The sequence below is a fragment of the Triticum aestivum genome, chromosome 7A, assembly GCF_018294505.1.
Source record: "Triticum aestivum cultivar Chinese Spring chromosome 7A, IWGSC CS RefSeq v2.1, whole genome shotgun sequence".
Lineage (NCBI taxonomy): Eukaryota > Viridiplantae > Streptophyta > Magnoliopsida > Poales > Poaceae > Triticum > Triticum aestivum.
Window position 1 is genome coordinate 40134027 of NC_057812.1, and position 71831 is coordinate 40205857.

Here is a 71831-nt window from a genome sequence, read left to right on the forward strand (position 1 = left end):
AGTTGTTATTTGACTAACGGGATCACATCATTAGGAGAATGATGTGATTGACTTGACCCATTCCGTTAGCTTAGCACTCGATCGTTTAGTATGTTGCTATTGCTTTCTTCATGACTGATACATGTTCCTATGACTATGAGATTATGCAACTCCCGTTTGCCGGAGGAACACTTTGTGTGCTACCAAACGTCACAACGTAACTGGGTGATTATAAAGGAGCTCTATAGGTGTCTCCAAAGGTACATGTTGGGTTGGCGTATTTCGAGATTAGGATTTGTCACTCCGATTGTCGGAGAGGTATCTCTGGGCCCTCTCGGTAATGCACATCACATAAGCCTTGCAAGCATTGCAAGTAATGAGTTGATTGCGTGATGATGTATTACGGAACGAGTAAAGAGACTTGCAGGTAACGAGATTGAACTAGGTATTGAGATACCTAACGATCGAATCTCGGGCAAGTAACATATCGATGACAAAGGGAACAACGTATGTTGTTATGCGGTCTGACCGATAAAGATCTTCGTAGAATATGTAGGAGCCAATATGAGCATCCAGGTTCCGCTATTGGTTATTGACCAGAGACGTGTCTCAGTCATGTCTACATTGTTCTCGAACCCGTAGGGTCCACACGCTTAAGGTTTCGATGACAGTTATATTATGAGTTTATGAGTTTTGATGCACCGAAGGAGTTCGGAGTCCCAGATAAGATCGGGGGCATGACGAGGAGTCTCGAAATGGTCGAGACGTAAAGATCGATATATTGGACGACTATATTCGGACATCGGAAAGGTTCCGAGTGATTCGGGTATTTTCGGAGGTACCGGGGAGTTACGGGAATACGGGAGAAGAAGTATATGGGCCTTATTGGGCTTTAGGGGAGAGGGAGAGGCAGGCCGCGCGCCCCCCCAAGGCCTAGTCCGAATTGGACTAGGGGGAGGGGCTGTGCCCCCTCCTTCCTTCTCTTCCTTCTTCCCCTTCTTTGTCTCCTACTCCTACTACATGGAAGGACTCCTAGTTGGACTAGGAAAGGGGGAATCCTACTCCCGGTGGGAGTAGGACTCCCCTAGGGCGCGCCATAGAGAGGGCCGGCCCTCCCCTCCTCCACTCCTTTATATACAGGGGCAAGGGGCACCCCATAGACACACAAGTTGATCCACGTGATCATATTCTTAGCCGTGTGCGGTGCCCCCTTCCACCATAATCCTCGATAATATTGTAGCGGTGCTTAGGCGAAGCCCTGCGATGGTAGTACATCAAGATCGTCACCATGCCGTCGTGCTGACGGAACTCTTCCCCGACACTTTGCTGGATCGGAGTCCAGGGATCGTCATCGAGCTGAACGTGTGCTAGAACTCGGAGGTGCCGTAGTTTCGGTGCTTGATCGGTCGGGCCGTGAAGACGTATGACTACATCAACCGCGTTGTCATAACGCTTCCGCTGTCGGTCTACAAGGGTGCGTAGATCACACTCTTCCCTCGTTGCTATGCATCACCATGATCTTACGTGTGCGTAGGAAAAATTTTGAAATTACTACGTTCCCCAACACAAGCCATCTGTCTTCTCCCGCGCAAAAGCGGGTCATGAGTGTCGTGAGTGCTGCCATAGATTTCGGCTTTTCCTGTCCAAGGTGCCGGGCAAGCCACTCGTCACGGATATTGTGCTTGAAGGCTGCTAGGGCCTCTACGTCCGCACAGTCGACTATTTGATTTTTCTTTGTTAGGAACCGTGTCCAGAATTGCCTGGCCGATTCCTCTGGCTGCTGAATTACGTGGCTTAGGTCATCGGTGTCTAGTGGTCGCACATAAGTGCCCTGGAAATTGTCGAGGAATGCGGCTTACAGGTCCTCCCAACAACTGATTGATCCTGCTGGCAAGCTGTTAAGCCAATGCCGAGCTGGTCCTTTAAGCTTGAGTGGGAGGTATTTGATGGCGTGGAGATCATCGCCCCGGGCCATGTGGATATGAAGGAGATAATCCTCGATCCATACCGCAGGATCTGCTGTGCCATCATATGATTCGATGATTATGGGTTAGAAACCCTCGGGGATTTGATGATCCATTACTTCGTTTGTGAAGCATAGTGGGTGTGCGGCGCCTCTGTACTGGGCTATATCACGATGTTGCTCCGATGAGCTTTGTCTACTGTGTTCGGCCCTACCGGATTTGTGTCCGGCATGACGGTTACCGTCTGGAGTCATGGGGCGCCCACGCGATATGTAGATCGATCTTGTTTGCATTGCCTTGTCCTCCAACATATCTCGCAGGTCAGGCGCATTTTCCCGTGCCTTGGTACGGGGTGCGGCTTGAGTGGAGGGCCGAGAGGCCTCTCTGTCGCGGCCACGAGGTGGCCGGTCGGCCGTATCAAGTGCTGATGATGTAGGTTTAAGTGCTTCCTCCTCTAATCGGGGTAGCAACATGCGCTTTGGGTAGCTCCTTGGAGGGGCGTTCGAGTTTATGCTCTTCGGCCGTAAGGACTTCAGTCCATCTGTCGACTAGCAAATCTTGATCAGCTCTAAGCTGTTGCTGTTTTTTCTTGAGGCTTCTTGTCGTGGCCATAAGCCTGCGTTGAAAACGCTCTTGCTCGACGGGATCCTCTGGCACGACGAATTCGTCGTCGTCGAGGCTTGCCTCGTCTTTGGAGGGAGGCATATAATTATCGTCCTCGACCTCTCTATCTGCCGCTCTCTCATGAGGGCTGGCTTCTCCATTCTCCTGTGCTGAATCTTGCTGGAGGGGGTTTTCTTCGGCACTCTCCGGAGTATTATTATCTCCCGTGCTGGAATCACCGTATTTGCTTTGGCGGGATTTTGAGCGGCGCCGCTGACGCTGGCGCTTAGGCTGTTTCTTGGAGAGGTCATCCTCCGATGTTCCATTGCCATCTCCTTCTTTTGGGGTGTCCACCATGTATATGTCATATGACGAGGTGGCTTTCCAGGGCCCAATAGGCGCTGGTTCTTCATCGTCTCCTGCATCGGCGTCCATACCGTCGATGTCTTCAGAGTCGAAGTCAAGCATGTCGGTTAAATCGTCGACAGTGGCTACAAAGTGGGTGGTGGGTGGGCTTTGAATTTCTTCATCGTCCGTATCCCAACCTTGCTGACCGTAGTTCGGCTAGGGCTCTCCTGATAAAGAGAGAGACTTTAGTGTCTTCAAAATATCGCCGAAAGGCGAGTGCTGAAAGATGTCCGCGGCAGTAAACTCCATGATCGGCGCCCAATCGCATTCGATCGGCAGGGGCGCGGAGGGTTCGGAGTCCGGAGAGGAGTCTGGCTCCTTGGAGTCACGAGTCTCGTGGAGTGCAGGGCTGGTGTTCGGCTCGATCACCGTTGGGATCGCAGCCCCCGAGGCGGCGTCCAACCACCCATCCTTGATCGGCGCAGTTGGCTCCGAATTAAGGGTCGGAGCCGATGCGGGTGCGGCCTCCAGGGCACTGTTCGGCGGCAGAGCTAGATCATGCTTGTCGTGACAGTGCGACGCGCTCGGCAATGGCTCGAAACCGTCGAAGATCAAGTCCCCGCGGATGTCAATCGTGTAGTTTAAACTTCCAAATCTGACCTGACGACCAGGGGCATAGCTTTCGATCTGCTCCAGATGGCCAAGTGAATTGGCCCGCAGAGCGAAGCCGCCGAAGACGAAGATCTGTCCGGGGAGGAAGGTCTCACCCTGGATTGCATCGCTATTGATGATCGTAGGAGCCATCAAGCCTAACGGCGATGACACAGAGGAACTCTCAATGAAAGCACCAATGTCGGTGTCAAAACCGGCAGATCTCGGGTAGGGGGTCCCGAACTGTGCATCTAGGCCGGATGGTAACAGGAGGCAAGGGACACGAAGTTTTACCCAGGTTCGGGCCCTCTTGATGGAGGTAAAACCCTACATCATGCTTGATTAATATTGATGATATGGGTAGTACAAGAGTAGATCTACCACGAGATCGGAGAGGCTAAACCCTAGAAGCTAGCCTATGGTATGATTGTTGTTCTGTATGTTGTCCTACAGACTGAAACCCTCCAGTTCATATAGACACCGGAGAGGGTTAGGGTTACACAAAGTCGGTTACAATGGTAGGAGATCTATATATCTGTATCTCCAAGCTTGCCTTCCACTCCAAGGAAAGTCCCTTCCGGACACGGGACGAAGTCTTCAATCTTGTATCTTCGTAGTCCAGGACTCTGGCTAAAGGTATAGTCCGGCCATCCAGACACCCCCTAATCCAGGACTCCCTCAAGGGCCATCATTTCTGCACAACATGATGCCGTTTGAGAGGATGAATGGGATCATCAAAGGATTCGTTCGTAACATGTCCCGTCCGGATGGAAGCATCGTCCAGGGCTATCTAACACAAGAGTGCATCTCTTTCTGCGAGAATTTTCTATATGGCGCAAACCAGCCACCTGATGTTAGTGTTGGTTTTCCCGTTAACAAGCACGATGGGAGGCTCAAAGGAGAAGGTCACTCCAACGGTCGCAGGGAACTACACGTGGCATACTCAGATCGATGGAGCGACTTTGACATAGCAAACTTGGTTGTGCTACAACACCTAGACGAGGTAGATCCTTTTGTGGCACTATACAAAGAAATTATCGCGAAGAAGTATCGTGACCGGATGCAGGACGGACGCCGAATTTACTAGAGAGCACAACTCCACTTTTCTGCATTGGTTCAAAGAGCATATTATTGCTAATCCCCCGGAGGAGGGCTCTAAGGACATATTGCTCATATACGCCTTAGCACATGGCCCCTCGCCCAACCTCCTAACCTATCAGGCATACGATATCAACGGATACACGTTCTACATGGAGGCCAGAGATATGGACAGTGATGATCGAAACTCAGGGGTGACAATGGAATGCATGACCGGCAGCGACAACGGCGCAACTGAAAGATTTTACGGAAGGGTCGAGGAGATCTGGTAGCTTGACTACTCTGGACTGCACAGCACGACGATGTTCCATGTCAGATGGGCTAAGAATGTCGAAAGAGAAAACCGGAATTTCACTACCATGACTATACCCGACACCAAGAGCGCTACCGTGAATGCTATCGCAAAAAATGAGCCATGGGTACACGCTAAGCACGTGACACAATGCTTCTTCATAACTGACCCGCGCAATCCCAACCGTGTTGTCGTGAGGAGAGGCAAAAGGAACATCATTGGAATGGATGGAGTCACCAACGAGGAAGACTATGATCAGTACGGCAACCCAACGAGGGAAGATGATGATGATGATGATGAAACGTCAAAAGAAGAACCAATACTACATTACCTAAGAAAAATCATACTCCATGGAAAAGGCAAAGTCACAATGAGGGGCTCAATTATTCTTCAACGAACAAGAAGGGAAAGAAGTTGACTCAAAAATGAAAAAGTCAACGCTGAGGAACCGTATGTTATCTGTCAAATGATGTAATATATATGGTCCTATTTTGTATACACACTTAGCCATTCTTATGCATGGGTCCAATGATGTAATATATATGTTCCTATTTTGTATACATAGTTAACCGTCAAATGATGCAATATATACCGCCTTCAATTCCCTTAGTTAACTGCTCTCAGAAAAAAAAAGTGAGATAAAATAAAGGAAAACAAATGGAAAACTGTTACTGGTTATAGCAGCAACGCGTTTTTCAGAAAAGAGCTACAGCTAGTCAAGGTAGCAGTAGCGGTTTCTACATGAAACCGTTATAGCTACCTCGAGTAGCTATAGCGCGTTTTGCCTAAACGCGCTACTACTATGCCCACTTAACCCCGAAAATCCCCACTCATCTCTTCATCCCGTCTCTTTCCCCCCAAATCCCCACACTCTCTCTTCCCCCGTCGCGCCGCCAGAGCCCTCGCCGCACCTCTGCGCTCGCCCCCGACCCCGACGCCGACCGACCCCGGCGCCGGCTCTGGCCCCCGACCCCGACCCCGACCCCGGCTCCGGCCCCGGCGCTCGACCCCGACCCCTCCCAACCTCGGCCGTCGTCGGGCCTGCACCCTCTATAAGCCCCCCACCTCTCCTCCTCTCTCTCGTAGCTATGTTTTTGGGTTAATTTAGTTAGGTTTTAGTTAGGGCAGATGGTTAATTAGCTTATATATGTGGACATGTGATGTTTTGGACATGACGATTATGTGCAGTGTAAATGATCCGAGTGGCCTCTGTTACGCCGGAATGTTGATTCATTTCCGTTCCAGTGAATTTCAGGCGCTCAATATGTCCATTTTTTAGCAAAGGTCATGCCAAAATTTTCCGTGAATTTTGGCATGATTTGTGCTAGATAGTAGGCATATCGAGTGCTCAGAAACGGCATTCCGACAAACATAGATTTCTTTTTTATGTCATTTCGCAATTTTTTTCATAGTTTTAGAATTAAATGAGGAGACTTAATCATAGGAAACATGTCGAACAACGAAGAAACTGGGCCTTCTGACCAAGATGTAGACGAGATGGATTATGAGGGTGAACAAGAATACCTCGACTATTTGACTGCTAAGAAAATGCAAAGTCAAGGTTTGCAGGTCAGCCTCGATGATGGTACTGACGCCGACATCGACACCGACGGCGCCGACATCAATGGCGGCGCCGAGACCGGCGGGGAAGGTACCGTCGAGGAAGATACCGGCGCCGATGCCGCTACCGAAAAGAAGAAGCATAAGAAGCAGAGGATACGAGAACCTAACAAACTAGGGATTGGACGACTGGTGATCACAAAGATGGCACCTGGCAAGTTTGAGCCATTAGAGCCGGAAGAACCTCGCAAGTGCTATGGGAACCAAGTAGGATGCATCCTACGGGAATGCGCGAGCATCAATGACAATGACTTAAGGAGTAAAGAACATTTGACGCAGTTGCTTCTAACGAAGTTGCACAAGAGATTCAAGTTCCCCGACCGGGATGATAACATAGAAGATTAACAATCACGTCATGGGCATGTCCAGCAATGATTTGGCCTCCTGGAAAGGGAGGGTGAAATGAGCTATTGAGGCTAAGGAACCCCTGTCCAAGATTCTGGAGGAAAATCCGACACTTACGGTAGAGGAGTTCGAAAAGTTTAAGGACACTTGCGCTACCGAGGCAGCCAAGTCTAAGGCTGGGAAATTCAAGAGCCTTCAGCAAAGGAACACGGGGAAGCATCGCCTCGGAAGCCGTGGCTACCTCGGTAAAAGGCCCATATGGGATAAGGAGGACGCGGAACGTGAAGCCGCAGGTATCCCAGACCCCTTCGCGAAGTTCACCAACCCCTTGGAGCGTGACTTCATCAGGGCCCGCTACAAGTGGGACAAGGAAAAGAAGGTTTTTTACACGGACCAGATCACGAGGAAATGGATTATACTACTGGTAATTATTATTTTACCACCTTACATTTAGCTCCAGATCTAGTCGACTACACATTCCTAAATGGTTCACGCTCCTTCTGCAGGAGAAGCAACACCAGCTTGCAGTCGAAAGCCCTACTTCTACGATGAGGCCCAAGTGGGACACCCCTCTCAACCGGGCCTTGAACGAACTTAAGGGACTCCCTTTGGGCCAGCGGCCGCAATATGGTCGTGTGCACGGCGCTGGAGACGGCGCCACGTGGAAGGTGTTTTACAATGAGGGCCCAGAGGCCAAGAAACAGAAAAAGAAGTTTAGTCAGGCGGACATCGACGAGAAGTTGAAGCTTGCGGTTGAGAAAAAAGCAGCTGAGGATGCAAAAAAAACAGCCGAGGATGAAAATGAGTTGCTACTGCAGGCAGTCAATGCAGCTGTAACTGCCTGCAGAAATGATTTCTCTACTAACTTGGTTCCAGCTATCATCAACTGGACGAAGGAAGATCTAGACAAGACAGTACATGATTTCCCGTTGCCCAGTTTTGTCGGGAGCAACTCCGTGAACAACAACACCACTGCACCATCACTTTCTCACGCAATCAGGCCTCCTCTCACAGTCGCTCCCGCTCATAGCAGCCCGTCCTCAGTCTCTAGCATGCTAGGTGGGCCTTCGTCTTTGGCTGAGCTCGACGCCATCACGGTAATTACATGTCGCACCAACATAGAATATTCCATTTTTGTTGCCTTTCGGATGTTTTACGCCACAGACATGTGTTTGTAGGCCAAAGAAACCCCGTGCACCATACTCTACTTGATCAAAGGCCAGAACGTGGATGTGGGAAAGGGGATGATAATGAACCCCTTGCAACCCACGTTCCACAACCACCCGATCCCCGCTGGGCACTTCAGAGTTAACTTGTCCAGTGTGAAATCGGGGCATGAGCATTTGCCTCCTCCAGTAAAGCCTGTGGGAGAGGACGACGAGACCCCGCCGCAGATTGGAAACTGCAAGGGTTGGGTGCTGCTATGGCCGAAGAATCTTATTCGTCTGGAGCCGTCCGAGAGCACACCAATAACCACACATCAACAACCATGTGGGGAGACCACCACCCCTCCTACGCAATAACAGCTCCTGTAGTGCCGGGTGAGAGCGGCGGATGACGTGATGAAGGGGCGCAATAGTACTGGCTGATGTAATCGGTCATGTAGAACATATAATGGATGATGAGACAGAGGTCGACCCAATGGGTTTCCTCAATACAAATGCGTATGACTGTGACATAGATATGTTGAGTCAACCATATGACGAATCGGGCTATCAGCATGCTATTGAGGATATGGATGATCTGCCCGGGCAGGATGGTCGTAGTAGGGATTGCAAAGAATCTCTCTTCATGAAATCCTCACAGGACACGCCTGAAGATGCCGCCTCAACACAGGCTGAACTAGCCGTGGGTCGCACAGTGCTTAGCCCGGGAACACTGGGGCAGGGGTTAAGGAAGGGTCTGGAAGGTGTGCCCAAGAAAAAGGAGAGGAAGAGATCGGGGAAGATAGCTGCCTCCAAACAAGCCAGAGCACATAGCAGCCAGATGATGGATTCTGAAGAGCGTGTACCCGTGAAAGGTGCGGCCATGTTCCATCTCACGGGCGAGCCGATGCTACCGTCGAAACCGCTGGAGGCACTATCAGGGGATCTCAGGAAATTGCACGACCATGTGATGTCGACTGAGAAAAGCCTATTAGCCTCGAAGGATCCAGGATATCCGACATACGCGGCTCGTGTGCCTGAGGGGAAGTTCTACGTTGACACACGGCCCGTGGAGGTGTTCTTCTTGCGGTTTTACCATATCTTTGAGATGTTTCTGATAAGGCGGCTCGATTTTACAATCGTTCGCCTTTTTGCGCTACATATGAGCTCCGTCATGAAGAGAGAAGAAGTCTCGCAAATCTGTGTGCCGGATCCGTACTACATGCACGAGTCTTTCTTGAGTCTCGGCGACTTTGAGCGTGAAACTGCTAGGGACTACCTCCAAAACTTCATGGTACAGAATAAGGACCAGGAAATTGTCCTCCTTCCTTATCATCCAAAGTAAGTCAGTTCCGGACAACCCTTTCGTACATTTCAATCATTCCTTCTCGCTCATATGGAGAATAATTTGAGGTGTCTTTTCCCCGCAGCAACGGGCACGCCGTCCTTACCGTTCTTTACCTGCGAGTCTCCCACGCCGTGTATTTCGACCCTTCTAGAGACTACGAGAAGAAGGATTACACCCACATAATGAATATTCTAGATGATGATCTCCAAGGCTTCAGCATTAGAGGTGGCCACATGTTGATCAGGAAACAAAGGAACAAGAAGATGGGTTTCGCGCATAAAACTAACTTCTGCTACATCCATGTCCCAAATCCAAGCAAGAAGGATGGATTCTACATCCTCCATCTCATGATTGAGTTCAACACGGATCACCAAAAGCTTCGCATGACAAGCAGAAATGATGAACATATCCACAAGTGGCTAAAATCTCATGGAGAAGCGGATTATAAACTTAGAGATGACTTCTTTCGCACCCAAAGGGACATTGCAACGATCATCATGAAAGAAGTCGTCGATGAGAAGGGGATGTTCCACCACGGCCCTATATCGTGAGCTGACGTCCGAACTCGCATAGGCATGCAACGTCAAGACCGCACGCCGTTCAAGAAGCTAGGGTCCATCCTCGATGATATGGAAGAATGGAACTTCTAGTGATTTACGATGTTGATGATGATGATATGTGTCGCTTGAACTTGTATACTTTCTGTAGCGATGAAACTTTGTGATGTCCACGGTCCCTGCCGAACTTGCGTAACGCTACTTTGTTTGTTTGGGTACGATGACCTGCGTACCTCTAGTTAATTAGTTTGCGTACTGTATGTTGCATCTAGTTGCTAATTAACCCTTTCTTTTTGTTACTCTAATGTATTTTGTTGCATATGATTGTACATCCTCTTGATGAACATGCATCTCTAACAGGTACCTAGTTTCTTGATGGCGAGATGGCGGTGCTATTCGTGTACAAAGGGAAGGTTCCGGGGGTGTACAACGAGTGGCCTGAGTGTTAAGAGCAAGTGAATGGGGTCTCGGGCGCCAGCCATAAAGGCTTCAAAAGCAGACAAGAAGGATAAGCTAGTTACTTGAGGTTCACGCTAGCGCGAGAGAGGACTCGTACCCGCCGCCTCATGTACTGCATAGTTCCGCTCTCACTCATAGTGATAGCTCTTCTCGCATATACCATTGTTTAGATGGATGACGTTGTAGTTGCAAGTATTCGAGACTTGCATGTATCGCTATTTTTGAGATGATGACGAGATACCACTTTGTATTGGATGATGATTACAATGTGACTATTTGTATGTATATGCTATGATTACATTTGTGGTGTCGCAGCCATTTGTATGTGTATCATGATGACATTTGTATCTGCTAAAGATTCTTGTATAAAGCCTGTTCAAATACAAAACAAATACGCAGAAAAAAAACTACTAAAATTAGCAGTAGCGAGTGGAGAAAAGTTAGCAGCAGCGCCACGGTAGCAGTAGCGCATCCGGGCAAAGCGCGCTAGAGCTATTATCAGTAGCGAGCTTCCACGAAGCGTGTTGCTGCTACACTTGTATAGCAGTAGCGCGGGTGCGCACGCGCTACTGCTACGGGTTAGCTGTAGTGCCTTATTAGTAGTGCCGGTCCCCGCACTACTAATATACCTAGAACCCGCGCTGTTGCTAGCCTTTTCCCAAGTAGTGTCTGTTCCTTCTAGCTAGATCTGAGCTACAGCTAGGGTTTGATCTAGATGCATGGTTGATTAGTGGTCTGATCTGTGAGCTCATATGATTGATTGCTATGTCGCGGTTGCAATTTGTGGTATGGTTAGATGTTCAAGCATGTGGTAGGCTAGATTGGTAGTAGAGTTTGAAGTTGAACCTTGTGCTTGTGTTGATACGTGCTTAGATCTGTGATTTGTAGCTATTGGTGGTCCATTTGTAGCATGTTGTTTGTTGTAGATGTATGTTCGTGCTCATAGATTGTCCGGTATGTTTAGAATGATAGCGATGAACCGTGTGCTTAGTATGATAGTGATGAAGCATGTGCTTGGTATGATAGTGATGAAACATGTACATGTATGCTCCTGCTTTCAAGGATTGTCCGATATGTTGTGTGTTATGCTTACTGTCAATGTGTGCTACGATTGTAGGACATGGCCACGCAGACGTAGGATCTTAGTCAGGCCCTTGTCCTGTCCAACAACCAGTTTGCTCCATCATTTGTCGAGGACTCGCAGCCTATGTCTGAGATGGCACCTGAACAGTAGTGCTGGTTGAGCAAACTTTTGCTGCTGCTGCTGTTGCTGCCGCTGCACTCAAGGCAGCAACAGCAAAGGCAAAGAAGGATGGTAGGTCGAACAACATGAAGTGGCAGCCGTTCATGTCCACGTTCATGCTGAACAAGATGTGTGAGCTCATCTCTATTGGAGTTAGGACTGACAAGGGCTTCAACGAGGAGCACTTGAACACCGTTGTGAAGCAGGTGTTCGAGTTCTGTGGGCGGGAGGTGTCTGCCACCCAGGTGTACAACCATCTGAGGAAGTGGAGAGGTCGATGGATCCAAGTGTCCAAGCTGAGAGACCTTAGCGGCGCCTCATGGGATGAGAACACTTGCTCCATAGTTCTGGAGACAGAGCACTATGTCGGCCATGTCGTGGTTACTTCACATCCCTCATCCTTTTCGTACTATCCACCATTGCCTACTCCTAATCGCAACTAACAACACTTGTGTTTCATTCTTAGGACCACCCAAGGGACGCTGAGTTCCTCAACACACCCATACAGAACTACAGCCAGATGCATCACATCTTCTCTTTCGGGCTGGCAACTGGGAAGCATGCCATGGGCTCAGGGGAGCCTCTTGGTTCTCCCTGCCAGACTTCCCTGGGACCCCGGACGTCAAGGTCCTTGATGGCCCTGACAAGCCCTTTGAGAAGCCATTTGCCTCCGTCCATGATAGGAAGAGGAAGAGAGGAGGCCTGATGGAGGAGGAGATCAATGTCTTTTGCAGCATGACTAACACGGTGAAGGAGGTGGCAACAACCATCAGGCAGTGCAAGCCCCTCGACGTCTAGCCTGACCTGTATGGCACTGTCATGACCCAGGGTGGCTTCAGCGACGAGGCTCTCATGGCAGCTCTCAGCCACCTGCTTGACAACAAGGCCCAGGGTGTTGGGTTCATTGCCATGGCAGACGCTCACAGGGTGCTGTGGCTCAGGAGCTGGCTGGGCAAGCACTAGTACTAGAGTAGTGCTTCCTGTGAGCGTGCATGATCCCTGACGGCGATGGCGGTGGCGACGACGACGACGACGATGATGACGACGTACATTTTGTGTAGCTAGGGCTGAAAAACTATTTGATGGTCTGTATATTTTGGTGAGGTGGTATATACTAACCCCTCACGATGATGGTGAATTTGCGGTGGTAGGACGACACCCTATTTTGGATATGGTGGTAGGATAACACCATGGTAGTGCTAGATAGAACTTGCTATGTCGTATGATCATGCATGCTTTACTTCTTCTCTTCTGCTCCATTATTGTTTGTGTGCTATTTTGCTTGCTACTTGTGTGCTCCATTGATTTGCTGCTTCAACTCTTGACCTTGTGCATTGCTAGGACAAGTGGTATGCCATGTTCATTGGTAAGGCTCCAGGGGTTTACAGTTCATGAGAAAAAGCCAGTGCACAAGTGGCATCGTATAGCAACAGCAGCCATAGAGGGTTCAAGACTAGGCAGGCAGCAGAACAAGCTTACTCCAACTAGGTGCGAAAGCACGGATGCAGCAGTGTTGACAGTGGCAAGGTTGGAGGTGTCAAAGTGGAAGGTGCTAAGGTGGATCGTCATTTTGGGCTGAAGCTGAAGAACTTTATCATCTTCGCCCAGTTCATCGCCATTGTTGTGTTGTGGCGTTGGTGTGCTAGGTGTGATCATTGTGGGTAAGCTCATCAACTAGAGTACAAGGTAAGTATACCACGTACGCCGTATGCAATCAAATGCCGTGTTCATGTGTCGCTTGGGCCAATGCAAGCAACCAAACAAAGTGCACTTGCGTATTACCTAATGCATGGACCCTAGATAGAGGCAACCAAACAATTTGCAGAAGGCACATTAGGACATGTTTTTGCTTAACTAGATTGGGTTGCGAATTGTATACGGTGCAGGAACCGTTCACAACTTGAACCAAACATGCCTTAAGACGTGACCAATCACTATCAACGGACACACGCCATAATATTTATGGAGTTTTGAGAGGGTCAGATTTGCCTAGTCTGGCTGTAGATGTTTTAATATCATCCGGGGAAGTGAGTTTGTGCTTTGCTTTGCTTCCGCGGACTGAGGCACGTGGGCTGCTGTTGACGTGTCGATTCGGCAAGGTACATATTACCCTTTCGATGCATGCATGCTGTGCAGAATACGATCCTCGCTTTATTCCCGTGTACCTCATTGATCAGGGAATATTACTGTCACGTACTAATAATACACTATTCCTAACCAAACAAAACACTGAAGTAGCTAATGCACTATTCCCCAAAATATCTACGCTTCAAAAACAATACTTCTGTCGATTTTTACCACCTGTCAGACCGCATGTGGTCGTCAAAGGTGGGTGGGTGTTTAGGACAACACGTATCTATCTAGGGTTTTCCCCTTTCGAGTTTTATAAACTGCCAGCGTCCATAAGAAGTGGATTCTTATTCATCTCATAAAAGAAAAGGAAAAAAAAGTGAATTCCTGTTTCAGTTGGTTGTGAAAATTGTCTTGTCTTAATTAGGCGGTTGAACGCCAATGGTTTATGTGTTGGAATTATACTTTAGACGCAATAAAAAAAGTTTTTATTTTTATTATGTTCTTGATTTGTGTCTGAGATAATATTGAGGAACTGCTCAACGAATATGTGATTCACTTGGGAATTATTTTGCCTTTTTCCTTTTGCGAGTCGAATTTCTAATCATAATCTTTTGGCATGTCAAACTGATTTTGTCCGAACGCTACCATATTATATAGGATTTTTTATAACCGTTTGTACCATATTTTAGTGGGGAGGTGAGTGGATGCCACTTAAGTTGGCATGCAGTTAACTGATGATGCATGTCGATCTCCTTGCGTATGTGCGTACAAGAGATGATTAGCTAATCATGCAATAAGTTAAGGATAAATATGGAAAGAAATGGAGGCGTGAGGAGTGGGTTGATGGAGGGGTCCAGGTGGTGACTTGCCCACACAGTGGCATTTGGGCCAACGGAAGAGAAGTGCGGATTACAAGTACACGATCTACTGGGCATTACCCTACCAATACTATATCTCTGTAAAGCTGGTCATAGTGCGAGTAACTTAACTAATAACATAACACAATCCAAGATAAATTTGCTTATGAGACAAGTAAATTAGGACATATTTGTGATAATATGATATGTTACCATAACATAACACACTCTAAAGCAAAATTAGTCTATATCTAAATAAATGAAGATTTGCATAATACTATACATGTGTCACCACCCACTATAAAGATAGCATAGACTAATGGCATATACATGACACTAGTTTAACTTACTCTCCACCATGGCTAACCTAAGCACATTGTATGCCTTGGCAAAAGCAAAGGTCAGACAAACACAATTAATTAACGTAGGCTCATAATTAAATTACGGAATTGATGCCCCCCCCCCCTTCCCGCCTGTTGTTGGCTAACCATTCGTCTTCTTAACTAATAATGATGAATGTAGTACACTCCTACTGGAGAATAATCCAGTTTCCTCATTTCCCCTGCACCACTCACAAAAAATATCCTCTGCCCTTTTGCCCCCTTTTCCAGGCTTTTCGTACCACTGTTGTTGGCTGCTAACTACCGCTCCTGCGATGATCGGCTCTGTGTCAGCACATGCACCCATACATATCTGATGAGTTGAATTCCTTCATCGCCCCACTTCCACTAGATCACAATCCAAAAGTGTTTTCCATGTACCAAAACAATTTGTTGTTTGAACCCCGCAAAAAAAAAACAATTTGTTGTTTGTGTTTGTCCTGGATATGTATTTAGGAAGTGTATCAAAATATGTTAATTCTCTACTACACATATGCATTAATTGTGATACATGCATACACATATATACAGATATGCATCCATCAGCGGGTACCATGTGCCTTGATGCATGCATATGCTTTGTTCTTGGCATCTAGTTATACAGTTTACAACCACCACCGCCAAAAGGTGGCATGCATGAACTGTGGAGAAAGAAAGATACCCTGCTAGGGGTCAAGGACTAAAGACACAGACTACATGTACACATGCAAGCATGCATAAGTATCCATCCATACATTCGGGCTATCAATCTAGCTCTAGGTCTATTCTGGTCCAACTCCTTTAAATTGTTCCCGCGGACCCTAAGGAAAGATGGTATTCTCGCGGAATTGTTGTCCCCTCTTCATGTTCTTTGTTAGCGATAAATCCAAAGAAATAGCTAAAGCTCAGTCAATATATGCAAAGCGTAATGCACACGCATTTGTATTCCTACTAATTAGCATGTTGTTCCAAGATGCTTGTGCCGGTCTTGCAAGAAAGGAATTGATCACACTATACTAGGATTCAAGGACCTCGTAAGACTACCATAGTGGGGAGTAACTGAAACAACTAAGAGCATCTCCAGCCGTTGGCCCCCCAGGGGGCGCCTAAAATCGCCCCCTGGGGGTGAGCCGGCGCAAAACATCTGCCTGGGGCCGAGTTGGTCCCCAGCCGCCGTCCCCAGGCACGTTTAGAAAAATAAAAAATATAGCAAAGTTCAAAGTTCGGCGAAGTTCGGCATATATTACATTTAAAAAATGGGTTTTTATTACATAAAATATATAATAAAAAAAGAACTGGCTAAAAGTGGAGTAGTCGCCGTCGTCGCCGCCGTCGTCGTCGTCGTCCGGCTTCTCCTTGAGGCGGCCGTCCCTGGTGGACCCCTGACCGGCGTCGCCTATGCGGGCTGGTGGCGGCGGTGCGGCGTCGTCGTCGCTGTCGTCGATGACGACGATTCCTCCTTCGTCGCGGCCCGGCGGCGCTGCGCGAATCGCCGTAGGGCGGCGCACTGGCGCTCCCTCGCCATCTTTAGGGAGTCCGCGCGCGCCCATTCTAGGGCCACGTCATCGTCGAGCTCGACGTCGCCACCGTGCTCCGTCTTCACCGCAGGGAGGCCCGGCTCCGTCTTCACCGGCGCCAGGCCCGGCTCCGTCTTAAGCTTGACGAAGCGCGGAGGAGCCGAAGAGGGGGCGCGCCGGCCGCTCTCATTGATGACGATGCCGGCGCTGCGAGTGCGCCGGCCGAGCGGCGTCTCCGCCGCGGGCTCGGCCTTGACGCCGAGCAGCGCCGGATGAGTGTGAGGAAGAGCGGGAGGAGGAGGAAGAAGAGGAGGCACCGAACCTCCTGGGCAACCATTGCCCGTTGCGTCGGCGGTGAGCCGTTGCCGTGGCAGCCGCCCTCGCCGGGGGGTATGCCAACGGTGGGTTGTTGACGCCCTCGAGGTACGTCAGAACGCCCTCGAGGGTGTGGCCGGGGACACCCCACCACTGGTGGCGTCACTCGCTATTCTTCGGTCCGCCCACCACCGGCGCGCCGTTGGTGGACGCCATCCTCTGCTGATGCCGGCGTTGGAAGTACGCCGTCCATGCCGCTATGTTGTCGGCGGCGTACTCGGGGAAGGCGAGCTGGGCGTCGGTGAGGGAGGCGCGCACGACGTCGACCTTGTCGGCGAAGTAGCCCGGTTTCGCCACGGCATCGGGCAACGGGGGAATGGGCACTCCCCCGTTGCTGAGTCTCCATCCCGTTGGCCCGGCGGCGCCGGGATGTCCGCCTGGAACAGGAGCCAAGACTCATGTTCGCGGAGCGAGCGGCGGCCGAAGCCGTTCGCCGCGGCCTCATCTCCGGGGAATCGCTCGGCCATCGGGAGAGGGAGGGAGGGGGACGGAGGGCGCGGCGCTCGGGAGAGGGAGGGCTCGGCGACGGTGCTCGGGAGAGGGAGACGGCGGGCTAGGGCTGGTGTGGCTGGTGTGCCCAGAGGCGAGGGAGGCCACCGTCTTATATAGCGGTGCCACCCCGTGTGTACACGTGCGAGGGAGGGAAGGCGTCGGCGCGCCACCCCATGACGTGCCGCCCGTGAGGAATCAATGGTAAGGCTGACCGGCGGCAGCCTTGCCATTGATTCCACGCGGGAAACCGAGGCGTTCGGCGACGAAGACGCGCGGTATTGCTGCCACGGCGGGCCCGTGGCTCTTTCGCACCAAAACCGCTCGCCCTGGCGCCCCCGAGCGCCCCCCAGCGCGCCGGGTTCGGCCTGGGTCTGCCGGTGCTAAATTCGGCCCAGGCCAGCGAAAATCGGGCTCCTGGGGGCGCGACTGGGCCGATTTTTCTGCGCCGGCGCGAAAAAAAACGCCTGGGGAGGCCTTTCTGGGGGCGCGGCTGGAGATGCTCTAATGTGCATTAGTCTATGTTACTACCTCTATAATGGAGAGTAACATATGTGTGGTGTCATGCAACTCTTCATTTATTAGGTCATAGACTCATCTTGTCTTGGTATGTGTGATGTTACTCATAGTATGAGTAACTAGCTATGTTACTACATGTCTCTTTTTCATCATTAATTACTTGTCACGTTATCTATTTTGTCTAGATAAATGTGATGGTACCACCTATGTTACTTTCACTATGTGTAGTCTAACACAAAACCATCGGGGGTGGGGGTGGGGGAGGGGGTTGTTAAGACATGTCGGGGATCATTTTACTAATGGTACCCATTAAGCATTAACTGATGAGAACAGCGCAACACAAATGACTTATCTATGGGTGCTCCTGTTAAGTCGATTAATTTGATATATGAGGGGAAAATCCTTGACAAAGAAAAATATTTTCACTGGTTGCATCATCAGACATTTTAGATCTGGAAAAGGACGGTCGTAGATATACGCACACGCTTCGGTGGTGAAGGCTCCCTGGCCTTTGATCTGGAGGCCTCGATTTGGTGGCGATGGCCCTCCCTTGGGATGGGGGCAACCATGGCACCTCGGTGCAGCATGAATGAGACTCCATGCGAAAGCTCCCTGCTCTGATGGCCGCGATACCTGTGGGTGTCGCATCCCTCTTGGGGACATCGTTGTAGTTCCCTTCCCTGTGCCAGGGTTCCGAGTGAAAACCCTAGCCCATCGTTTGGCCTCGATGGCAGCAGCGCATAGTGTCGCCACCCGCTTGCGGTGTCGTCGGGGAGCTCAGGCGCCTACCATTCCCAGCACATCGGTTTCTTCGGTCAGCTGTATTCCTAGCATGCAGCTTCGTTGACTATGGCGTGGGGCGGTCTCGTTTGTCTCTTACCTTGTATAGTGACCTCGTTGTCACCGTTCTCGGACCTCACTATCCCTTAGATAGGATCGACACTCCACGGCGTAGAGCGACAGGGCAGGTGGTCCTCTCCAACGATAGCATGGTGTATGTGGTGCAACAACATCCGGTGGTTTCTAAAGAAGGTGCAGTTTTGTACCTAGTCGGTGGTCCCGTGTGCTTCTTGGTGGGGCATGGCTACTCTTTTACTCTTGCTCGATTGTGAGTTAGTGGCGTTTTCGCTATTCTCTTGGCTGATAGTTTTATTTGTACTTGCTTTCTGAGAGTATTTTTCTCATCACCTTGTATCGGTTCGGCCGATTGACTCTATTCATAAAGCAGGGCGAAAGCCTATTTCTATGATATATGCACTATGTTAGCAAACCATTCAAACCGATGACCAGCTAACCAAGATTGCATTCACTATGGTTACTAACCATTGTAGAAATCACATAGTGCCCATAAAAGGTAGGGATTATAAGCAAACATTGATCATTGGTGGGCATTAATTTTGATTCCCGATGGATATTGTTTTGCTGATCATCTCCATCGATCATGGACATGACATTTATTCCTTGGCAACCGCGCGCATGAAAGATCATGATCAAGAACACGAGTGCAAGCTTAGCTAGCAGATCAACACTGAGGCATCACCATCAGGCCATGCTCATGCATTATGTATAATATACCCATCATTGCACACTCTTATTCGATCAGAAAATGCGCAGAAACGGTCCCCAATTTTGCATGCTTGATATGTGAAAAGGACCCATGAGCAAATACCCACTGGACAAGTGGAGAAACACTAGCTGAGCAAAGAAAATTCTTGGGCATATGTCTGAAGCCAACAAATGTTAGTTGATTCTGGAATAACATCACATGATCTCATTTGCGAACTGACAGGGTAGTTTGCACATATGGATCGATGCACTAACAAAAACAAGTACGCTAGCTATGCCCAGTGCCTCTCACTAAATTCTGAAGATAGCAGTTGGATTGGGTCTCGCACACCCCTAGGTAGCCATGATCATCAACAGCAACCAATAAATTAGCCCAAAGTACATCATCTGCTGCAAAGAATCCGCTCCATTTAAGGCTAGATTCCAGCTGCTACATTACAAATCATGCAATGCCAATGTTAATTTAGTTGAACCAATAGTCTACAATATCTCAAGCTTTATTTGTACTCCACCGAGAAAAGAATACATTACAGATCCATAAATAACTACAGTTCATATGCTACCTGTTTGATTGCTTTATATATGACCGGTCCGTGTATATAAGTTTTAGAAAAGCAAGCACTTGTCTGGCCTAAGGCATAAAAATTAACGCTAGCTAGATCTCTTTATTTTCAGTGTCACTAGCTACTAAACTTTTGAGGGCTTCACATCATGATTTTGTGCAATGGATGGCAGCTAGCTGTTGGGGAAAAACCTAACAAGTACCACTATACCATTTCCATATCATACAAAGGTAACAAACACTAGTAGCTGCTGGTTTTGTTGTACTATAGTTCCCAACGTGGCTGGCTTTAGTCCTCATATGCATCATTGCCTGCACATGCACATGCCAATGCAAAAAGCCCAAACGAAATAGCTGATCTACCAGAGATCACAATTTGGCAGCCTTTAGAAATCTGTAGGAGCTATCACTCAGGCAATATGGCTAGTGTAGGCAAGCAATCAAGAAAAGAGAGAGGGGGGGAGAGAGAGAGGAGGGAGAAGGCAGAAAGAAAGAAAGAAAGAAAGAAAGAAAGAAAGAAAGAGGAAAGAAAGATAAATATAAATGGCAAATTGACATGAGTGGCACAGATTCACCTCCCACTCTCCCAGGACAAAACTGGTGACCTGTTACTACTAGCTAAAGGTGCATATGTCTAGCTCTGGCTTTTCATATAGATTATTGTGAATTTGTGTGAACACTCACCTAAACAGTTGGAGCAAGATCGAAGGAACCACACATGGCTGATGGCTGCATGTTCTATCAATTTGCCATTAGACGTGCATGCAGAAGCAGCTAACATGGGCTCTTTTTATTCATTCCCTGCACATGATCAGTAAATTGGTCTGCTTTGCATGGTAGCTAGCTTTGTGCTGCAAGTAAAGGCGCTGGCAACTGGCGAAAGCAAGTAGCCAAAGTTATTGGCTTTAATGTTAATGTGACATCACTGGCCAAAGGAAGATCTTGTTCCAAGATATATCTTTTTCACAACTGATTCTCAACAGTGAGATATGCTTTTTCCTTCCAGCATAAACCAATTTCTATAGACTTAAATGCATTAGCACAAGTGTTTGTTTTCCAAATTAATGGCTTAATTGGGAGGTAGTTAGGTGACTCATTTTATTATGTGGTATATAATACATAGTGATCTTTTAGTAGAATAGTTGAAGAAATAAACAATGAATTGAACGAGGGAACAAAGGTAAAAGTAATGAAAAGTGTCTGGTGGTGCGCTAGATTAGATTGCACACGAGAATGGAGATTGTGTGTCAAAAAGATGAAATAATCTTTAAAACTTCTGATGGAATAAATAAAGAATTGAAAAGGGAAAGAAGATGGATATCAGCGTGTGAGAACATGTACTTGTATATACATTTTTCCAGAATTAGTTTTTGGTCAGAGCGCACCCACATCGCAATCATCTTGATTCGAGTTCATATGTATTCACATCATATTTGTTTGTGATTCATTGTCACAACCTTGGATTATGGTTCTCTTCATACACACATATATACCATAGGTAGGTGAACAAGGGTGTCACCAATAATGGTTGGATAGATATGGGTGTAGTGCAAAAGGTAGGTGGTAGTTATAAACAATAAGTTGTCTATCATGAGCTTCCTGCAAGATAAGTTTCTTGAGCTCGCCTTTGTTTGGAAAACAATTGCGTCCTTCGATGCCTTGCTCATCTTTTGTGAATCCGGAAGCCTTGCTAGACATTGTTTTAAATGTTAAATAAAGGGGCCATCTATTCGCCAGGCGCCTGAAAAAACTCCTGCGTCGGTCACTTATGCTTTAGGCCATCCGATCAATATCCAATGGTTAGAAGCGTGCCGCCATTGTTTATCTTCTTATCCTCGGGCATTCCTAAGCCCCGCACTACCGATGAACAACTTTGGTGATCCCCTGCACCCTCCCACCCCAAAGATAGATAATAGGGTTGTGGCTTCCCCTGAGGGCATCTGCAATGTCAATCCTCAAATCGCCTGCAAACGTCTAGACCGCATGGTCCAGACATGTTTTGTCATCCAACGCGGGCCTGTATTGGTCCACCGACCGGTCCTGGCGTGATTTTTCCCGCTAATTGGAAACAAACTGAGGTGGGGGGGGGGGGTGGGGACTCTGCGGGCATCCGAACCGCTGTCATGCCCACTTTTGACTACTCTAGCCCACCCAAAAAAACCTCCCTAGTCCGCGCCCTTTCCCGCCTGTAGCGATCAGCGCCGCTCCAGAGTACCAGTGACGCATTCATAACGGCTCAAAAGCGACGCGACCCCTCACTAGATGTGGACATGGTTGAGCAGGAGGCGCTAGTCAACTCCTATCGTCGCACCACTCGTGACATCCACCGTGACCGCTGGCGGTACCACCAGCATCAAGCGGAGCTAGAAGACACCTTCAAGGGGATCGACGAGACGGCGGACGAAGTCTACGGCAAGAGCGATGACGAGGACGATGTTGCCAGCTCCGCCATGCCCGCGCCCCGCTGCCATGACCACGTAGCCGGCACGTCCAAGGGCACCGCCATCAGTGAGGAAGAGTAGAGCATGGGGGGTCGTTGGTGCTCGGGTCCCAAGAAGGACACCACTCTTTTGCTCCTGCCAAAGCCAAGCATGGCAGGCTCATCATCATCATCCGATTAGCCTCTAGCAGGTTGCAGATGCGGAGGCAGAGGCGGAGTTTCATTTTCTGCGGACGACCAGAGATGAGGAACGGATGCCAAAGCTAGCCGCATATGTTTGCTTGGGAAGAAGGAAAGAAGAAGGAAAAAGTGACTGATGCAATACAAATATTCAGATACCTGAGAAATAGCAAAACCGATAAATAATACTACCTCCGTCTCAAAACATAAGACGTTTTTTACACTACTTTAGCCTAAAAATATCTTATATTTTGAGATGAAGGTGTATGAATGGAAGTGGAGGGCGGGGTCATCCTCCTTTTCGAGAAAAAACCCCTATGCAGTTTGATCAATAAGTCCACTGCATCATGTCCGAAGGAAAGGAGGAGATATGTTAATTATGTACTGAATGTATGTCCACCGAGCCATCCTGCCCCTCCGTGGCTCCATACTATCAGCTACAGCAAGCCACTGAATGCAAACTTCCTTTCACTCATGTTTTAACAATAATAACTACCAGTTGTAACTACCAGCTGATAGCTAGTGATGTTACTTTCATGCACACAGCACACACTTAATCAAGGACTAATCGGTAAACATAAATATATATACCGATGGAGAACTAACTAACTAACCAAAGAGAAAGTGACAGCAACAAGTGTTTGCTCCCCTGAGGCCTGAGCACATTTGGTAGGGCCCCTTCTCCCTCCCTTTGCCCTCCTCCTCCCCCGATAAATACCACCACCCCAGCCAGACAAGTTAACCAAGTAGCAGTGGCAGACCAAGGTCCTTAATTTGCCTCATCTCATCTCATCATCATAAGGTAGTACTATATACAAAGAAGATCGCCATGGCGCCTCAAGAATTGCATGATGATGATAAACACAAGGTGGCACCTACTTCTACTTGTACCCCGCCCAGCAGCAACGGCAACCCTTCCGGCGCCGTCCATCCCACCACCTCCAGCCCGCCGTCCGACGCCTCCGGCCACCGCCCTGCCGCCGCCAACTCCTTCCCTCTCGTCCTCAAGGTAATGTTTCATGCAGACGCACGCGCGTGCGCATTCATGTGCGTAAACGGCTTCAGTTATTCGTTTGGTCACGATTGGTGGTGAGACGTGTGTGCCTGCATGGGTGCAGTTCGAGGAAGTGGTGTACAAGGTGAAGGTCGGGCAGGCGACGGAGGGATGGTGCACGAGCGTGGTGTCGTCGGCGTGCGGCGGCGGGGCAGGGGCCAAGAAGAACAAGGCGGCGGCGTTGCCGCCGAGGGAGAAGACGATCATCAGCGGGATGTCTGGGGTGGTGCGGCCGGGGGAGATGCTGGCGATGCTGGGCCCGTCCGGGAGCGGCAAGACGACGCTGCTCACGGCGCTGGGAGGCCGGCACCGGCACGCGCTGCTGTCCGGCAAGATCACCTACAACGGGCAGCCCTTCTCCGGCGCCGTGAAGCGGCGCACGGGTTTCGTGACGCAGCACGACGTGCTGTACCCGCATCTGACCGTGGCCGAGACGCTGTGGTACACGGCGCTGCTCCGGCTTCCCCGCGCCCTCGGCGCCGGCGAGAAGCGCGCGCAGGCAGAGGCGGTGGCGCGTGAGCTTGGCCTCACCAAGGTGGCCCACAGCATGGTCGGCGGAGTGCGCGGCGTGCGCGGGCTGTCCGGCGGCGAGCGCAAGCGGGTGAGCATCGGGCTGGAGATGCTCGTGGACCCGAGCCTGCTGCTCCTGGACGAGCCCACCTCAGGGCTCGACTCCACCACGGCCGCGAGGATCGTCGGCACGCTCCGCCGCATGGCCGCCGGCGGCGGGCGCACGGTCGTGGTGACCATCCACCAGCCGTCGTCGCGCCTCTACCACATGTTCGACAAGGTGCTCCTGCTGTCCGCCGAGGGGCGGCCCATCTACTACGGCCGCGCCGCCGACTCGCTCTCCTACTTCGCCTCCGTCGGCTTCGCGTCGCCGCTGTCCGTCAACCCCGCCGACCTCATGCTCGACCTCGCCAACGGTATGCCACACACGACTCCACTCCACCCACTGATCACCACACCACCCTGATATTCCCTTTCGCTTTAATTCTCTTTACTTACCCTTTTTATGATGCTTTCCAATGCATATGGCATGTTGGCATGTTGGCATGCATGTGCCATTGCACTGCATTCCATCACGCTGACCTCATCCAACCACAAACCAGCATCACTCGAAAATCCATGGAGAAGCCAGATGGTTAGTGTAGGGGATCACCTAAAATGCCAACCGGCCTGGTCGCAATCAACTTTAACCTGGAAAATCTCAATTTCTAATCTGGGAAATAGTTAATTAACAATTTCGTTCCGCACACAGTGTAGTGTGGACCGAGATCCAGTGACTTGCCATGGACATGTCACTCGAGAACAGTACGGTGACACGCCCCCTCTTTTCAACCGTCCGACTGAGAATCAATGGGCGGATCAAAGTGAACAGTTCACGTAGTACACTGCACAGCTCTACAGCATGGGCGGATCCAGTGTGGGGGTCATAGGGGGCCATGGCCTTCGAAAACATTTTGCAAAAGGTTTTTTAAATAGTACTTCCTCCGTTTCAAATTACTCGTCGTGATTTTAGTTTGAAACGGAGGGAGTACATGCATATGCATATATTCGTTTACTACCTGTCATGTTGCATTCCATCACGCTCATCGCACCCAACTACAAACCAACACGTCACTCTAAAATCACCAGATGGTTAGTGTAGAGTGTCACTTATCATGCAAACTGAAAAATCTAGAGTTTTTTATTTGAAAAAAGAACTTAGCTAACAATTTCGTTTCGTAGACAACAGTCTAGTGTGGAGTGTGGACTAAAGCCCAGTGGCTTGCCATGGGCATGTCATTGATAAACAGTATGGTGACATGCCAACTCTTTTCCACCGTCGGATAGAGAATCAACGAGCAGATCAAACTAAAAACTACCTATGGTGCGACAGGAATGCCTCCTCTCATTGAACAAACATCGCTGCAAGCCTGAAATAATCCACGGAAATGCGAGCACAAATTAACCAACCGTTTGAACAAAGCTCGGTTCGCAAACATGAATACACCTTTTTTTTCATGGAAATAGTATTATAAATACAGTTGCAGAACCTGATCCGCAACGACAGTTGTTCGGCTAACCACTTCGCGAGAAAAGGTAAAATAATGCCATAGGATACCACAGGCACCCACCAAGAACTAAAATAAAATACTTTTTCGAGTAAAGGAATTTCACAAATAAAAAGAAGATAAATAAAGGGGAGATGGAATGTGGTGTGCCAAGATTGTGTCGCCGATACGGTGCGCGCATGCCTTTGGATTTCTCCCCTTTTCCTGCATCTGCATCAGCGTCCATCGCATCCAAATCACAATCACAATCACCAGCACCAGCACCATCGCGCGCCCCCCGTTGCGTTGGTGATTAACCACACGAACATAGGTACGTAAGCGCACGCCAAATCGGCGGCCACTGAGAGAGACGGAGCCAATCGAAATGGCAATGGCGACGTACGATCGGATCGATCCATGGAGCTGTTGGGTCGATCGCCTGGGTGGGGGAGAGAGAGGGACACGGACAGGGACGCACTGCTCCGTCCACTCCCCCAATCATGGCCACCACCACACACCGGCCGGTCGCCTCCTCATCATTCCCTCCTCCATTCCGGTCACCAACACAGTGCCCGACACTTGTCGACCTCCGGGGAGACGTTCGCTATCCGAGCACTGATCATCACTGTGAATTGCTCTGTGCATGCAGGTATCTTGCCGGAGACCAACAGCGACGGCGTCCCTGGCGGCGGGAGCGAGGGTGAGCAGAAGGAGGTGAGGGGGAAGCTGGCCGACGCGTACGCGCGCCACATTGCGCCGGCGGTGAAGCTGGACATATGCTCCCACGAGGCAGCCAGCGCGGGCGGCATACGCCGGGGCGCCTCACGAGCCGAGTGGACGGCCGGGTGGTGCGCCCAGTTCTCGGTGCTCCTCCGGCGCGGGCTCAAGGAGCGCCGCCACGAGTCCTTCAACAAGCTCCGCATCTTCCAGGTGCTGAGCGTGGCCTTCCTCGCGGGCCTCCTCTGGTGGCGCACGCCGGCCGCGCACCTGCAGGACCGCACCGCGCTCATCTTCTTCTTCTCCGTCTTCTGGGGCTTCTTCCCGCTCTACAACGCCGTCTTCGTCTTCCCGCTCGAGCGCCCCATGCTGCTCAAGGAGCGCTCCTCGGGGATGTACCGCCTCTCCTCCTACTTCGCCGCGCGCACCGCCGCCGACCTCCCCATGGAGCTCGGCCTGCCCACCGCCTTCGTGCTCATCCTCTACTGGATGGGCGGCCTCGACCCGCGCCCGGCCTCCTTCCTGCTCTCCCTCCTCGTCGTGCTCTACAGTGTGCTCGTCGCCCAGAGCCTCGGGCTCGCCGTCGGCGCCGTGCTCATGGACGTCAAGCAGGGCACCACGCTCGCCTCCGTCATCACCATGGTCTTCCTCATCGCGGGCGGCTACTACGTGCAGCACATCCCGCCCTTCATCGGGTGGCTCAAGTGGCTCAACTACAGCTTCTACTGCTACCGGCTCCTCCTCGGCATCCAGTTCCGCGACGGCGGTGGCCTCTACGACTGCGGCGGCGGCGCGCTCTGCCCAATCGCCGAGTTCCCCGCCATCAAGGCCGTCGGGCTCAACAACCACTGGGTGGACGTCTGTGTCATGGCGCTCCTCCTCGTCGGCTACCGGGTCGTCGCCTACCTTGCCTTGGACCGCCTGCAGCCGAGGTGATTCAACTCAAGCCCAAGGAAGCGTCCCTCTGAACCATGGAGGACGGAGAGATACATCCACCATGAGCACACTAGTAGTATAAGCCAAAACGGATCACTGAAGATTGACCGGCCGTGCAAGCTAGTTAGCTGATTGCTCTTTTGCCAGCCGCTTCCCCCGGATCGATGGGTATATTGCGATCCAGGCCTGAGGCTTGACCGTTCGAGCTCGACCTCGACGAGACCGGAACAGAGGGTTGTTAACGGCGATGAGTACTAATAAGTAGAGTAGTACCACTGTGAGTCAGTATCCAGTACTGCTTAGTCTGTACTGTGTCGGATTTACAAGCTGATATGATCAGCGTGGAACAAAAGAGAAAACTGCAAGTGCCCGCCAATAGCACCATGATCAACTTTGCATACAAGATCAGCAAATACATGATGAATTGTCACAGGAATTGGCAAATCTTTTCGGAACAAAATCAAATTAATATTAACCAGAGTTACTCTAGGATAAAATATATGGCCATGAAAAGGGTTAGGCTGATTCACATCAACCAGACCACCAACTAGATTGGTAAGAGCACCAACTACTGCAGATCGACTGACAAACAAGACTACTTCATGCATGGACAACAAGATGATGGATGGTCTCAGGGGCTTGCTTACTTGCCAACAAAATTTCCGCTTCTCTTCTTACATTCATTCCTCTCATTCAGGGTACTTGAACCAGAAAAGTATCTGCAATACTGAAATACTGATACATGAATGCACTTCTTATTAAAAGTGCACTGACCTGGCATGTGTTACTTGTCAGATCAATACTTCGTCGTCATCTCCTATTCTTGTCGCCGCTGCGTTCACGTCTGAGAGTATGTGCTGTAGAAGCAGTTATGTAAGAGGAACATATTGGTGAATCACTTATGTGGTCATCTTAAACCAGAAAGAAACAACAATGCACTCACCTTAGGCTGTGAAAAACCGGCGGTGGTGGTTTCTTCACTGCATTTGCTTGCTTGGTAGAACAAACTGCTCTGTTGGCTGTACGCATGTGAGACAAACAAACAATACATGAGCTCAAAGTAAATGTCACAATAAGGAATGAAATATTGTCATCTTGCCAAGCAATCTTCATCGTCAATTTTAGTGGTCGGTACCCGGTCTGAAGGATAGAAGACCTGCCCCTTCTTTTTGTGGTCGTCGCAGTCCTCGCCTTCCGGCTGTGCATCAACCCCAGGGTGGATCTTCTCAGCGGCACCATACAGCTGCTGCACCTCTCCCGCATCAATCTGAACGAATAAGAAATCACATCAGCTCATACATACATACACCTGTTAGTAGAAGTTATTACATCTGAATTATTCTTGCTAAAATCGTCCGAGAAGACATCACTTGTTGGCTGTTGGTGTCCAATTCAGTTGAGAAAATTGTCAGCAGAAGCACTAGACTAGATTCCAATCATCCAAGTATATCAAGCAGCCACTTACTAGTAGCAGTTGTAGTTTCTGTGAGCATACACTTGTAAGGATTGCGACAACTAATTAGGATTTTAATTGCATGTCCTCGTTTTCAGATGCAGAACAGATAAAAGTTCCGAGTTCAAACATTTTCTTACAGCATGTGGTATTCCTTCAATGCTGCTTTATGAATCACTCGTCCAAATTTATATCCCTGGTGGCATTTGCTGCTTATGAATTAGGAGTACTACAGACTTACAGAGCGCGCTGATAATAAATCACAGTTAGGACAGGTGCAGAGAGGATTAGAATTCAGACATGTACCTTGGACCTGCTTTCTCGCCGGATCCACATCCTCCCACGCCGGAGTATTGTTCTCCTCCTCTGCCGGCTTCTTGTGCTCGTCCCTCGCAGCACCCTTCATCTTGCACCACCGGCGGCGACGAGCAGGGAGCAGTGGTGGCGCCGGCGGAGGCAAAACGGCGGCGCACGTGGGTACAAGCGGGATGCCGGGACGGCGACGAGCGGGAAGCAGGGGTGGCGGCGCACGCGGGCACGATTGGGACGCCGGGGTGCCGACGAGCGAACGGCGGCGTGCCCTACCGGCTGACCTTGCGATGGCCCCTTTTTTTTTTTGACGAGCGGCGTGGCTGAGACGGGCTATCCTGAGCTTTGTTTTTGCGGCCCGTTGGCTATGCCGTTTAGGCCCTTTATGCGGCGCGGATGAAACGGGCTCGCGGACGGGCGCTGAGGAAGTATTCGCCGCTCCATATTAGACCAGCCCATCATGCCGCAGGCCACAGGCCATATTCTCGTTTTTTTATGTTTTTTGTTTTCTTAATTTATTTATATTTCCAGATATTCTATAGTATGAAAACAAATTTAATTTTTTTCGAAAACTATCAATAAAGCATTTAAAAATGTTTAATGTGAATAGGGAAAATGTTTCTCATGTATAAAAAATATATAACATGAATGTGTATAGAAAAAAATGTAAACCATGTATTCAAAAGATGTTAATCCAAGCATTTGAAAAGAATGTTGAACAAGTGTTCGAAAAATGTTAACCTTGTATTTGAAGAATGTGAAATGTGCATGGAAAAAAATGTTGACTATGTATTAAAAGATGTTAAACTTGTCTTTGAAAAAAATGTGTATAGAAAAAATATTGAACATGTATTAAAAATGTTAAGATTGTATTTGAAAAATTTTAATACAAGCATTTGAAAAAAAAATGATGAACAAGTGTTTAAAAAATGTTTAACTTGTATTTGAAAAATGTTAAATGTGTATGAAACAATGTTGACCATGTATTATAAAAATGTTAAACTTTTATTTAAAAAATGTTAGTCGGTTATTTGAAGAAAATAGTTAAATGTATAATAAATGTTAACCATGTATTCAAAAAATGTTAATCTGGTATTTTAAAAAAATGTGAAATCTTGTCTCAAGTTTTGAGGGCATCCCCTACTAAAGAAGATGGATGACTTATCATGATTCTCCCTTTGGCCAGACTCCGCACAATACAAATCAAGCTGGTTTGACACCGCATTTGCATCCTGCACACTTGATTTGAAAAGCAACGGGCTGTCATCGACGAATAACAAGTGGTTCACAACAGGAGCCTTGGGAGCCACCTTGATACCACTGAGCACTGATGACTGGGAACTGGATTTTAGGAGGCACGAAAGGCCCTCTGCTGCAATAAAAAAAGATAAGGGGAAATATGATCTCCTTGTCAAATCCCTCTGCTGGGTGTAAATTGATCAAGTTGTTCTCCATTGAATGGGACTAGGAACTTGACTGAACTGATGATGCCCATAATTGTCTCTACCCATGAGGGGTCAAATCCCAACTTGATCGTCATGGTCTGCAAATATGACCACTCCAGTCTATCGTAAACTTTCATCATATCAAGCTTGAGAGCACACATACTATTGGTTTTGTACTTGTTTCGCTTCATGAAATGCAGACATTCAAAATCACTGATAATATTGTCTGTAATCAATCACTTGCAAAAGTGAGATTTGATAAAGATAATAAGATAAATATTTTTGGTATTTTTATTGTATAGATTGGAAAATAAAGATTGCAAAATAAACAACAATAGAAATAGCAAGTAGATAGGAAAATAATATGATGGAAGATAGGCCCAGGGGCCATAGGTTTCACTAGTGGCTTCTCTCAAGATAGCAAATTCTACGGTGGGTGAACAAATTACTGTCGATCAATTGATAGAAAAGCGCATAGTTATGAGAATATCTAGGCATGATCATGTATATAGGCATCACGTCCGCGACAAGTAGACCGAAATGATTCTGCATCTACTGCTATTACTCCACACATCGACCGCTATCCAGCATGCATCTAGAGTATTAAGTTCATAAGAACAGAGTAACGCATTAAGCAAGATGACATGATGTAGAGGGATAAACTCAAGCAATATGATACAAACTCCATCTTTTTATCCTCGATGGCAACAATACAATACGTGCCTTGCTGCCCCTGCTGTCACTGGAAAAGGACACCGCAAGATTGAACCCAAAGCTAAGCACTTCTCCCATTGCAACAAAGATCAATCTAGTAGGCCAAACCAAACTGATAATTTGAAGAGACTTGCAAAGATATTTAAATCATGCATAAAAGAATTCAGAGAAGAATAAAATATTGTTCATAGATAATCTTGATCATAAACCCACAATTCATCGGATCTCGACAAACACACCGCAAAAAGAATTACATCGAATAGATCTCCAAGAGAATCGAGGAGAACTTTGTATTGAGATCCAAAGAGAGAGAAGAAGTCATCTAGCTAATAACTATGGACCCGAAGGTCTGTGGTAAACTACTCACACATCATCGGAGAGGCTATGGTGTTGATGTAGAAGCCCTCCGTGATTGATTCCCCCTCCGGCGGAGCGCCGAAAAAGGCCCCAAGATGGGATCTTACGGGTATAGAAGGTTGCGACGGTGGAAATAGGGTTTCGTGGTGCTCCTGGATGTTTTCGGGGTATATGGGTATATATAGGAGGAATAAGTAGGTCGGTGGAGCTGCAAGGGGCCCACGAGGGTGGGAGGTGCCCACCCTCCTAGGGCGCGCCCTCCTGCCTCGTGGCCTCCTCGCTTCTTTCTCGACGTCCACTCTAAGTCTCCTGGATCACGTTTGTTCCGAAAATAACTCTCCCGAAGGTTTCATTCCGTTTGGTATTCCTTTTCTGTGAAACACTGAAATAGGAAAAAAAAAACAATTTGCATTGGGCCTTCGGTTAGTAGGTTAGTCCCAAAAGAATATAAGAAGGTATATTAAAGTCCATTAAACATCCAAAACAGATAATATAATACCATGGAATAATAAAAAATTATAGATATGTTGGAGACGTATCAAGCATCCCCAAGCTTATTTCCTGCTCGTCCTCGAGTAGGTAAATGATAAAAACATTTTTTTTATGTGGAATGCTACCTAGCATAATTCTCAATGTAATTTTCTTTATTGTGGCATGAATTTTCAGATCCGAAAGATTCAAGACAAAAGTTTAATACTGACATAAAAATAATAATACTTCAAGCATACTAACAAAGCAATCGTGTCTTCTCAAAATAACATGGCCAAAGAATATTATCCCTACAAAGTCATATAGTCTCGCTATGCTCTATCTTCATCACACAAAGTATTTAACCATGCACAACCCCAATGACAAGCCAAGCAATTGTTTCAGACTTTTGACGTTCTCAAACTTTTTCAATCTTCACGCAATACATGAGCGTGAGCCATGGATATAGCACTATAGGTGGAATAGAATGGTGGTTGTGGGGAAGACAAAAAAAAGAGAAGATAGTCTCATATCAACTAGGCGTATCAACGGGCTATGGAGATGCCCATCAATAGATATTAATGTGAGTGAGTAGGGATTGCCATGCAACGGATGCACTATAGCTATAAGTGTATGAAAGCTCAACAAAAGAAACTAAGTGGGTGTGCATCCAACTCGCTTGCTCATGAAGACCTATGGCATTTTGAGGAAGCCCATCATTGGAATATACAAGCCAAGTTCTATAATGTAAAATTCCCACTAGTATATGAAAATGACAACATAGGAGACTCTCTATCATGAAGATCATGGTGCTACTTTGAAGCACAGGTGTGGTAAAAGGATAGTAACATTGTCCCTTCTCTCTTTTTCTCTCATTTTTTTATTTGGGCCTTTCCCTTTTTTATGGCCTCTTTTTTATTTTATTTTATTTCTCGTCCGGAGTCTCATCCCGACTTGTGGGGGAGTTATAGTCTCCATCATCCTTTCCTCACTTGGGACAATGCTCTAATAATGATGATCATCACACTTTTATTTACTTACAACTCGATACTAGAACAAAATATGACTCTATGTGAATACCTCCGGCGGTGTACCGGGATATGCAATGAATCAAGAGTGACATGTATGAAAGAATTATAAAGGTGGCTTTGCCACAAATACGATGTCAACTACATGATCATGCAAAGCAATATGACAATGATGAAACGTGTCATAACAAATGGAACGGTGGTAAGTTGCATGGCAATATATCTCGGAATGGCTATGGAAATGCCATAATAGGTAGGTATGGTGGCCGTTTTGAGGAAGGCATATGGTGGGTGTATGGTACCGGTGAAAGGTGCGCGGTATTAGAGAGGCTAGCAACGGTGGAAGGGTGAGAGTGCGTATAATCCATGGACTCAACATTAGTTATAAAGAACTCACATACTTATCGCAAAAATCTATTAGTTATCGAAAAAAGTACTACGTGCATGCTCCTAGGGGGATAGATTGGTAGGAAAAGACCATCGCTTGTCCCCGACCACCACTCATAAGGAAGACAATCAATAAATAAATCACGCTCCGACTTTATTACATAACGGTTCACCATACATGCATGCTACGGAAATCACAAACTTTAGAACAAGTATTTCTCAAATTCACAACTACTAAACTAGCATGACTCTAATATCACCATCTTCATATCTCAATCATCAAGTATCAAACTTCTCATAGTATTCAATGCACTTTTTATGAAAGTTTTTATTATACCCATCTTGGATGCCTATCATATTAGGACTAATTTTATAGCCAAAGAAAATTATCATGTTGTTCTATAAGACTCTCAAAATAATATAAGTGAAGCATGAGAGATCAATAATTTCTATAAAATAAAACCACCACCGTGCTCTTAAAAAGGTATAAGTGAAGCACTAGAGCAAAATTATCTAGCTCAAAAGATATAAGTGAAGCACATAGAGTATTCTAATAAATTCCGATTCATGTGTGTCTCTCCAAAACGTGTGTACAGAAAGGATGATTGTGGTAAACTAAAAAGCAAAGACTCAAATCATACAAGACGCTCCAAGCAAAACATATATCATGTGGTGAATAAAAATATAGCCTCAAGTAAAGTTACCAATAGACAAAGACGAAAGAGGGGATGCCTTCCGGGGCTTCCCAAGCTTAGGCTTTTGGTTGTCCTTGAATTTTACCTTGGGGTGCCTTGGGCATCCCCAAGCTTAGGCTCTTGCCACTCCTTATTCCAAAATCCAACAAATCTTTACCCAAAACTTGAAAACTTCACAACACAAAACTCAACAGAAAAGCTCATGAGCTCCGTTAGTATAAGAAAACAAACCACCACTTAAAGGTATTATAATGAACTCATTCTATATTTATATTGGTGTTAAACCTACTGTATTCCAACTTCTCTATGGTTCATACCCCCCGATACTAGCCATAGATTCATCAAAATAAACAAACAACACATGAAAAACAGAATTTGTCAAAAACAGAATAGTCTGTAGTAATCTGTAGGTTTCGAATACTTCTGTAACCCAAAAAATTATGAAATAAATTGGTGGACGTGAGGAATTTGTCTATTAATCATATGCAAAAATAATCAACCTAATCTCACTCTCCAGTAAAATAATGGCAGAAAATCTCGTGAGCGCTAAAGTTTCTGTTTTTTACAGCAAGATCGCAAAGACTTCCCCCAAGTCTTCCCAAAGGTTCTACTTGGCACAAACACTAATTAAAAACATAAAACCGCATCCTAACATAAGCTAGATGAATTATTTATTACTAAACAGGAACAAAAAACAAGAAACAAAAATAAAATTGGGTTGCCTCCCAGCAAGCCCTATCGTTTAATGCCCCTAGCTAGGCATAAAAACAAGAATATATCTAGGTATTGTCATCTTTGGTATGCAATCCATAAGTGGCTCTCATAATAGATTCATAAGGTAATTTAATTTTGTTCCTAGGAAAGTGTTCCATGCCTTTCCTTAACGAAATTGGAATCTAATATTTTCTTCTTTCATATCAATAATTGCACCAATCGTTCTAAGGAAATGTCTACCAAGAATAATAGGACATGTAGGATTACAATCTATATCAAGAACAATGAAATCTACGAGCACATAATTCCTATTTGCAACAATAAGAACATCATTAATCCTTCCCATAGGTTTCTTAATAGTGGAATCCGCAAGATGCAAATTTAAAGAACAATCACCAAATTCACGGAAACCTAACACATCACACAAAGTTTTTGGAATCGTCGAAACACTAGCACCCAAATCACATAAAGCATAGCATTCATGATCTTTAATTTTAATTTTTAGGGATAGAGACTTCTAATTCAAGATTTTCTTCATAGAATTGCATTAAGGCATCAATCATATGTTTGGTAAAAGCTTTATTTTGACTATAAACACGAGGAGAATTTAGCACGGATTGCAACAGGGAAATACAATCTATCAAAGAGCAATTATCATAATTAAATTCCTTGAAATCCAAAAAGTGGGTTCATTGCTATGTAAAGTTTTGACCTCTTCAATCCCACTTTTACCAATTTTTGCATCAAGATCTAAAAACTCCGAATCATTGGGACGCCTTTTAACTAAAGTTGACTCATCTCCAGTCCCATCATTATCAAGATTCATATTGCAAAACAAGGATTTAATAGGAGACACATCAATCACTTTTAGATCTTCATCCTTATTATCATGAAAACTAGAAGAACACGCTTTCACAAAGCAATCCTTTTTAGCACGCATCCTAGCAGTTCTTTCTTTGCACTCATCAATGGAAATTCTCATAGATTTGAGAGACTCATTGATAACATGCTTAGGTGGAATAGATCTAAGTTTCAAAGAATCAACATCAAGAGAAATTCTATCCACGTTCCTAGCCAACTCATCAATCTTAGGCAATTTTTCTTCAAGCAAAGCATTGAAATTCTTTTGCGAAATCATAAATTCTTTAACACTAGTCTCAAAATCAGAGGGCATCTTATTTAAATTTCCATAAAAATGGTTGTAGGAATTACCATAATTATTAGAGGAATTACTAGGAAATGGCCTAGGATTAAAGTTTCCTCTAAAGCGTTGTTACCAAAATGGCGTTCCCTAGGCCGTTCCCTAGTAATTCCTCTAATAATTATGGTAATTCCTACAACAACTCTTATGGAAATTTTAATAAGATGCCCTCTGATTTTGAGACTAGTGTTAAAGAATTTATGATTTCTCAAAAGAATTTCAATGCTTTGCTTGAAGAAAAATTGCTTAAGATTGATGGGTTGGCTAGGAACGTGGATAGAATTTCTCTTGATGTTGATTCTTTGAAACTTAGATCTATTCCACCTAAGCATGATATCAATGAGTCTCTCAAAGCCATGGGAATTTCCATTGATGAGTGCAAAGAAAGAACCGCTAGGATGCGTGTTAAAAAGGATTGCTTTGTGAAGGCGTGTTCTTCTAGTTTCCATGATAATAACGATGAAGATCTAAAAGTGATTGATGTGTCCCCTATTAAATCTTTGTTTTCCAATATGGATCCTTATAAAGATGGGACTGGAGATGAGTCAACTTTAGTTAAAAGGCGTCCCAATGATTCGGAGTTTTTAGATCTTGATGCAAAAATTGGTAAAAGTGGGATTGAAGAGGTCAAAACTTTACATAGCAATGAATCCACTATTTTGGATTTCAAGGAATTTAATTATGATAATTGCTCTTTGATAGATTGTATTTCCTTGTTGCAATCTGTGTTAAATTCTCCTCATGCTTATAGTCAAAATAAAGCTTTTACCAAACATATCTTTGATGCTTTAATGCAATCCTATGAAGAAAAGCTTGAATTATAAGTTTCTATTCCTAAAAAACTTCATGATGAGTGGGAACCTACTATTGAAATTAAAATTAAAGATCATGAATGCTGTGCTTTATGTGATTTGGGTGCTAGTGTTTCCACGATTCCAAAAACTTTGTGTGATGTGTTAGGTTTCCATGAATTTGATGATTGTTCTTTAAATTTGCATCTTACGGGTTCCACCATTAAGAAACCTATGGGAAGGATTAATGATGTTCTTATTGTTGCAAATAGGAATTATGTGACCGTAGATTTTTATTGTTTTTGATACAGATTGCAATCCTACTTGTCCTATTATTCTTGGTAGACCTTTCCTTAGAACGATTGGTGCAACTATTGATATGAAAGAAGGAAATATTATATTCCAATTTCCCTTAAGGAAAGGCATGGAACACTTTCCTAGAAAGAAAATTAAATTACCTTATGAATCTATTATGAGAGACATGTATGGATTGCATACCAAAAATGATAATACCTAGATCTATTCTTGTTTTTATGCCTAGCTAGGGGCGTTAAACGATAGCGCTTGTTGGGAGGCAACCCAATTTTATTGTTATTTCTTGCTTTTTGTTCCTGTTTAGTATTAAATAAATCATCTATCTACTGCTATGATTGTGTTTTTTGTGTTTTAATTAGTGTTTGTGCCAAATAAAGCCTTTGGGATCTTCTTGGATAATAGTTGTTTGATCTTGCTGAAAAAAAACAGAAATTATGCGCTCACGAGAATAATTTTCATTTTTAACCAGAGAGCGATGAAATACTGATTCCAACTGCAGTAGATCAATATACAAATTATTTAGGATGTCCTAATTTCTCAGGATGTTTGGAGTTATAGAAGTATTCGAAACCTATAGATTACTACAAACTGTTCTGTTTTTGACAGATTCTGTTTTTCGTGTGTTGTTTGCTTATTTTGATGAATCTATGGCTAGTATCGGGGGGTATGAACCATAGAAAAGTTGGAATACAGTAGGTTTAACACCAATATAAATAAAGAATGAGTTCATTACAGTACCTTAAAGTGGTGATTTGTTTTTCTTATTCTAACGGAGCTCATGAGATTTTCTATTGAGTTTTGTGTTGTGAAGCTTTCAAGTTTTGGGTAAAGATTTGATGAATTTTGGAATAAGGAGTGGCAAGAGCCTAAGCTTCGGGATGCCCAACGCACCCCAAGGTAAAATCCAAGGACAACCAAAAGCCTAAGCTTGGGGATGCCCCGGAAGGCAACCCCTCTTTCGTCTTCGTTCATCGGTAACTTTACTTGAGCCTATATTTTTATTCACCACATGATATGTGTTTTGCTTGGAGCGTCTTGTATGATTTGAGTCTTTGCTTTTTAGTTTACTCCAATCATCCTTGCTGTACACACCTTTTAGAGAGACACACATGAATCATAATTTATTAGAATACTCTTTGTGCTTCACTTATATCTTTTGAGCTAGATAATTTTGTTCTATCGCTTCACTTATATCTTTTAGAGCACGGTGATGGTTTTATTTTATAGAAATTATTGATCTCTCATGCTTCACTTATATTATTCTGAGAGTCCTTTAGAACAACATGGTAATTTGCTTTGGCTATAAAATTAGTCCTAATATGATAGGCATCCAAGATGGGTATAATAAAAACTTTCATATAGAGTGCATTGAATATTATGAGAAGTTTGATACTTGATGATTGTTTTGAGATATGAAGATTGTAATATTAGAGTCATACTAGTTGAGTAGTTGTGAAATTGATGAAAAGAAGTGATGAGCGCTGATGATGACAGGACCAGCCAGCAGCAAACACGAAAATATCAGTTAGCGGAGATGGTGAGATGAAGTTCGTTTGACCAAGCAGGTTGCTTCTTTTTTTCAAGCTCTGCCTACTCATTACGAAGATAACTGCCCAGCTAATTTTTGTCATAGGCCACCTTCATTTTTTGAGCAAGGCCAGTAGCTGGCTGGCTACCTGTCATGGGTCATGACACGTCAGTTTTGGCCTTGGCTAGTCTGCCCCTCATTAACAAAATGAAATCGATGAAAAGATATTAGGAGCATTAACATAGGACAGGACCCTCGAGCGGTATCCGAAGAAATGACGAAAAGAAAATTGATGGGAAGAAACCATATCATTTGACCAAGCTGGATCTACAGCCTTCCAGCATCTGGCTTCGGTTATATCCAACCCCTTTTAATCTCTCAACAATCAACATGACAATAGAATAATAGCCCTCCATAGAGGAACCAAGGAGAAATGTCTTCCTTTCATCAACATAAATTGTACTAACAAAATAGGAGAGGAATTTCATCTCCTGTGTCAATCCCAAGGAGAAGACACTGTGAGCTAATTAACATGCGCCCCATGATGGTAGGAGAGAAATGATCATGCACAGATGATGTCTTCCCCTTCAGTAAGATTGTACAAAACTGGAGAGAAATTCCATTCCATTTGTCTCTCTCAAGGAAAGATGGCAACCTAATTAACATGCAAAACAAGAATAAGATGGAGATCACTTGGAGCATGCGAAAAAAAAAACACCAAAGATTCAGAGAGCGTAAAATAGCCGCCAGCCAGTTTCTTTTTCCTGAGCATGGCAGCAAAGTAGACTTTGTATCATCTCCAAAATCTAAAACACAACATACCTGCGGATTCGAATTCGAACCATTCTCTGAAACTCTGGAAATTCCGAGCAGGGCGCTCCACGAGAAGGAGGTGCGGAACAAAGGCGGATTCACACGCAGCCAGTTCTTCCTGGTGGCCTTCATCTGCAGCTTCGTCTACTACATCTTCCCCGGCTACCTGTTCCAGATGCTCACCTCCCTCTCCTGGATCTGCTGGGTGTTCCCCAACTCCGTGTTCGCCCAGCAGCTCGGCTCGGGCCTCTACGGCCTCGGCATCGGCTCCATCGGCCTCGACTGGGCCTCCGTCTCCTCCTACCTCGGGAGCCCCCTCGCCAGCCCCTGGTTCGTACCGCCAACGTCGCCGCAGGATTCTTCATCATCATGTACGTGATCACGCCCATCGCGTACTGGTTTAATTTCTACAAGGCGCGGAACTTCCCCATCTTCTCCGATGGGCTCTTCACCGAGACCGGGCAGAAGTACAACATCACGAGCATCGTGGACTCCCAGTTCCATTTCGACACGAAGGCCTATGAGAAGAACGGTCCACTGTACCTCAGCACCTTCTTCGCCGTCACGTACGGTGTTGGTTTTGCATCCCTTACCGCGACGATTGTCCATGTCCTCCTCTTCCACGGAAGGTAAAATTCTGCAAAAAAAAATAGTCAGTCAGTTTCGCAGAATTACAGAACTGCAACAGCTAAGAACCATGGTGACTGTGTGCAGTGAAATTTGGCAGTTAAGTAAATCAGCTTTTAAAGAGAAGAGGGTGGATGTACATACAAAGCTTATGAGGAGATATAAGCAGGTGCCCGAGTGGTGGTTCATCTGCATCCTTACTGTTAATATTGCTGTAACTGTATTTGCTTGTGAATACTACATCGAGCAACTCCAGCTGCCCTGGTGGGGAGTACTGCTGGCATGTGCCATTGCCTTTTTCTTTACCCTCCCAATCGGAATTATCACAGCAACTACGAATCAGGTACGCAATTTGACAAATTGCATATCATGTCATACAACTCCAGACCACCAGTTCCCTGATTTTTTATTCTTTCGTTATATGCAGACTCCAGGATTGAACATCATCACAGAGTACATCATGGGGTACCTGTACCCTGGACGGCCCGTCGCGAATATGTGCTTCAAGGTATATGGCTACATCAGCATGAGCCAAGCTCTGACGTTTCTGCAAGATTTTAAGTCGGGCCACTACATGAAGATTCCCCCAAGGACCATGTTCATGGCTCAGGTAAAGCTTCTACTCATATAGTTGCTCTGTCATTTCTACTGCACAAGTGCCCATGTTGTATTGTGTCACTAAGCAACTTCTTGAAACATGGCAGGTGGTCGGAACTCTGATTGCAGCATTTGTGTACCTTGGAACAGCATGGTGGCTGATGGACTAAATCCCCAACATCTGTGACACCGAGCTCCTCCCAGCAGGCAGCCCTTGGACCTGCCCCGGTGATGTGTTCTACGACGCATCAGTCATATGGGGTCTCATTAGCCCACGCAGAATATTTGGGGACTTAGGAACTTACTCGGCAGTGAACTGGTTCTTCTTGGGGGGCGCCATTGCCCCACTCCTTGTCTGGTTTGCACACAAGGCATTCCCAGGCCAGAACTGGATCTTGCTTATCAACATGCCCTTGTTGATTGGTTCCACCGGCCAGATGCCACCCGCCACTGCAGTCAACTACATCACATGGATATTTGTTGGGTTTTTGTCAGGCTATGTGGTCTATAGATACCGGCGTGACTGGTGGGAGCGACACAATTATCTGCTTTCAGGTGCACTAGATGCTGGTTTGGCATTCATGGCCGTGTTAATTTACATGTGCCTAGGCTTGGAGAACATCAGTTTGAACTGGTGGGGCAATGACTTGGATGGATGCCCCCTGGCTTCTTGCCCCACTGCTAAGGGTATATTTGTTGAGGGGTGCCCAGTGTATACGTGACCATTTCCTCATGTCTGGTAGTCCCTGTTTGCGGAAATTGGAAAGTGCCAACGAGCATGCAGGGATCAATGTAAATAATAAATGCTTATTTTCAAACCATTCATTCAGAGATGAGAAATTGGTGTTATTTCATATATATTTTCCAGAAAACATGTCAGGAGCACTGCCTATTCGTTAAGATGGATTTTTATTTTTATATTTACTGTTCAAAGTTTCAGAAAGATTCATGACAAAAGTTCTAGTAATTGCATAAAAAAGAATTGTATTGGCAACAGATTTTTTTTTGTCAAACCAAGTACTATTCCAGCTTGTAAACAAGTCATTCCATGATTATTTGGAATCTAGTAAAAGCAAGTCGCAACTTCATAACAGAGATTTCTTCCATGCTATGCAGCACAACAAATAACTTTATGATTGCAATTTCGTACCAAATGAGTAGATTAACAAGGGCATTACCAATAAAGCAGCAGGTTACGCTCTCCAAACATGAGAAAGAAAAATAAATATACGAACGTAAGAAGGAAGAGCTAGCTACTAGCTAGGACACCTCACACCTGGCCAAAAGATACATCAGGCATCCACGACATCTTCCGCCCGGCGTGGTGCTGGCTCCGTTGTACTATGTCAGGTCTCTGGTCCAGAAGACCGGCGAGCGAGCAGAGGCATCGGGGCACGGCTGCCTCGCGTGGCATGACGGGCAATCGGACCGCAGTGTCATGTTCCTCTGCTTCGGGTGCATAGCTGAGGTGAGCCACTCGGAGGAGCAGATCAGGGAGATCGCCATTGGGCTGGAGAGGTCGGTGGTACGAGACCCCAAGAGTGTCAACAACGACGACCCGGACCTCCATGCGCTCCTGCCGGAGGGGTTCGTGGAGTGAACCGACGGCCGCGGGCTCGTCAGCAAGCGGTGGGCACCGCAGGTGGACGTGCTCCACCACAGGGCCATGCGGGTGGAACTCGGTGCTGGAGGGGATCATGGCTGGTGTGTCGATGTTGGGCTGGCCGCTGTACGCGGACCACAGGATGAACAAGGTGTTCATGGTGGAGGATCTGAGGATCGCGGTGGAGATGGTTGGGTGGCAGCAGGGGCTGGTCCGGGCCGACAAGGTGGAGGCTAAGGTTAGGCTTGTGATGGAGTCCTAGACAGGAAGGGAACTCCGGGAGCGAGTGTCCGGTCACCAGAAAGGCACCGCCGTGGCCTGGAGCGATGGTGGCTCGTCACGGTCGGCTTTCAAGCGGTTCCTGTCGGACATGAACTGCCGCTGGACAGTCCATGCGCACTTGAGCAGGCATCAGACTATTGGAGCCAGAGATGATGGACATTACTCGCTCTGCTGATAAAGTTCAGTTAAAAATAATTCAGTTGGGACAGTCCTGACCGACTTGTACCCAGGATGTGAAGCAGAATCACATCTGTACTTACCTACAAACAAACAATTACACTAGTTCTCAGGAAGCTTGATAAATGAATAAACAACATATCAAAAATTGACTTAACTTGAATGAAACGTCCTACTTTTTAGTCCCACAACATATGGTTTACTTCTTATTATTCTACTAGGGATTTGGATGTGGTCTGGCTCCAAGTTAAGGGCATCCCTTTGGATAACAGAAATTAAATTGTCCTACTGCTGCAAATGCAGGTAGCTTGGTAAGCAGAACTCTAGCTGTTGACAGTTTCAGTCTGAAAAACTGTAGATTATGTTGATCAAGGTACAAATAGGGAACAAAGATATTTTACCAGTTCCTCCTGTAGTTGAGATAAATCCGTGGGAAGCTTCTACGACATTGAGCTTACAAGAGCAATTCATCAGGTTGAAGCAAGAGCTGAGCTGCTGACAGGGAGCAGAATCATATACGTGCTTCTGATCACTAGGGACCTTTTTATAACATATGTTTCACAAAACTAAGAGGAATACACTATCATCATCAACAACAATACCGCCAGAGATAACTCTAAATGGTCGTCAGAATCACCGCCATCTTCCTCTCTGTTGCCTTTCCCTTCCCTCACCACAGCCCAGCAGTTTCCACCAGTGACCATGAGGATTGAAGGTCTCTCACAAAGTACTTCAATATAGGGCAAGCCATGGACCACATCCTCTTCTACACTGCAGAAATACAATGTGCCAGGAAGATCTGAGTTGCAGAGGCAATGACAAGGAAATGAGAACTGAATACAGAGTAATAATGGGGTTTTAGCTGAGCAACCAAGAACACCATTTAACTCTACACTATTCATCCAGAAAGTTTTGTTGCTAACAATTAGCAGCTCCAGTGCCTCAAATATTCTCCAATCTTATTCTTGCGACGGTAATCTGAACAGTTTTCACATGACCCAAGCCTCCTGTAACTCCCTATTTTCACACAATTTGATACTAAGTGAGCTACAAATCAAAAAGCTTGATATGGACCCCTCCATGAGCCCATCAAACAGCCTCCTCACCTTCCCAAACATTCTATTCTTGCACAATCAATAGATCAGTGTGCTACTGACCATGTTAGTTATAGTGGAAGACGTTTCCAGAGAAGTTGTTAGTTGTTACAGTGGAAGACTAGTGGCATCAAGGCATCAACTTCCTTGAGAAATTTATTCAGAATACAATGATCAGTTTGGGGCTTTCAGCCATAGTCTGCACACCACACCTTATGGTTATGTATCTAGCACTGAGTTGAGATGCTTGTTCCAAGCATCACTCTTAGTATCTAACACTCTCCTGATAAAGAGCTCCCAAGAATCCCCATCCAAGAAATCCCCACCACTTAAGGCAGCAGTTTGAACAATTTTGCCAATAATATCGTCGTGTATTGGCTCAGAAAGGCTATCAACCAAAACTTGGTAAAGAACCTTGCTTGGGGTGCACCCTTTGGTCACCATCTCAGTAAATACTGCGGCCCCTTCATCTGGCTTCCCAATTTTGCAAAATCCCTTGATGAAGGCCTCGTAAGTCATGGAATTTGGCTCATATCTCCGTTCAACCATGTCATCGCACACCTGCCCAGCTTCTTGTAACTTCCCATTTTCACATAATCCGGAAATAAGCGAGTTATAAGTCAGTAAGCTTGGCTTGTACCCCTTCTCGAGCTCATCAAACAGCTTCCTTGCCTCCCGAACCATTCCGCTCTTGCATAACCAATAGATCAGTGTGTTCGTGATTGTGTTATCTGGTGGGACGTTCTTCTTCACCATCCATCTCCACATTCCGTGTGCTTCGTCTGCCTTTCCGTCCTGGCACAGCACATCGACCACCTTAGCAGCCAGTGGTGTGTCTGGTGTGTAACCTGCCCCAAGCATCTCGCCCATTAGATTGCACGCCTCGGCAGATTTCCCCTCCTTACAGCATGCCTCAATCACGACTGAATACGTAACCTCATTCGGCTGCACCCCAGCTGCCTCCATCTCGTCCATAATCCTAGCTGCATCCTGTATCTTCCCGGTCCGGCAGTACCCATCGATGAGCACCGTGTACATCGTAACATCTGGCACACGCCCACCGGCAATAATATCATCGAATAGCTTCTGTGCGCCCTTGAGATCCTCCTTGGCACAGTATGCGGAGAGAACCGTCGTGTAGGTGACGACATCAGGGACGATCCCCCACCCGGGCATTTCATCGAGAACCTTGAGGGCGGCATCGAGGTCGCGGACGCCGACGAGCCCCTTGAGCAGAATGTTGCAGGAGACGAGGTCGGGCGTGATGTAGAGCTTGGTGGGCGCGGCGCGGAAGAGGGCGGCGGCGAGGCGGAGGCGGCGCGCGGCGACGAGGGAGTGGAGGAGCGCGTTGAAGGAGCGCACGGAGAGGTGGGAGTTGAAGGACGGGAGGGAGAGGAAGAGGCGGAGGGAGGGGAGCGGCGGGAGCGCGCGGAGGAGGGGCAGGAAGGCGCGGTCGGAGAAGGCCGGGAGGCGGGCGGCGCGGAGGGCGGAGAGGACCGGCGGCAGCAGGTCCGGGGGGGCGCCGGCGAGGCGAGAGAGCACCGCGGCGAAGACGGGGACGGATGGGGGCAGGGGCGGCGTGGCGCGGAAGAGCGCGTGGCGGAAGGCGAGCACGGCGAGCTGAGGGGTCGGGAGGCGGAGGAGGAGGCGGGAGAAGCTCCGGGGAGTGAGGCGGCGCGGCCAGGGCTGCACGGGCGGGGTGACGGTGCAGTGGGACGGCGGCGGGAGGGAGGACGGGAGGTGCGCGAGGTGGGCGAGCTGCACGGTGGTTTTGGCGGACGGCGCCGCGGCGGAGAAGGCGCAGGCGGGAGGCGGCGCCGCCGGCCAGCGCCGCGGCGGCATGGCGGCGCGGGTGAGGTCGAGATGGCGCCGCATCGGCATGGTATTTGGGGGATAGAGAGAGGAATTACAAACGGGAAATCAAAAGGACGTGCGAATAAGAACTGCCTTCTGGCTTAAAAAAATACAAACCCATCTTAAATAAACAGAAAAGATAAATCCCAAACATTCATTATTTGATCATGGCAAATGAAAAGTCTTTTTAGGCAATTTTAGTGACACGAGGATTGCAAATTTAGTTCGGCAGGCAAAAAATACACTGAGCACGGATTTATCATGCGTGTCAACTAAATTTGAAATCCTCGTGTCACTAAAAATGTCATCGAAAACATGTCAATAAACAAACCTTCGGGCGTTATCAAGGTCCTAAATAAATTTGACTCATTAAAAGTAGGTTAACATGGCTATTCCCTCCATTTCATATTAATTCTCACTAAAACAATGTGTATCTAGATATATCCATTTCAACCACAATGACTATGGGGTGGAGGGAGTACTTTTCTTCGCATCCCTTGCTACAACAGAAACGATGAACACTGACCGTCAATCCGGTCAATAGCTTGGCCCAGGCTGCTCGGGCCGTAGGAGTTGTGGCTCTAAGGGCTCGCTTGGACTTGGATTAAGGTTGCAACTCGGGTGAAAACCATAGTTGTTGTTGTTGTTGTCCTCGTCTCATCTTTTCTCACCCACCTCACCGTCATCGAAGGGAGCTGACAGACAAAGCCTCTTTGGGCGACAATGCTGGTGGGGTCATCTCCTCGGCGTTGCATATACCGTTCAGCTTGAGCATAGTGATGGTCCTTGATGGTGCGTGTTTTGGCGGAGCCGCGATGCTGGAGCGACGACTCGAGGGCCTCTTGGCAGTGGTCGTGCTGCTATGGCAGCAAGAGCAGTGTGGTTGTGGCATGGATCTAGTCCTATACTATGTTCTTACTTTCGGTATAAATTGTGAACATGTGTGATTTGGATTTCGTTTCGTGCACCCGTGTTTGAAATGTTGCTGAATTACATGCATTCGACACATCAAGGTTTGCATCTGCAGGTGCTTGATCTATGCCCGGGGCCTCTTTGATTCATAGGATTCTAAAAACACGAGAATAAAAAAACATAAGATTGAAATGTCATGGCCATCTCAATCAGATATGATTTTGGTTGTTTGATTGCATCATAGAAAAAGCAAAATATTCTTTTAAAGAGGTTTGAGTGGATGCTAAAAATCCTATGGAAGGTAGAACAAAGAAATCCTTAGGAAAATCCTATGGGAAGTAGAACAAAGAAATCCTTAGGAAAATTTCTATAGGGTTCAATCATGTGAATCAAACAACCAACATAGGTAAAAATGCTAAACATTCTAATCCTCTAAAATTTCTATGAAAAACTTTGAAACAAAGGAGCCCTCAACGTTGCCTCCCAATTCTTCTCGATGAACTTTGCTTCTTTTTTCTAATGTTGTTGAAATCTGTTGAAACTAGATGATAACCCGCACGTTGTTGCGGGAATCGTTTGCAGTATATTTAGATGATATTTGATAACATGTGAACCAAAATAAAAAAATGTATACAACTTAGTATATTTTATGGAAAACGCTTAAAATCAGGCGGATGATTTTCTCGCCGCTTAAATCCCTTTCCTCTCTCGCCACGTGTCCCTTGTGGGACCGATGAAGCCTTATCTTCTCGGTCGTTCCAATCTCATCGTCTCTCTCGCTAATCCCCTCAGCACTAGCGCGCTCTCTCTCCCCCACCCCTTTTCTCTCTCTCCCCAGCGCCCTCTCCTCCCTGGGCTGATGCCCGGCCGGCCACCACTCCTCGCCGGCGCTAATTGCTGCAGGAAACTCCGTGGCGACCTGTTTTTGCAAAGGAAGAGACGCCCACCGGTGCTTTTCACGGGGAGCCGCCGCGTTTTTCTTCTTCAAATCAACGCGACCTCGCTGCTGTTGCAGAGGAGCCAACCGGCGGCAAGCCGGCCGGTCGTTGCGGCAACGCTTGCTGCAGAGCAACACGGGAAAGGGAGCTTCGCCGGAGGCGGCGGCGCTGCATTGGAGCTCCGACGCGGCTGCAATGGAGCTCGGCTGGAGTTGCAATTGAGCTCTGTCGGAGCAGTCAAAGCTTTGCCAGGGCTGCAATGAAGCTCGAACGGAGTTGCAGTGGAGCTTTGCCGGAGCGTCAGTGCTGCGTTGGAGCTCCGCCGGGGCTGCAATGGAGCTCAGCCGGAGTTGCAATGTAACTTCGCCGGAGCGTTGGTGTCGCGATGGAACTCATCGGACGCCATTGGTGCTTCATTGGAGCTTCGAGCGAGGCTGCAGTGGCGCTGGGTTGAAGATGACGCGCTTGCTGCTGCCTGCTGTGATCCAACGACAACCAACACCCTGATCCAACGGCTGAACAGGCGGATGATTTCTGAGAGAAATCATCCGACTTATTTGTAGCAGCCGCCTTTATATTTTATTAGGTGCAGTTGTAAAATATTTGTTGAATATAAGTAGAATAATAGAATGAATTCTTTTTCATGCGTGGTTGCATGTGGTGGTTGGTTTTTTCCATGCATGGTTGCATGATGAGGTGGGTCTTATCCCATTCATAACTGTATGGTGATGTGGCATGCTTGCATGTTGAGATAAATAAGTTAGTGGGAATGAATCTCTTAGGTATATAGGATATGTTGTTGCTTACGGTATAAATTGTGAACATGTATGATTTGGATTTTATTTATGCACCCATATTTGAAATGTTGCTGAAAAATATGCATTCAAAACATCATTGTTTCACTAATATTCTGTTGGAACAAACATGACAGGAGATTTACACATGCAATAGGGTAAGACAAATTGCAATAGAAAAACTTCTGGCAGTCAAGTTTCTGGGATTGATTTTGCCTCGCCTCGTGTGGCCTTAGGGCTATGGAGGTACCGTGGATCCTTGCCAGTGAGAGGGTTTCTGCTCCATTTTAGGTAATTTTTGAGTTTGTTTAGGGTTTGTGCCATGCTCATGAAGGCGAGATAGTGGTGGCTCCAAGAAGATGGAATGAGATTCTCCCCGCCTAGCACACGTCTTGGCGGTGCACCTAGTGTCGTCTAAGGGCGTGTGGATGTGTGTCATCAGTGGATCTCATGAGATTTGGTCGGCGTTTGACTTTAGTGGATCTGTATGGATCGGGTATTCGTTCCTCTGTGTTCGTGTGTCTACAGGTTGGATCCTTCCGATATATACTTCTCTTCATCACGATGGTTGTTGTTCTGGTGTGCTAATCCTTTGAGGCCTCACTAGGACGCATTCCCTTGTGTCTACTACAACAAGGTTTGACCGGCTCTGATGAGGGACAAATGATGACGACGGCAAGCCTTTGGCTTGCTCCAGTGCTTGTAGTCGTCGCTAGGTGATTCATGGACCTTGATGTAATTCTTGTTATTTCTAGTGTTCTTTATACCGCCATGATGTTTGATGAATAGATCGGAAGGTTTTTCAGCAAAACAAAAAAGTTTGTGAGATTGATTAGAATGCAGTGCCCAAATGATACTAGAATTTTTGCTGAGTTATATTTTGGGAGCGGATTTTAAGAGGTAAATTTTGAGTAGATACATGTCAACAATATTTTCCAAACTTGTACATGGACACAAGCATGTAGAGCTCCAAACGAGTCGAGTTCGAGTGAGTTGAATTATACTCAACTCAACTTATACTAAAATTCAAGCAGGCTCAAGGTCGAGCTATATAAAGTGGCTCGTGCTAAGCTTGTAAAAATATTGAGTCCATCTCGAGCTAGTGTCAAGCCAAATAAGATGTTCGTTTATAATCTAAGGCATTTTTTTCTAATAGGATGGGCCACAACAGAACATAAGAAACCATTATAAAATATTAATTTCAATCAAAATGATGATAAAATGAATTATTTCAAGTTAGTTTGACTTTGGCTATCTCAACTGAAGGTTAGTACTTAATAGTAAGAGATTGTGGATGAATTAGTAAGAGGAGAAAACGAATGTCCCTCCGATCTCAATCTTTGGCAAAAAATAACACTATATTTAACGCACAGTTGACCATGTACCATACTGAACTCAAAATTTCCCTCCGCTCTCAACCTGAGATGCTTCGGCAGCCCTGCACTGTCCTCATAAGTGATAGTGGGTGATAGTTCTACATCATACGTACGGCACCGCCACGCATCGCCTTTTGTTCTGCCGTTGTCGCATGTGGCAACAGATCACCCGTCGGCCATTGTACCAAGGAGGAGGACCTTCGATATGGCCGGGCCTAGACAACACCCTCGACGAGCAGTCTTGGAACAATGCGTCTTGCTGGGCAGTCTCGAAACAACACGACTCTTAGCAAAAAGGATAAATTTGGACTCAGTGAGAAATTTTATTATTCATGCACTGTTTGGATCGATTTTGTCTTTTTTGCCACGAGCTCCTCATATATCCGAACACGGTGAAGTTTTGCATGGGCATCACACACTTGAGCGTCTTCGATGCACAAAAATAAATCAGTTTTTTTAATAATTTTTCAGTTCTTTTTAATTCGCATATGAATCTGGGCTTAAAAATGAATAATCGGAAACAACGACTTATACACTAAGTTGCACGAGATATTTATTGGCCTATCTAGGCCTAAAGCTAGATCTTTGTGTCCATGTCGTCGATGTTGAAGGAGAAATTATCCTCTATGAGTTTTGATGATTGAGTATTTATATTCGGTCTTTGTGGGTGGATCACCTTCCTAGCATGGTCTCCTGGTTCTACTCACGTAGCACTTCTCTGTACCTGCTGTGGGTACGCTGAGTTGATGCTATTGTTGGTGTCAAACCGGCAAATCTCGGATAGAGGGTCCCGAACTGTGGTTTAGGCGGATGGTAACAGGAGATAGGGGACACAATGTTTTACCTAGGTTTGGGCTTCTTGATGGAGGTAAAATCCTACGTCCTGCTTGATTAATATTGATGATATGGGTAGTACAAGAGTAGATCTACCACGAGATTAAGGAGGCTAAACCCTAAAAGCTAGCCTATGATATGATTGTTGTCCCTACGGACTAAAGCCCTCCGGTTTATATAGACACCGGAGAGGGCTAGGGTTACACAGAGTCGGTTACAATGGTAGGAAATCTACATATCCGTATGGCCAAGCTTGCCTTCCACGCCAAGGAAAGTCCCTTCCAGACACGGGACGAAGTCTTCAATCTTGTATCTTCATAGTCCAGGAGTCTGGCCGAAGGTATAGTCCGGCTATCCGGACACCCCCTAATCCAGGACTCCCTCAGTAGCCCCTAAACCAGGCTTCAATGACGACGAGTCCGGCGCGCAGATTGTCTTCGGCATTGCAAGGCGCGTTTTCCAAATTCCGTGTACCTGTTGATTAATGTCCGGTTTCTTGTAGCGCTCCTTGGCTTCTACGCCCAATAATGGCCGTCTTCCACGTGTCAAACGAATACGAAAAGTCAGGGTGTTTTTTATATTTACACCCCTAGTCGTGTGAATGAGCTGCCTATTTAAGGGGACGAGGATTTAGATCCAAACCACACCTTCTCCCCTCCGTGAGTATTCATCAGAGCGTATCCGACAGAGGTCCATTCTATCATGGCCGGCCGCCGCAGCTCCTCCTCTCGCCATTCCAGCCCTCAGCCTGGAGATTGGAAGAGGTGCTCCATCCCGCACAGCAAGCTAGCGATGCTCCAGACCAAGGGATTTCTCCCCCCGGCCTATATGGTCCCGGTTCAAGCCGGACTTGCCACCTATAATGGCGGAGAGCAAGCCGAGAGCGCCCCGAATCCCTCCAAAGGAGAGCGGGTATGCCTTGTCCCTTACTTAATAAGAGGGCTCGGATTTCCAATTCATCCGTTTCTCCGGGGGCTCCTGGAGTTCTATGGCCTCCAGCTGCACAACCTCACGCCTGCCTCCATATTGCATATCGCGGGCTTCGTAGCCCTCTGCGAGCTGTTTTTAGGCTGTGAGGCTCATTTCACGCTGTGGAAAAGGCTATTCTGTCTTGTGCCCCGTTCTAAGAAGGGGTCAATATATCAAGTGGGCGGAGCCGAAGTGTGGCGCATCGCCGGGACCGGATATCTATCCGGAACCCCAAAGAAGACGTCCGAAGACTGGCCTTCAGAATGGTTTTATATAGAGGACGTCCTGCTACCGGATCCTGTCTGGATCGGCCTCCCTGAGTTCGACAGTGCTCCCCTAAAGAAGCGCCTCAGCTGGCGTCCACGGAACCCTCAGAGGGAAAGAGACAGGGACGTTCTTTACCTGATGGGCCGGATAAGATTGTTAGCTCATTCTGGACTTACCATGATCAGGGTCATGGCCGCATGCATCATGCGAGGGGTGCAGCCGCTTCAGTATAGAGGCCGCCCCATGTGGGACTTCAACGGGGAGGACGACGCCACCCTCCACGGCCGTAAGGGGCCGGATTCGGCTGCCGCTCTAATAAAGATCTTGTCCACTTTGTACAAGGGTGAAGAGGAGGAATTTCTCCGCGTCAACCCACAGGGTGGATTTTCTATGTACAATCCCCCAAGTTGGGTAAGTGGACACTTTTACTTGCCCATCCATTTTATATTCCCATTGTTAAATATTCAGTCTGACGACTTCAACGCAGGAACTGCGCCAGGCTGTTAAAGAGATAAACAACCCTCCTCCACAACCCAAGGATCCGGGACGGTTCCTCGACCCGGCCTCTCAAGAGGATCCGGACTTATCTGTGGAGCTGATTGATGGGGTGTTTCATCAATTGAGTAAGGACAACGCCTTGGTGGCCATTATAGCCGATTACCCAGGGCTACTCCCAGCCTCACAGGTAACTGAGACCGAAGTCCCAGCACTTTGAAAAGGGATCTATCCTCGCGTGTTTTCGATTGCCGTATGACAACCGTGTTTTGCAGGGGAGGTCCTTGAGACGGGAGGCCGAGCCTGCGGCGACTAGCCAACGAGGGGCGGCAAGGCCCCGCAGGCTGAAAAGAAGTGCGGTCCGGACTAAGACGCCGGCGCAAAGGTATAGCGCGCCATCTTATTCTCAGGTGTTATTCCTTCAAGGCATACTAACGCTCGTGCTCTCTTCAGGACGAAGAGACCTCGCCGGACTATATCCGGAGCGGTTGCCAATCGCGCCTCCACCAGCCAGGCTCCAAAGCCTGGTCCGGAAGCGGAGGCGAACACGAGACGCGCACCGGACGATCCTCCGACAGAGGATGTGGACAGGCTGTCTGCCACCAATTTCGAGGTGGAGAGTGCCATGAACCACAGGCATCGCCGGACAGTTCTTCGCGACGCTTGTTTCTCCCAAGAGGCATTGGATGCCTTCAATTCGGGAGATGCGTACCTTCGTGCCGCTCAAAATGGTCTAGCCAGAGCCACGGAGCAATATGTAAAAGACATACATGTAAGAAATTTTTTGGTAATTATATATATACCAGTAGCCCCCGAGACTTGAAACAATTAGAATAACTGATTTAAGGATCATTTGTTATGCAGGTTCTTACAGAAAAGAATACCCTACTGTCCCAGGAGCTGGAAGAGTGCAAAGCCCAACTTGAGGCCGCACTAGCCGCGGTAGGGGAGCCCAAGAAGACCCCCTCTGGTAATATACGCTTCGAAAGATAAGTATTTTGCGAAGTGCGACGTGGGTGCAAATCTGACAAATGAAATTGTAGATGGCGTCGGATTAAATCCGGAAGAGCAACAACTCCGACGCCAGCTGAAGGCTGGTGAGAGCGTGCTGACAAAGGTGAGGCGGGAGAAGAACGATCTCCAAGATGCCAACACCAAGCTGGGCGTTGAACTGAAGGATGTTCGTGCCCAGCTGTTGGACTCCGTCAAGGAGAATCAGCGGCTTCGACGCGGCATGTATAGTAAGTGCTTAAACGAACTTTGAAAAAAGAGTTTGGCAAGGAAGTCGACTAACAGAGTAATGTCTGTAGGTATGCTAACAGGTCATCCCGCAGAGGAAATGCCCGGTTCTATGGGTGACCTTCTTCCCGAGCTCTCACAACTGCACGAGCGAGTTCGGCAGGTGATGCAAAGCATCGCCCAGGCCTTGTGGCCATCCGTCTCCATGCCCGAAGGCCTTGGAGAGCTTGTAGAGAAGCTGAAGGGAGCACGGCGACGCTTCCGATTGTGGAAGATGTCGGCCTTCCGTCAAGGCGCCAGGGAGGCCTGGGCCATGGTGAAGACGCGGTACACGAAGGCTGACCCAAACCACATGGCCGAGGTCGGACCCGTGGGGCCCGATGGAAAGGAGATCCCTGTGAGCTTAGTATACGGCCAAGTAGAATTGGCCGCAAAGTATTCCTAACAGGACTGTAAACTAGACAACCTGTTAGATGATATTGAAGAGGAATACAATCAGTCAGATTGACTATGTAATTATAATTGACATGTGTAATGCCTTCTAGCCGGATTGTAGATCATTTGTCATGGCTGACCTTTTCGCTTCAACCTCGGGACCTGACGGTCCGGAGTGTGTCCGAATACCCTCGCGGTTATATAAGAACCGGGTTATGCATGGAGACCAGGCGTAGGGGTCATTAGTGCTTGAATAGATAAGTGCCCAACTAGTTATGTTATATTACATGGTTAGTAAGAAACATCTTCCAGGGAGAATAATTCCGTTAGGGGTTCCTTTCCCTGGGAGGCATGCCCTAGTGCATGTCCATTCCGCGAGAAGGGACGCAGGAAAAACATCTGGGGGCGTATAGATAAATAAGTGAAAAAAAAGATCATCTTTAGTTCACTGACCGAATATTCCCTTAAGAACGCTAGCTTTCGGCTTCACCCAGTCTGAGGTACACATCCGGCTGACCCAACAATAACAATCGCAGAGGTGCTTCCTTTACCACCTAGCCGAACAATCGGGAACGTAGGGGTAAGCACAGGAGCCAGGCAACCCAGCTTGGCCAAAACTTAAGTCATATCGATGCATATAATGGTGAATAAAAGGTACATGCGGAAGTGTGACACATGTGTTGGGCATGAAGCCCGTATAAATAAGCTTTTGTTTAAGGAAGCCCCCAGGTTTAATGAGCGCGGATAGCGCATCACTGTATGAGCCTTTAAAGGCTATAAGAGAGAGAGAGGAGAAGGAGATAAATGTAAGACAGAAAGTATATAAAAAATGGACAGAGGAAGGAGACGAACACAGAGTCCGGCGCTAGTCGTAGAATCTTCGGAGACGGGCTGCGTTCCATGGGTTCGGCTCGAGTCGGTTATCCGATGCATCTCGCAGGCGGTACGCTCCACCAGTCAGGACTTGGTCAATTATGAAGGGACCTTCCCATTTGGGCTTGAGTTTGTCCTTTTTCTTGTCCGGCAGGCGTAGAACTAATTCGCCAACGTTGTAATTTTTGGCCTGTACTTCTCTGCTTTGGTATCTCTGAGCCTGCTGTTGATAGAATGCGGAACGGGCTTTTGCCACATCACGCTCTTCCTCCAAGGCGTCCAAACTGTCCTGCCGATCAAGCTCGGCTTCTCTTTCTTCGTACATGCGCACTCGAGGTGAGTCATGAATTATGTCGCAGGGCAAAACTGCCTCTGCGCCGTACACCATGAAGAATGGTGTGTATCCGGTGGTGCGATTCAGTGTGGTCCGCAGCCCCCAGAGTACGGAGTCGAGCTCCTCTACCCAGTGCATATTAGATTCCTTAAGGGACCGCACTAATCTGGGTTTGATGCCGCTCATGATAAGACCATTTGCACGTTTGACCTGGCCGTTAGTTTGTGGGTGATAGACGGAAGCATAATCGAGCTTGATGCCCATGTTTTTGCACCAGAGTTTTACCTCGTCGGCCGTAAAGTTCGTGCCGTTATCAGTGATGATGCTGTGGGGGACGCCGTAACGGTGTACAACCCCGGATATAAAGACTATCATTGGTCCGGATTCGGCCGTCTTAACAGGCTTGACTTCTATCCATTTGGTGAACTTATCCACCATGACTAGTAAGTATTTTTTTCTTGTGGGTTCCGCCTTTAAGGGGTCCAACCATGTCAAGCCCCCAGACCGCGAAGGGCCAAGTGATGAGGATAGTTTGGAGGGTGGTGGGTGGCATATGGCTTTGGTTTGCAAAAAGCTGGCAACCAACGCATCATTGGACTAAGTCCTGGGCGTCTGCCCGGGCCGTCGGCCAATAAAAGCCTGTACGGAAGGCCTTGCTTACAAGGGACCGAGCTGCAGCGTGATGACCACCGAGTCCGGCATGAATTTCAGCCAGGAGGTTCCGCCCTTCCTCTTCGGAGATGCACCTTTGAAGGACTCCGGTAGCGCTTTTCTTATAAAGCTCTCCCTCATGGACTTTATAGGCTTTAGATCGCCGCACTATGCAGCGTGCCTCATTTTGGTCCTCGGGGAGTTCCTGCCTAATAAGGTAGGCGAGGAATGGTTCTGTCCACGGGGCGATGACGGCCATTATTACGTGGGCTGAAGGTATTATTTCATTGGCAGAGCCTCCAATTATGTCAAAGTGTTCGATGTCGGGCAGTGCGGTTGGGTCCGGGCTGTTATTGCTGGGTTCCCCTTCCCATACTACGGATGGCTTGAACAGCCTTTCCAAGAAGATGTTGGGGGAGACTACATCGCGTTTTGCGCCGATGCGTGCCAGGACATCTGCCGCCTGATTATTTTCCCGGGCTATATGGTGAAATTCGAGCCCTTCGAACCAAGCTGACATTTTTAGGACGGCATTGCGATAAGCTGCCATTTTTGGATCCTTGGCATCGAAGTCTCCATTTATTTGGGATATTGCGAGGTTTGAGTCCCCGCGCACCTCTAAGCGTTGAATGCCCATGGATACTGCCATCCGAAAACCATGTAAAAGGGCCTCATATTCGGCTGTATTGTTGGAGTCTGTGTACATTATCTGGAGTACGTATTGAATTGTGTCTCCTGTGGGGGACGTCAAAACGACGCCAGCCCCTAGACCGACCAACATTTTGGAGCCGTTGAAGTGCATGACCCAGTTTGAATATGTGCCGTACTCTTTAGGGAGTTCGGCCTCCGTCCATTCTGCGACGAAGTTGGCCAAAACTTGCGACTTGATAGCTCGCCGTGGCTTGTAAGTTATGTCGAACGGGAGGAGATCAATGGCCCATTTTGCAATCCGGCCCGTCGCGTCGTGGTTGTTTATAATATCGTTAAGTGGCACTTCTGAGGCTACTGTTATTGAACACTCTTGAAAGTAGTGTCGCAGCTTCCGGAATGCCATAAATACCGCGTACGTAATCTTTTGATAATGCGGGTACCGTGACTTGCACGGCGTAAGGACAGTGGACACATAGTAGACCGGCTTTTGAAGGGGGAATTTGTGTCCGTCCGTTTCTCGTTCGACGACGAGCACTGCGCTTATGATCTGATGGGTTGCTGCAATGTATAATAGCATTGGTTCGCCAATGTTTGGCGCGGCCAGGATTGGGTTTGTTGCCAAGATGGCTTTCATTTTGTCGAGTCCGGCCGTGGCTGCATCCGTCCACTCGAAGTGTTCAGTGCGCCGAAGGAGGCGGTAAAGGGGTAGGGCCTTTTCTCCCAAGCGGGAGATAAAGCGGCTTAGAGCCGCCACGCATCCGGTTAATTTTTGTATTTGTTTGAGGTCCTTCGGGATATCCAATTATGACAGAGCTCGGATCTTGGTTGGATTTGCTTCAATTCCTCTACCGGATACAATGAAGCCCAAGAGCTTTCCGGCTGGAACGCCGAAAATGCATTTTTCCGGGTTGAGCTTGATGTCGTATGTTCGGAGGTTACCGAATTTTAGCCTCAAGTCGTCTACTAGAGATTCGACATGTCTTGTTTTAACGACCACATCATCTATGTATACCTTCACTATTTTGCCGATCTGGTTTGCCAGACATGTGTGAATCATTCGCTGATATGTTGCGCCGGTGTTTTTGAGCCCGAAGGGCATTATGTTGAAGCAGAATGGGTTGTATGGTGTGATGAATGCCGTTGCGGCTTGGTCTGACTCTGTCATCTTTATTTGATGGTAGCCGGAGTATGCGTCGAGGAAACACAACAAATCGTGTCCTACAGTAGCGTCGATAATTTGATCGATGCGGGGGAGAGGGAAGGGATCCTTTGGGCAAGCCTTGTTAAGGTCTTTAAAATCAACGCACGGGCGCCAGTATTTGTCGTTCTTTGGTACCATCACCAGGTTTGCTAGCCAGTCCGGGTGTTTTATATCTTTGATGAATCCGGCCTCCAGTAGCTTGGCTAGCCCATGATCTGTCTCTTAGGTTCGGAAAAACGCCGAAGAGCCTATTCGACTGCCTTGAATCCTTTAAGGATATGTAAGCTGTGTTCGGCCAGCCTGCGTGGGATTCCTGGCATGTCTGAAGGGTGCCAGGCGAAAATGTCCCAGTTCTCTCGTAGGAACTCTCGCAGTACGGCGTCTACATCAGGGTTTAACTGTGCTCCGATGGAAGCTGTTTTATTGGGGTCCGTTGGATGGACCTGGAATTTGACTATTTGGTCCGCCGGTTTAAAGGAGGTGGACTTGGATCTTTTGTCGAGTATCACATCGTCCCTATTCACCGTGGAGCACAGCGCAGTCAGTTCCTCAGCCGCTAGGGCTTCGGATAGCGCCTCGAGGGCCAGTGCGGCTGTCTTGTTTTCGGCGCGGAGTGCTATGTCCGGATCACTAGCGAGAGTGATGATTCCGTTAGGCCCAGGCATCTTGAGCTTCATGTACCCGTAATGGGGTATTGCTTGGAAGATTGTAAACGCTTCCCGCCCTAGCAGAGCGTGATATCCGCTACTGAACGGGGCCACTTGGAACGTGACCTCTTCGGACCTGTAATTATCCGGCGTGCCGAACACCATATCTAGTGTGATTTTTCCTGTACAGCGCGCTTCCCGACTGGGGATTATTCCTCTAAAGGTTGTGCTGCTTCGCTCAATGCGGTTCCAGTCTATTTCCATTTTTTGAAGGGTTTCCTCATAAATGAGGTTCAATCCGCTGCCGCCATCCATGAGTACCTTGGTAAGACGAAAGCCATCCACTATTGGACTGAGGACCAATGCGGCTGGTGTTCGGACTATTCGGAATTTAGGTTCATCACTGACGTTAAAAGTAATAGCCGTGTCACTCCATGGGTTTATTGTTGCTACTTGGTAGACTTCGGCAAGGCTGCGGAGTGTTCTTTTTCGCATATTATTTGATGCGAAAGTCTCGAAGACTGTTGATACCGTACTAGTGTTTCTGGGGTGGCTTTATGTGGCTTCTGGAATTAGAAGATCTTCGCCAATTTTTGCCACCTGCCGGAGTATCCAACATGCTCTAAGGTTATAAGTTGGTGTGGCGCCCTCTGCACTGTGAATTTTACAGGGTTCATTAAGCCATCCTTCCAGCACGGTTCCGTGCCCTGTAAAGGGCTTTTGCTTTTTGGTATTGAACCCGGGTGTCTGGCGATGATGCACCCTTTTATTTCGGACTGGGTTTGTATTCAAGGCAGGATTGTCCCAAAATTTTATTTCGGTTTTTCAGGCGCTTTCCATCGCACAGTACTTTCGTACTATGGACGCCAAGTCAGCGAAGCGTGTAATATCACGGCGCCTTATGGCGTTGAGGATTTCCTTGTCCGTGCAATTATTGCAGAAGAATGAAATTGCGTCTTCCTTGCGGCGGTCCTTTATCATGTTCATAACCAGGAGGAATCTGGCTCAGTAATGATGTACTGTTTCTTCGGGCTCTTGCCTAATTTGAGATAGATCACTTATGTACGGGTGGGTGGGTGGAATCAAATCCGAAACCTCATCCAATCTGAGACCCAGGGGCCAAGGAGTTTCCGAACTCGAAAGTTTGGATTCTTGGATGCTGTCCAATGAATCTAGCCCGTCGCCCGACTTTAAGTTCAGGTCTTGAGTGATGTCTTCCCCTCCGCGGGTATCCGGCTTGGAGGGATCGGGAATCCGGACATAGCTAGTCCTTAAGATAGATGAAGGGTCGCCGCACTGTCCCTCTACCACGACAACGTGATGGGTGACCTGGGGAGAGTTCATCTCTCTCAGATCGGGTTTAGGCCCAATCTGGTCGTAATCCGTAGCGACTCCTAGGGCGGCGAAGCGATCCAAGAGCTCGTTTAGGGAAGAGAGCTCCATTGGATCTAGCTGCTCGGCGAATTCCGAGCTGACGTGAAGATTGCTTTCGATGACCCGAGAGGTCATCGTCGGCGTAGTAGCTGAATGGGCGGTCATAAGGAAACCACCTAGCCTGAGAGTCTGGCCGACAGCCAAAGCTCCCTTAGCAATGGTGTCGTCTTTAAAGACGGGATGAGGCATCCTTCCTGATGGCGACGGCACAGAGGAAGTCTCAATGAAAGCACCAATGTCGGTGTCAAAACTGGCGGATCTCGGGTAGGGGGTCCCGAACTGTGCGTCTAGGCGGATGGTAATAGGAGGCAGGGGACACAATGTTTTACCCAGGTTCGGCCCTCTTGATGGAGGTAAAACCCTACGTCCTGCTTGATTAATATTGATGATATGGGTAGTATAAGAGTAGATCTACCACGAGATCAAGGAGGCTAAACCCTAGAAGCTAGCCTATGGTATGATTGTTGTCCCTACGGACTAAAGCCTTCCGATTTATATAGACACCGGAGAGGGCTAGGGTTACACAGAGTCGATTACAATGGTAGGAAATCTACATATCCGTATGGTCAAGCTTGCCTTCCACGCCAAAGAAAGTCCATTCCGGACACGGGACGAAGTCTTCAATCTTGTATCTTTATAGTCCAGGAGTCCGGCCGAAGGTATAGTCCGGCTATCCGAACACCCCCTAATCCAAGACTCTCTTAGCTACCCTCGTAAAACTCCAACTCTCTTGCTCCCTACCTATTAATGAAATGATACGCAATTTGCGTATTCGCGAAAAAAGCATGGTCTCCTGGTTGCGAATGACCCAAACTTTCCTAGTTTTTGATCTCTTGACCTTGCACGCCTCCTGCGCTTTGTCGTGGAACCAGAGGACCCCGCCTGTTCCAATCTTCCAGGCTGGAGCAGCGGATGGGTCCATCTTACGGATCTCCCCTAGGTGGGGGCTTTCCTGTCATAGGCTTTCAGCGACTTATCTTGGAACGAGTCATGGTGCAGTATGAGAATTGTCCACTTCTCAGTGTCACTAGTCACACCATTGCACTTCTGAGTAGCTACCACCACAATGCCCCGGATAAGCAGCCTCACTTTGCCCCACCAAGCGATCAAGCCCCTAGCGGCCACCATCCCTATAGTCTTTGCTAGCTTCGGTGGAGTGGACTCTGGTGGCAGCGAGGTGAACAGGGGAGGAAGAGAGGGCATCGGCGCTAGAGCATTCCGATAACCACCAGAGAGGGGTTGTTTGGATCTGGCACATGTTCTCCCTACCAATGAGCGGCGCGCCAATTTTTTCAAGGATGAGTGGCTCCTCGAGCCTCACGAGCAAATTGGTCATGGACTAAGCGCGAAAAGTTGCTAGGCTTGGGTCGAGCCAAATTTTTAAAGCCCATCCAAACTGTTGCCAGCGTTATAGTCAATGCAAAAGTTTTGGTCGTGCAGCCAACGACACCAATCCAAATAGCCCCATTTTCTTTATTTGCCCGAAGCTGAACTTATAAAGACTTAAGGAGTCCTCCTTTTGGGGAGAGACTATGCCTTGCTGATAACGAGGCAGTAGGAGCGCTCGCTTGAAGCGCCTGCACCAATGGGTCAACCCAACGCGCGGGGCCTTAAGGGCTTATTCTAAAAAAAGTTTTTCCACATTTTTGTTTTTTTTCGCATTTTTGTTTATATTTGAAAAAATTACAAAAAATAATATATAAATGATTTACATAAATAATTAAAAAATCATTAATCATGCATTTGAAAAATGTTAAAGGTGTACAAAAAATGTTTCTAATGCATAAAAAATTGCAAAAAATGTATGAAAAAGTAGATATCAAAACATATCTATGAAAAATGATGTATTAAAAAATGTTAAGCATCTATAAAAGATATTCCTAATGTATAAAAAAAATATAAGGTGTATGTAAAAATGTACAATGTGTATGAAAAAAGTAGTCAATACATAAAATATGAACAAAATTATTAATGATTTATTGCAAAAAATGTTAATCATGTATAAAACAATGTTCATGATGTATAAAAAATGTACAAGGTGAATGTAAAAAAATAAAGATAAAATATATGAAAAATGTTAATCATGTATTTAAAAGATTTTAATTATATTTATATATTTTTTCCTAATATATATGGAAAATACACAACGTGTATGAAAAAGAAAATAGGCATCAAAACTTATATTTTAAAAATTGAATCATGTATTTCATTTTTTATCTTTTATTAAAATATGCACATGATGTATACAAAAAAAGTAAACTTGGGTTGAGAAAAACCGAAAGAAAAGTAAGAAAGAAACAAAAAACATCCAAAATAAGAAAACTGAAAAACAAACCAAGAAAACCAATGAAAAAAACTAAAAAAAGAAAACCAAGAAATATAATGAAAAAATAAAAACAAAAAATAACCAGTGAAATCACACAAAAAAGAAAGAAAAAAGTAACGATTGAAAACCGACGAAAATTGTAAAGAAAAACAGACAAAAATCACCGAAGAAACCATAAAGAAAACACATAGAAAAGAAAGAAAAGTGAAAACTAGTGAAAACTGAAGAAAATCGTTAAGAAATGCACAGAAAAGTAAAGAAAACAAAAAAGTCAAGAAAACCGAACCAACAGATGACAAAGGAAAAACATCAAACAACCGTACAATGAGCGAGCGAGCCTCATCTGGTTCGCAAGCGACAGTAGAGAGAGAAGAAACAGGCTGGCCCGGTAACAAATTGAACACAAAACCTAGGTAAGAGTAGCATAGGGCTTGTTATAAGTGAGATATGGTCGCCATGCTCTTTGCTGGCGGTGCAATCAGGTCTTCTTTTCCTTGGATTCGTATACCAATACATTTTACATAAATTTGTACTTCCTCCGATCCATATTAATCGTACTAAATCAGCGACAGTACATGCATACGATATAAGTATACAAACTCTCAAATGTTGCCGCCCGAAATCACACAGACCACCCAAGACAGGTAGTAGAAAATATTCGAAATGGTCAACGGACACGGTCGGCCGCGTCGTCGCGACAGGCATGCATATGTCGGCGCGCTAGGCTAGCTGCCCGGACATGACGGGGCCGCGGGATGTCGGGTCCATGGCGGTCGGCGCCGCCTGCGAGGACAACAACCCGAAGAGCGCGCGGTGGCGTCATGCTCCACGCCGGCCAGAGCACCGTCCATGTCCACCTGCTCCTGCCTGCAGTCCTCGCTGCAGAACGCTGTGTCCCCTCTGTACATGAAGAGGTGGCGGTCGGAGGGGATGTATCGCTTGCACAGGAAGCACGTGTCCAGCCGTAAGTGCCGTCGGCGGCCGCTGCCGTCGACGACGCCGGTGTTCACGTCGAGGAAGAAGAGCGCGGGGGGGGGGGGGGGGGTGCGACCACATTCACGTTATACATCGACTCCATCATCTGTCCAGTAGCCAGCTAGTTAGGAATAGCATGCGATCAGTACTACTGTATTTAAAACGAAAGACAGTTAGAGAGGTGAAGGTTTCAACGTTTCTACCCTGTGTCTACGTACATTTTAGCACCTGGACATATGCGTAGAGCTGTAGATAAGCTGGCGCGGAAACCGACAGGGCGGCGTGCGCACCGCCGCTGCTGGTTTTGTTTTGTTTCGTCGGACAGGACAACGTAAATGGCGGTTGCATATGCAACGGCAATTTACATACATATGTCCTCTGTTTAGTTAATCGGCTATCCTAAATCTCAGACGATGTACGGGCCGGTGTATGTGTACGAGCTCTTTCCTAGAAGTAACTAGTTAACGAGCGCTCCTTCGCGAGCCTCGTAACGATCAGCGCCACTTGGCGCGCTTTCAGCCATTCGTCACGTGTCGTACTCTGGACATTCTCCTCGGATTTTGTTTTTTTATTTTTCCGCACGCGGTTTCGGCTTTTCAAACGGTTTTTTCCTGGTTTTTTCGACGTTTTGGTTTTCCCCCGGTTTTTCTTAGTTTTTTTGCACGAAAAAAACGTGTTTTCTTTTATTTTCCTTTCACGAAAGTCACGGTTTTTCTTTCGCGAGAGGCACGGTTGTGCTTTACCGAGAGTCACGGTCGTGCCTTTCGGAAACGAAAAAAACACGTTTTCAGTTTTTCTTTCTTTCGCGAGAGTCACGGTTTTGCTTCCGTGAGAGGCACGGTTGTGCTTTTGCGAGAGTCACGGCCGTGCTTCTCGAAAAAACAAAAAACAAAACGCGTTTTCTGTTTTTTTTTTCTTTCATGAGAGTCACGGTTTTGCTTCCGCGAGAGGCACGATTGTGCTTTCGTGAAAGTCACGACCGTGCCTCTAGGAAAGGGAAAAACAAAACACGTTTTCTGTTTTTTTTTCGTGAGAGTCACGGTTTTGCTTCCGCGAGAGGCACGGTTGTGCTTTCGCGAAAGTTACGGCCGTGCCTCTAGAAAAGGGAAAAAATACGCGTTTTTTTTCCGCCAGAGTCAGGGTTTTGCTTCGCGAGAGTCACGACTGTGCCTCTCGGAAACGAAAAAAAACGTGTTTTCTGTTTTTTTTCCTTCCACGAGAGTCACAGTTTTGCTTTCACGAGAGGCACGGTTGTGATTTCGCGAGAGGCACGGCCGTGCCTCTTTCGGAAAGGAAAAAAACCGTGCTCCCGGTTCGGTTTTTTCGCCCGGTTTTTCTTGTCCGGTTTTTTTCGTGAAAAAAAAGTTCGTCAAAACCTATCAACATGGGATCTAGTTTTGAAAATCTCGACGCGAGGAATCCAATGATGAAAACGGTTCGAGATTTGGACACACGGTTCAAGAGAACGGTTTAAGAGAACGGTTTTGAAGATCTCGACGCGAGGAATCCAATGATGAAAACGGTTCAACATGGGCCTTGTTCCTTTGCTGTGCAGCCCAACTTTCCCGAGAGTGTTTTTTAAATTATTTTTGTCAGCCTTACAAAAAGGTACTTTGTTTTGTTTCTTTTTCTCGCCCTACACAAGTGAGTTTTGCCTGTAGGAAAGTACACAAGTGAGTTTTGCCTGTAGGAAAGGAAGTCACGGTGCCTTCTCTTTTTCCCAAAAGAATTTTTCTTTTTGTTTTTCCTTACCTTTTTATTTTATTTATTTTTATTTATTATTTGCTTGTCCCATTTCATATTTTTTGTTTCCTGTTTCTTATTGTTTATTTAATTTAATTTTTCATTTTCATTTTTCATTTTGTCCTTGCTTATTAATGTTGTATTTTATTTTATTTGATTTTAGCATATTTTCCAACTTTCTAGCAGCCCTATTTTAGCAACAAAAGTGCCCACCATTTTTTGTTACTCATTTTGAGTTGCACATTCATCAGATACTTTGTAAGTAAATGTTGGCTGCAATAGTTGAAATTTTATTAGACGGATTGCTAAAATTCAGTCTATTGAGTTTAACTGAAGTCCCGGTACACATATACAGCCGTTAGATCACTATTTCCGTAAGATTCACGCCACATTGCTTGTCTAGTGTTACCCCGACCTCTTTAGCACCCACTTCTTTATTTTTCTCATGTTTGGTATTGATGCGCGATGTGCTGGTTGTGAGAGGCGTTTTTCATTGTTGTTGTTGGACTTTTCAATTGTTGTGTACACACCATATCTACCGTGGAGTACTCGTCTCAGGGGAGGGGTCTTCGTCCCTTGGGGTTCTTCAGTTGCATTTTTTTCTTCTGTTTTACCCTCTTTTATGCCAGATCTATATTTGTGGATTTATTTATGTATGCATTTTGTTTATTTATGCTTGTATAATGCAGGAAATGCTTTTTCTTCGACGAGCGGGGATTTTTGAACCATGTAGACATAAATGTTAGTGGGTATGTTGGTTGTTAGCAGGTTTTTAAACCATAAGTTTTGTTACCGGCATTGTCATATTTTTTCTTGCTTATGCGTAAAAGAATATTAGCATATATTTTTTTCTTACACCCAGCTGTTGCATGTCTTCTAACGCGACCGCAAATGGACTTTTTTGTTCTATCAGAGGAGGCGCGTGGAGAGGGGCGGGCCAGTTGCAAGCCGGACAACAGCCCTGCAACTGCATGTCCCCCAACATGGTTGCAACTCGACTTTTGTTTTGTCGGAGGGGGCGCCGGGAGAGGGGGCGGGCCAGTTGCAAGCCGACAACATCCTCGCAACTGCAAGTGCCGCACCCAACCGCAACTGCATGTCCCCTAACATGGTTGCAACTCTACTTTTGTTTTGTCTGCGGGGGCGCCGGGAGAGGGGGCGGACCAGTTGCAAGCTCGACAACAGCCCCGCAACTGCATGTCCCCCAACATGGTTGTAACTAGATTTTTGTTTTGTCGGAGGGGGCGTCGGGAGAGGGGGTCGGCTAGTTGCAAGCCTGACAATAGCCACGCAACTGCAATTGCTGCACCCGACCGCAACTGCATGTCCCCCAACATGGTTGCAACTCGACTTTTGTTTTTTCGGAAAGGGCACCGGGAGAGGGGGGCGGGCCAGTTGCAAGCCCGACAACAACCTCGCAACTACAAGTGCCGCATTCAACCGCAACTGCATGCCTTTTAACCCGACTGCAACTGGACTTTTTTGTTCTGTCGGAGAGGACGTCGGGAGAGGGGGCGGGCCAGTTGCAGGCTCGACAACAGCCCCGCAACTGCAAACACCGCACCCGACCGCAACTGCGTGTCCCCCAACATGGTTGCAACTGGACCTTTGTTTTGTCGGAGGGGACGACAGGAGAGGGAGCGGGCCAGTTGCATGTCCGACACTAGGAATGCAACTGCAAGTGTCACAACCGACCGCAACTGCATGTATTCTAGTCCGACCACAACTAGACTTTTTTGTTCTGTCGGAGGGGCGCCGGTAGAGGGAGTGGGCCAGTTGCATGCCCGACAACATCCCCGCAACTGCAAGCGCCGCACCCGACCCCAACTGCATGTCCCCCAACATGGTTGCAACTGGACCTTTGTTTTGTCAGAGGAGGTGGCGGGAGAGGGGGCGGGATGTACGACACTAGGAATGCAACTACAAGTGTCGCACTGAACCACAACTGCATGTCTTCAACGCGATTGCAACTCCGTGGGGTTTTTTCGGGGGTGTGGGCAGTTGCAAGCATGCCACTAGGCACACAACTGCCAATGATGCACCCGATTGGAACTCTTTGGTGTTTGTCGGAGAGACAATTGCATCTCTATCACTAGGTGTGCAACTGCAAGTGTTGCACCCGACTGCAACTGCATTTTTCTTCAACGCGAACTATAACTTTGTGGTGTTTTGTCGAGGGAGGGAAGTTGTATGTCTACCACTAAGCACACAAGTATAGTGTCGCTCCGACTGCAAGTATATATTGTTTTCTGCAAGAGAAAGTCGCATGTCTCCCACTAGGTCTGCAGCTGCAAACGTCACCCAGGCTGCAAGTGCACGACTTTAATGCGACTGCAACTCTATGGTGTTTTTGTCGGGGTTGGGGCAGTTGCATATCTGCCACTAGGGATGCAACTGCAAGTGTTGCCCCCTAGCTGCAACTGCATATCTTCAGCATGTCTTCAACACGGCGGTAACTTCGTGGTGTCTTGTCGGGAGGGGGCATTTGCATTTCTGACACTGAGCATTCAACTGCAAGTTTTGCTACTAACTACAACTCTGTGGTGTATTGTCGGGAGAGGGATAATTGCATGCCTGCCACTAGGCCTACAATTGCAAGTGTCATCTCAGACTACACCTACATGTTGCCCTAGTGCCTACTGATTAAGACTTATTTAAATCTCAATCGGCTGGACCGTATCCACACCCCATTATTTACTTTGTTTTCATATTTAATATCTTTTTATTTTTATTTTTTTGTTTATCTGAAAAGAGGTGTTTTGATTTTTAAACGCCAGTTGCACCTCTGCATCGCATGTGTAACTGAATATGATTGGCTCTCTTATTTTTGTTAGTAGTACCATTGTCAATTTGTGGATGATAGCAAAATTACAAATAGATGAGACCCAATCAAAGAAAAAAATGCAAGGTAAAGTTATCATTAAATAATGCTAAATATTTTTCTAATTTCATGATGAATTTTTTCAAATAATATTGTAGATGAGACCCAATCTAAGAAAAATGACAAGGTAAAACCATCATTAAATAATGCTTAACATTTTTCTAATTTCATGATGAATTTTTTCAAATAATATTTTACATTTTCTAATGGCACTCTATTTTTAGAAAAATACATGATAAATATTTGTGAAAATGCATGAACATACTTTTTAAAAAATATCACGACTAATGCTAACATTTTCTAGAAACAAAAATAATATAAATATGAATGAAAGGAGAAAACTGAAAAGTAAAACCGGACAAAATTGATAGTTGACCGCATGTTAATTGTTTTTGCACGAACAACAAACTAATACATCTGGCCGGTGCACCACACGTAGTCAATGGAGCAGTAGCACGGAACAAAAATACTGCCCAATCTCTGGCCCAACGCAGCTCAAAAACACACAAAGCAAAGACAAACAGGGCAGCCCAAAAAGGAACCAGCTGCGACATGGTATGGGCTGGACAATAAAGCAAAAAAGAAAGAAAAAAAGATGACGTCAGCCGATTGAGATTTCGCGAAGTCTCAGTCGACTGAGACGTAGACAAACCCTTAGTTAATATAGATGATGCAAATATTTTGTCATTGTTTTGACATGTACGGCCATACGTATGTTTAAGTAGACTAAGTAATTGCCCGTACGTTGCAACGGGATATACCTTGTACATTGGTGAGAATAAATTTTAGTGAATATTTATACGCAATCACCGTAATTTTCATATCATTAATGTTGGAGTTGTGTCAAATATAGTGTACGAGGTAGGTTACAGTTGGACCTGTAGTTGTATTGTGTTTAGATAGGATATGGAGTCGTGTCCAAGTAGGACACTTGTATCCTAGGCCTCTCTTATATAGCGGGGGTAGACACATCATGTAACCTATGCCACCATAATAGCACCGGAACGCAGGGGAAGCCGGCGGCATGTGCCGGTGTCCAGAGCGACCGGGTGCGGTATTGTAGCGGTGTCACGGGGAGGAACGCCGTAGTCATGCCCCGGGGATGTAGCCATATCGATGAACCTCGTTAACAAATCTCGGTGTCGTGCTTGTGTGATTACTTGGTTCTCGGATGATCAACGGAATGTCTCGGAATTATTTTAACAAGTGGTATCATGAGCAAGGTTCGAGGAGGCAACAGATCATTGATCTAGAGGAAGGAACAGATGGATTCGTGGAATTAGTCAAACTCGATCGCGCACGGCGACTGGACAGAAAAAACTGATGGCACGGCGAGATGTTCTGTTCAGGTAGGCACGGGGAATCATCATGCTAGGCACGTGGAATCATCATGCTAGTATTTGGGCTGTTATAGACATCGTAAGGATTTGTTTGAGAAAAAAATTGGCACAAAGACCAGTCAAGACCGGGATGCTATCAAGAAAGAAAAAGAGATAAGTCCAGTAGCTATATACGTGTGGTGTTCATACGGGAAGCCTGTGAGGGATTTTGATTTGGTTTTCTTAGCTGGTACACTACTGTGTATGGATGACGTTGGTTACGGTGAAGGCTTGAGGAGTCTGGAGCGTGTCGCTGCAGCCGGACAAGGGTGGCTGGGTCAGACTTGTCAGTCTGACGGATCGACGCAAGTCGGTTGGTACAGAAAACGGTGCGGGATCGGCGATGACGACATAGGAGCGTGATGCTGATGGTGACCGACTTTTGAGGCGTGAAAAGACGTGGCACAAGCCCGGGTGCTTGTGTGGCTTTGACAAGACTATGGCGCGGGGTTGATTCAAGATGGCGTACGCATGTGAGCTTGAAGTCGACGGGGCGCAGGGGTGGACTAATCATCTACCATGGAGTCATGTTGAAGGTGGAGCTAGATTGAGGGGCTGCGATGTAAGGATCCAGGGAATCAAAGCCTATTCAGCAAGGGGGAAAACGAGTGGCACGCTGTCGGTGTCAAAACCGGCGGATCTCGGGTAGGGGGTCCCGAACTATGCGTCTAGGACGGATGGTAACAGGAGGCAGGGGACACGAAGTTTTACCCAGGTTCAGGCCCTCTCGATGGATGTAAAACCCTACGTCCTGCTTGATTAATATTGATGATATGGGTATTACAAGAGTTGATCTACCACGAGATCAGAGAGGCTAAACCCTAGAAGCTAGCCTATGGTATGATTGTTGATGTGTATGTTGTCCTAATGACTAAAACCCTCCGGTTTATATAGACGCCGGAGAGGGTTAGGGTTACAAAAAGTCGGTTATAATGGTAGGAGATCTGAACATCCGTATCGCCAAGCTTGCCTTCCACACCAAGGAAAGTCCCTTCCGGACACGGGACGGAGTCTTCAATCTTGTATCTTCATAGTCCAGGAGTCCGGCCGAAGGTATAGTTCGGCTATCCGAACACCCCTTAATCCAGGACTCCCTCAGTAGCCCCTGAACCAGGCTTCAATGACGACGGGTCCGGCGCGCCGGCATTGCAAGGCGGGTTCCTCCTCCAAGTACTTCATAGAAGATCTTGAGCACAAAGATAGTGTCCGGCTCTGCAAAATAAGTTTCCACATATTGCCATAGAGAGAATAATAATTTTAACACAAATCTAATCTGCTGACGCATTTCGTGGTGCGACACGCCACGGCCAAGCCTTTATCCGAGTCGTTTAATTATCCCACCTCAGCGCGTTGTGCGAGGCGGTTTCCTTGGCACGTCTTGTTGAAGCAGAGATCGTGTCCCCTCATTTCGGGATTCTCATCAATACGGGCGTGGGTAACCCAACCGCGCCTTTGAATACGGCGCTTGGAGATAAGCAAGTTTTACCAGGCTGGTGGGGACATGTAGTCGCGTCCACCTATATAAGGGGATAAGGATCCACCTTTTCACCAATGCCTTCTTCCTCCTCTGCCTATCCATTCTCGTGCACTCGAGCTCCAGCGCCCAAGTCCGCACTACCACCTCGACCTTCTCCAGTCATGTCCGGAGCGGGAGGCAAGTGGATGGCTAAGGAAGGCCGGATACCTGGCCAGCGACATCGCGCACCGGCTCCCCGAAGAGGGGCAGCTCATCCCCACTCCTAGGCCCCATGAGAGGGTGGTATTTCTCCCCCATTTCCTCCGCGTACTGGGCTTCCCTCTGCATCCATTTGTCCGGAGGCTCATGTTCTACTACGGCCTGGATTTCCATGATCTGGCCCCGAACCTCATCCTCAACATCTCGGCGTTTATCGTCGTGTGCGAGGCTTTCCTCCGCATCCGCCCCCATTTCGGCCTATGGCTAAAGACTTTCAACGTCAAGCCGAAGGTGGTGCGCGGCAGCCAGGCGGAGTGCGGCGGTGCCATGGTTGGCAAGATGGCCAACGTTCTGTGGCTCGAGGGCTCCTTCGTGGAGACCCTGAAGGGGTGGCAATCAGGGTGGTTTTACATCACCGAGCCACGCGACGCTGAATGGGTCGCACCCCCTGAGTTCTGATCCGGCCCCCCCACGCGGCTCACCTCCTGAAAGGAGACTGACCTATCTTGGGGTAAAAAAGGAGAGCTGACCAGACTCCAAACATGCATCCAAACCCTGGTGGACTCCAAACAAGCTTGTCAACGTAGTCCAGGTTATGCTCGTCCGCCTGATCCTCCCGTGTCAACGACGGGCCTTCAACCTTTGGGAGTTCGACCCGGCGCTGCATCAAACTCTTAACAGGCTCTTCGACACGACGTACGAAGATGCCTGGAGGATGCTCTTCAAGGGCGCTGAGGCCCCCGCATCTGCTGCCGAGGATCGCGGATTCAGTACTCAGCGCCGTGCTCTGGCAGTAAGCTGTTTTTCTCTTTTTTACAAGGTATCAGTTTTTCATAGTTGGACTCTATGCGGGATCTAAGCTCCTTTATATTTGACATGATTGGGAGGTGACGTCCGGATAGATCGATTGTCCGGCTCCTTTGCCCGAAGGCCCAATGGACGTCTGTTTGGAGAAGCTGCTGGTTCCGGCACCCTACGTGGTGCCGGAGAAGAAGGCCAAGAAGAAGGCCGCGGGGAC

At 47.1% G+C, this 71831-nt stretch overlaps 2 protein-coding genes, 1 long non-coding RNA gene and 1 pseudogene across 7 annotated transcripts; 2 read left to right on the forward strand and 2 right to left on the reverse strand.

The window, feature by feature from the left end:
• Nucleotides 1-23339: 23339 nt before the first annotated feature.
• LOC123150032 (ABC transporter G family member 14) lies at nt 23340-27776 on the forward strand. Its single transcript, XM_044569831.1, has 3 exons — nt 23340-23598; nt 23708-24569; nt 26329-27776. The coding sequence occupies exons 1-3, from the start codon at nt 23419-23421 to the stop codon at nt 27330-27332; spliced, it is 2046 nt and encodes a 681-aa protein (XP_044425766.1). The 5' UTR covers nt 23340-23418; the 3' UTR covers nt 27333-27776.
• Nucleotides 27777-27956: 180 nt separating this feature from the next.
• On the reverse strand, nt 27957-29427 carry LOC123150033 (uncharacterized). Its single transcript, XR_006474921.1, has 4 exons — nt 29092-29427; nt 28468-28599; nt 28276-28351; nt 27957-28189 (listed from the first exon to the last, which is right to left on the reverse strand). It is a non-coding gene; the product is annotated as an uncharacterized lncRNA (long non-coding RNA).
• A 9835-nt stretch (nt 29428-39262) lies between these two features.
• LOC123149403 (pentatricopeptide repeat-containing protein At5g16420, mitochondrial) lies at nt 39263-45841 on the reverse strand. 5 transcript variants are annotated; one of them, XM_044569062.1, is made up of 3 exons: nt 43238-45841; nt 39560-40187; nt 39263-39392 (listed from the first exon to the last, which is right to left on the reverse strand). In XM_044569062.1, exon 1 carries the CDS (start codon nt 45809-45811, stop codon nt 44150-44152), a length of 1662 nt encoding a protein of 553 aa, XP_044424997.1. In that variant the 5' UTR covers nt 45812-45841; the 3' UTR covers nt 39263-39392; nt 39560-40187; nt 43238-44149. The 5 variants fall into 5 exon arrangements, with proteins under 5 accessions (XP_044424997.1, XP_044424996.1, XP_044424995.1 ...); XM_044569060.1 differs by lacking the exons at nt 39263-39392; nt 39560-40187 and adding an exon at nt 41291-41520 and having other exon boundaries at nt 42051-43607; nt 44143-45841; XM_044569058.1 differs by lacking the exons at nt 39263-39392; nt 39560-40187 and adding exons at nt 41291-41520; nt 42051-42919.
• Nucleotides 39420-41605, forward strand: LOC123152929 (oligopeptide transporter 7-like; annotated as a pseudogene).
• Nucleotides 45842-71831: the final 25990 nt, after the last annotated feature.

Coding starts and splice junctions, on each gene's coding strand:
- LOC123149403 (XM_044569062.1), bottom strand. CDS start 45,811: ATGCCGATGCGGCGCCATCTCGACCTCACCCGCGCCGCCATGCCGCCG.
- LOC123150032 (XM_044569831.1), top strand. CDS start 23,419: ATGGCGCCTCAAGAATTGCATGATGATGATAAACACAAGGTGGCACCT. Junction 23,599..23,707: donor CCTTCCCTCTCGTCCTCAAG/GTAATGTTTCAT, acceptor GCATGGGTGCAG/TTCGAGGAAGTGGTGTACAA. Junction 24,570..26,328: donor CATGCTCGACCTCGCCAACG/GTATGCCACACA, acceptor CTGTGCATGCAG/GTATCTTGCCGGAGACCAAC.